The sequence below is a fragment of the Bos taurus genome, chromosome 10 (assembly GCF_002263795.3).
Source record: "Bos taurus isolate L1 Dominette 01449 registration number 42190680 breed Hereford chromosome 10, ARS-UCD2.0, whole genome shotgun sequence".
NCBI classification, from domain to species: Eukaryota; Metazoa; Chordata; class Mammalia; order Artiodactyla; family Bovidae; genus Bos; species Bos taurus.
In genome coordinates, this window is record NC_037337.1 from 27,367,661 (window position 1) to 27,439,749 (window position 72,089).

A 72,089-nucleotide genomic window follows, 5' to 3' on the forward strand; every position below is an offset into this window, starting at 1 on the left:
ATAAAGAAATGAAGGCAGCTATGTCAAAACTGAAGAGTCGCTATCTGAAGTCTGGCCAGGTTTCTGCAGTCATAAGAAATGTTCTTTTCCTAGAAACAAAGTAAATTTATAGAACTGTTATTACCACTGTAGCCTGTGGCGAGACATTTACAAATTGAATATCTGTGATATTAAAGCAAATCATTTTTACCAATAAGGAGGACTGATTAACTTGAATTAAAGAGTAATGATGATAAAAAAAAATTGAATGAATTTTACTTATTTTTATACTTTCTTCCTCCAAATATGTGCTTTTATTCCTTTTTTTTCTATTTCCTACTTTTTGTTTAACCTCTTTAAGATACAGCCTTTGAAAACATTGAGAATGGAATTTATGTTTAAGTGATAATTAAACTGTATCTATCTCTCTCAAGATAGTGCTGCTCAGATGCCAATTTTAGAGTAATAATAGGTACATAACACTTTATCATAGAGATAATAAATATATTTGCATATATAATGTATGATATACTTAAGTAAGACTGCATTTCTCACTGTACTATGTAACTGACAGCATGAAGGCAATTCTAATTATCTAGTAAGGTGTAAAATGGCCTGGTTATACAGCAGAAGGCATTTATCTTCAACACTTTCACAAATCCTTCTCCAATGTTGTTGCTTAATATGCATTATTTATGGAAAACAATTCAGAGGATAAATGTACCAGTGTGTTCTGTGTCTGGTTATCTTAATTTCTGTTTAATACTGATAAAATAATCTGGAGAATTTCAGAGATAAATTACAATTCTCTACCTCTTGTCTTCACAATGATGAGAGACTGAGTCTAAGATAGAACATACTCTCTCCCCCAGGTCTTCATGATTTCTGTATTTTCAGATAGGAGTGAAAGTCACTCAGTCATGTCCAACTCTTTGCAACTGCATGGACTATGCAGTCCGTGGAATTCTCTAGGCCAGAACACTGGAGTGGGTAGCCTTTCCCTTCTCCAGGGGATCTTTCCAATCCAGGGATCGAACCCAGGTTTCCCACATTACGGGAAGATTCTTTATCAGCCGAGCCACAATGGAAGCCCAAGAATACTGGAATGGGTAGCCTTTCCCTTCTCCAGTGGATCTTCATGACCCAGGAATTGAACCAGAGTATCCTGCATTGCAGGTGGATTCTTTACCAACTGAGCTATCAGGGAAGCCCTTCAGATAGGTAAGGTAGTTTTCAAATAGATACTTGGTAGAAACTATCATATTTTTATGTGGACTTTTTCTTTAGTTAACATCTTATTTTTTATATTGCCTAATGCATGTCCAGAAAATGACAGAAACCTATTTCAAGGCCTTAGGAATAGTCATGAATTTATCCTCCCCAGTCACAAAATCAATATTTATTAAGGATTTCTTACTATATGCTATTTTCAGTTTTTCCTCTTGTATTGAATTTGAGACTTCTATATTTCATACTGTGTTTGATTCTACCATATGTTATAATGTTAATGGACTATTTTCTAGTCTTACCCTTTAGAGTCTCTAATTGCAGCCATGAAATTAAAAGACACTCCTTGGAAGGAAAGTTATGATCAACCTAGACAGCATATTAAAAAGCAGAGATATTACTTTGCCAACAAAGGTCCGTCTAGTCAAGGCTATGGTTTTTCCAGTGGTCATGTATGGATGTGAGAGTTGGACTGTGAAGAAGCTGAGCACCGAAGAATTGATGCTTTTGAACTGTGGTGTTGGAGAAGACTCTTGAGAGTCTCTTGGACTGCAAGGAGATCCAACCAGTCCATTCTAAAGGAGATCAGCCCTGGGTGTTCATTGGAAGGACTGATGGTAAAGCTGAAACTCCAATACTTTGGCACCTCATGTGAAGAGTTGACCCATTGGAAAAACCCTGATGCTGGGAGGGATTGGGGGCAGGAGGAGAAGGGGACGACAGAGGATGAGATGGCTGGAGGGTATCACCGACTTGATGGACATGAGTTTGGCTGAACTCTGGGAGTTGGTGATGGACAAGGAGGCCTGGTGTGCTGTGATTCGTGGAGTCGCAGAGTTGGACATGACTGAGCAACTGAACTGAACTGAAATACTAAAGGATATTTTCACTAAGTCTCATTGAGAAACTGGGAATAAATATAATTATAATAAATCAATTTTTATTAGAAAGTGAATACAGCTTGTCATATTTTAATAGATACAATAACATTTAAATGTTGTTTTATAAATTTAGCATGTATAATTATTGACTCACTTGAAAAAATTTTGTAATAAATTTTAGTATAGGATAGATTGTATGTGTATGTGTGTGATATTGGTAGCAAAGTATTAACTAGCATTCAATCAGAATTCTAACAAGTTGACTAGTAGTTTATTTTTATGATTATTTTTATTTGCCTGAAAAATTTTACTATAACTGCAAATTTTTCTCTAATAAAAGAACAAATAAACACAGCTTTATTAACATTTTATTAATTGAATTAGTTCTTCCTCCTCCAGAAAGTTATTTTTCTACTTCAGTTAATACAGTTGAATATTAATACTTTATTTATCTTCCATACATTATTTCAGCTGTCAACACAAGTTCTTCAAAGATTTCTTCCAGGTCTTTGATTAAATCTTACAGTCCTAAGTAATTTTATTAGATCTGCCTTCATCTCTTTATTCTAGAGATATACTATAGATCAAGTGGTTGAATACTGAAGTTAACATGGAATAGAACAGACTCAAACTTTTCTGGTTCTCTTGGATTCCCTGCTCTTGGACTCACATATACAATCACAATAGAGCCATAGAATAGGGACATCACAGTCAGATGGGAGGCACACGTAGAGAAAGCCTTAAACCACCTGTCTGCTGAGAGGACCCTAAACCAAGCTCTGATCACCAGGGTATAGGAGCTGGTAATGAAGAGTAAGGTAGAAAAAATGATGACTGAGTTACAGGTAGCACAGATGATCTCAGTGACAGGAGTTGGCATAAGGACAACTTTATAAGGAGATCTGGTTCACATAGGAAGTGATCAGTCTTATTGAGACAACAGAACTGGAGCTGAGGGATTAGGTAAGTAGACAAGAGGAAGTATAAGAAGCAACACACGCAGCAGCAGGCTCCCATATTGATATAGCATTGTACCGTCATGACAGTGGGGTAGTGCAGGGGCCGGCAGATGGCAAGGTACCTGGCAAAGTCCATGGCAGACAAGCAGGTCTCGGTGGTGCCCATGGAGAAAAAGTAGAACTTCAGGAAGCAGCCAGAGAAAGAGATGGTGTTGGTCTCAGAGAGGTTAGCGAGCATATTGGACACAGAAGTGACATACCACATACCACAGAGTTTAGGTTTCTAATTGAATTTCACAAGTTTCTTTACACAACTAGAAGCATTTAAATTGTAAAATTCCAAAGAGCTGTATAACTTACATGATATTTTCTAGAAAACCATGCCTCCTATATAAGTACTAGATTCTTTTTAGTGTGGTGGCTCAGATGGTAAAGAATCTGCCTGCAATGCAGGAGACCCAGGTTCAATCCCTGGGTCATGAAGATTGTCTGGAGGAGGGTATGGCAACCCACTCCAGTATTCTTGCCTGGAGAATCCCATGGACAGAGGAGCCAGGTGGGCTACAGTCCATGGGGTCACAAAGAGTTGGACATGACTGAGCGACTATAGTTTTTTTTCACTTTCAATCCTTTATCAGCAGCATTCTGAAGGAAGATTTAAAGGATGGAGTCTTTTTTTTTTTTTTTTTTTGCCCCAGGAAAACACCTTTACTGGATTACTGGATTTACCTGGAGTCTAGTCGCTAAGGAATTTAGTGTGTTTCCCCTGTCTTCTTTTCTTTACCCCAAGGGATTTCCTCATGTGAAAGAAGTGAACGGATAGTTGAATAGCCACTGTAATTTCTTTTTATCCTGCATTAGTAAGCACATTTTTTGCTGCAATTTGATCACCATCAAAATTGCCCTTATTATAACTTCTTAACTATTTAGCCATAGTTAAGTCTTTTTTCTAAACAATTTGATATTTTATATGTATTTAAAGAAAAGAACTTTATTACCACACATTATTTATTTAATTATTATAGTCATTTCATTAATTCTCCATTTTCCACAATATGCCTATTTTCTTTTATATAGGTAATTTATTTTTCATTCTTTTTTCCTATCCTAAATAATGCTTGAAATGTCACTGAAAGGTACTATTTAATTATAAATTATATGAATAATTTATTTTTAAATGATTAGATAAAGATTTTATAATCTCAGGGACATAATCAAAAAGATTCCTTTTGAAAATGTGTGATAGAAAGCAATATTTTCAGGAATATCAAGACGGCAAAACAAAAAATAAGTAAGTATGCTTGTGACTCATATTGCCCCATAAACTTTGTGACAGATTTGGATATGCCATAAAATACTTGAGAAACTTTTATTTTAAAGTAGTGATTTGGAGTTTGTGTTTGATCTCTGGTCTTGACAAATACTTATTAAAATATAAAATGAATATAAAAGTTGGAAAAATCATCTATAATAAAGAATAAATATATAAATAAGCATAATAGTATGTTTTGTGACCTTCGATTAGGTAAAGATTTCTTAGATATGAAACCAGCATCACAAGTGATAAGGTAAAAAGATAAGTTGGATTTCATTAAAATTCAAAACTTCAAAGGACAATCATAAAAGTAAAAATGTAACTCACAGATTGATAAAAGATATTTGCAAATTATTTATCTAATAAGTGACTTATATCCAGAGTATATGTAAAGACCTTTACAGTTGAGAATTAGAAAGATGAATAGGCTAATGATTTTAAAAATTATCAAGGATTTGAATATATATTTCCCAGTGAAGACATGGAAGTGGCCAATAAGCACACTGAAAGATAATCAGCATCCTTATCATTAGGGAAATGCAAGTGAGCACCATAATAAGATACCTCTTCGTATATACAAGGATAGCTAAAGGACAAATAAAAAAGAAAGAGCAAACAAGTGTTGGTGAGGATAGAGAGAAACTGAACCCATACATTTCATACTATGCTGATATGATAGTAAAGATGGCACAGTCACTTCGGAAAATAGTCTGACAATTCCTCAAAATGTTAAATAGTTAACATATGACACAACGATTCCTTTCCCTGGAGTAAATCCCCGAAAGTGAAGATATATGTTCATACAAAAACTTGTTCATGTATAACTCATAATAGACCAATGATGGAAACAACTCAAACATCCATCAACTATTGAAAAGATAAAATGTGGGTATATCCATACTAAGAAATGCTATTCAGCCATAAAAAGGAATAAAGTACAGATAAACATGCCCAGCAAAAATGAATCTTGTACACATTATGTTAAGTGAAAGAAGTTGGTCACAAAAGGTCACATATATTGTATGATTCCATTTATATGAAATTTGGAGAATTAACAAATCTGTAGAACAGAAAGTAGATCAGTTGTTTCCAAGGACTGGAAAGAGGAAGGATGGGGGAGTAATAACTAATGGATTCAAGGTCTTTTTGTGGAATGAGGAAAATCTGGCTGGCAGTATGAGATGCTATTGTTCTTGACATAGTTAGCAAAGCAAATCTAGCAATTTCTGTAATCGCAACAAAACCTGAGGGTCACTGGTTGTTATCTCTAGCTTGTAGAATACACAAATGATGTATAAAGAAAAGGCAGTGTATGGTTTATTTTATAGAGAATTTATTTTAAAAATAATTATTAGATTAAACATATAATGGAGAAATAACGGCAACCATCTGGATCCAAATTCTGAGTATTTAAACTAAATCTTGGTGAGAAAGTGCGAAGTACAATTATGATAAATTAACTTTTATAAAGAGGTTAACTAATCTTGTCATGTCTTTAATATTGACATAGAAATTAAAATTTAAATGTTGTTTTGTAAATTTAGCATGCCTTTTGACTTACCAGAGAAATATCAGTAATAAATATTTGATTATTGTGTATACATGTGTAACTGATATGCTAACATCAAAATTTTAATATTAAGTCTGAATGCCAGGAAGAAGATTGATTATTTTTTCTTTGATTATTTTTATTTGAATATGAAAAAATTTTACTATTAATGTAAATTTTCTCAAACAAAAAAATGGACAGATGGCCACAGTTAATTTAATAAACATTTCATTACATTTGACTATGTTCTTCTCCCTCCCTCAAATATATTTGTCTAATGTGGTTAATACAATTGAATGCTAATCTTTCAATCATTTGTTTCACATATATTATTTCAGTTGCACACACAAGTTCTTCAAAGATTTCTGCCAGGCCTCTGCCTAAATCTCACAGTCTTAAATAATTTTCTCAGAGCCTCCTTCATCTCTTTATTCCGGAGACTATAGATCAAGGGGTTGAAGAGTTGAGTTAGCACAGAATAAAACAAAGTCACATATTTCTGAATCCCGGCTGGATTGCCTGCTGTTGGGCTCACATATACGACCATAATAGAGCCATAGAACAGAGACACTACAGACAGGTGGGAGCCACATGTAGAGAAAGCCTTATGCTGGCCTTCTGCTGAGGGGACCCTAAGCACAGCTCTGATCACCAGGGCATAGGAGCTGGTAATGAAGAATAAGGTGGAGAAAATGAGGACTGAATTGTAGATGGCACAGATAATCTCAGTGACAGGAGCTGGCACACAAGACAGCTTTATAAGGGGTCCTGGATCACATAGGAAGTGATCAATTTTATTGAGACAACAAAAGGGGAGTTGAGAGATTAGATATATAGGCAAGAGGAAGTACAAGAAGCCACACGCCCAGCATGGGGCTCCCATTCTGATGCAGCGTTGCACTGGCATGACAGTGGGGTAGTGAAGGGGCCTGCAGATGGCAAGGCACCTGTCAAAGGCCATGGCAGACAGGAAGAAGGTCTCAGTGGTGCCCATGGAGAAGAAGAAGTAGAACTGCAGAAAGCAGCCAGAGAAGGAGATGGTGTTGGTCTCAGAAAGAAAGTTGGCTAGCATATTAGGGACAGTGGAGGTGACAAACCAGATCTCCAAGAAGGGAAAATTGGCCAGCAGGATGTACATTGGAGTTTGCAGTTGATGGTCGCACCTCACAGCACAAATAATGCACAGATTTCCAATGAGTGTCAGAATATATGTCCCAGAAAAAACTGAGAAACAGAGGATCCGAATTTCCCAAGTATAAGGGAAGCCTAAAAGGATGAATTTACTCACAGAACTAGAGCAATTCTCTACATGGGTATACTTATTTGTTTTCAAAGCTACAAAAGAATGACAGATTTCCATATTAGAATTGGCCTTACAAAACATGACTCATTAGGGCAGATGACTTGCTTTGAGCCACATTACTTTGTGCTGTACTTAGTTGCATCCAGCTCTTTGGTACCCCATGGACTGTAGCCCACCAGGCTCATCTGTCCATGTGATTCTCCAGTCTAGAATACCGGGATGGGTTGCCATGCCCTCCTCCAGGAGAGCTTCCCAACCCAGGGATCAAACACACATCTCCCACATTGCAGGCGGATTCTTTACTGTCTGAGCCACCAGGGAAGCTCAAGAATACTGGAGTGGGAAGCCTATCCCTTCTCCAGTGGATCTTCCTGACCCAGGAATTGAATTGTGGTCTCCTGCATTGCAGGCAAATTGTTTACCAGCTGAGCTACCTACCATACACAGAAATGTTACCATGATTTTCAAGTATTCATATTCCTATTCTGGATATAATAAAAACAAAGTGAACAAAGAGCTTTCCTAATTTCCTACAGCTAACAAAGTGTTGACAATAAGTAAATATGTATAAGGACTTACCATTTTAAATAATACTGAAAAAAACACAGATTCCCTCCCCCCCCCAAAAAAAAACAAAAACACAGCCAAGTTAACTCAGTGTTTGTGATGTACAAAGACATTAAAGATAATGCTATTCAATATTCTTTGTTCTTCTGGTGAGAAATGCTTTGAGTTGAATTAAGGACAATATCAATAAATCTAAATCCTTTATACAACTTTAAATTTCTTTGAGTTACGTTATGAGAAATATTCCTATATCTTTTTAAGAATAGATTATAAGTTAATATTAAAATGAAAATTTACAAGAGTTCACATTTCAATTCCTCCCTTCAGTAAAAACACACTATGGAAAATACATGTTAAAATTAAGTAGTATCAATTATTAAAACATGTTTAATAATTAAACTTTACGTTTAATAATTAAAACATGACTTTAATAATAAAGTCATGTTTACTTACGCTCATAAAAAATGTCCTAAATTTTGAAATCTCAAGTACAAATAAAATTCCTTGCCTGCTACTCATTAAAAGTAACAGAAAGTACAGGGGATAGACTTTTCTGAAAGAAGGTGTATCCATTCATTTTCTGGAATTTTCCCTGATTTAGGATCAGAACACCTTTATATAGAGTGGGAATAAAAAGGAGCACCTGGCAAGATCATTTAAGAGTTTTAGCAAATGTTTGAAGTAACGCTTTTTATAAGCTCTCATATAAAATCTCAGCTATGATTCTGGAGAAATAGTACTTTTCTAATTCGTATATTAAGTTATAAAATGAGAAGGGGTAGAAGAAAGAAATAAGGAGAGCTCAGACACATGTGAGCTTTACCCTACCTGAAGATACAAGGTGAATATCATAGAATTCTGTATAGTTGAATGCCATTTTCCACATCTGAGTATACAGAAAAACAAAATACAACAGTTTTCTTATATCTCAGAAACACCAGATATAGTAGTGCTCCATGAATTATTATGGGAATTCATATGAATTGCTGAATAGGCTTTTAGGAACAATCTTATGGGATTAAGAAGTCAGTCTTAGGTACTCTTCAGGTTTCCCCTCTGTAGGTCTCCCTTTTTATATAAACTGTAAAGGCAAGGTGACAGCGGGAAAGAAAATCATGGTCTAGACAGAATCAAAAGGAGAATTTAAATATTGTTCCCTTTTATGTTCTGTAGAGGCCATCTTTGGAAATTGGCCCTCTAGAGAGGGAATTCATAACACAGTTCTGTTGAACCTGGTTTCTTATTTTGGTCTTTATTCAGCATGCTGGATTAAGTTTCAGATTCTTACATGTTTTTATTCTAATTGAAGATTTCTCTTTTGTAATAATGAGGAGGAATGGAAACAAAAAAGAATGGCAGGGAAAGTTTGCTGTTTTAGCTATGATGGAAAGTAAATTTATCTCTAGTGATTAGAAGAAAGTTGTGACTGGCAAGGAGACTTGATTTTACACTTGAAGAAAAGTCTCTGGAATAAAAGTTAGCATAGAGATTAGGAGTCTGTGTATTTAACTGTATTGAAGACCCTTTTGCATGTGTTAATTCCATCTTTGAGGCCCTACCCCAAGCTCACTACTACCACCACGTTGAGAGACACATTCTTTAGCTATGAATATGATATTTTAAAATAAAAAGTAATTTATAAAAATTTACCATGCAGTTCAGTTCAGTCACTCAGTTGTGTCTGACTTTTTGCAACCCCATGAATCGCAGCACGCCAGGCCTCCCTGTCCATCACTAACTCCCGGAGTTCATTCAGACTCATGTCCATCGAGTCAGTGATGCCATCCAGCCATCTCATCCTCTGTTGTCCCCTTCTCCTCCTGACCCCAATCCCTCCCAGCATCTGTGTCTTTTCCAATGAGTCAACTCTTCGCATGAGGTGGCCAAAGTACTGGAGTTTCAGCTTCAGCATCGTTCCCTCCAAAGAAATCCCAGGGCTGATCTCCTTCAGAATGGACTGGTTGGATCTCTTTGCAGTCCAAAGGACTCTCCAGAGTCTTTTCCAACACCACAGTTCAAAAGCATCAATTCTTTGGTGCTCAGCCTTCTTCACAGTCCAACTCTCACATCCATACATGACCACTGGAAAAACCATAGCCTTGACTAGACTGACCTTTGTTGGCAAAGTAATGTCTCTGCTTTTGAATATGCTATCTAGGTTGGTCATAACTTTCCTTCTAAAGAGGAAGAGTCTTTTAATTTCATGGCTGCAGTCACCATCTGCAGTGATTTTGGAGCCCCCCAAAATAAAGTGAGTCACTGTTTCCACTGTTTCCCCATCTATTTCCCACGAAGTGATGGGACCAGATGCCATGATCTTCGTTTTCTGAATGTTGAGCTCTAAGCCAACTTTTTCACTCTCCACTTTCACTTTCATCAAGAGGCTTTTTAGTTTCTCTTCACTTTCTGCCATAAGGGTGGTGTCCAAGCCAGGCTTCAGCAATACGTGAATCGCGAACTTCCTGATGTTCCACCTGGTTTTAGAAAAGGCAGAGGAACCAGAGATCAAATTGCCAACATCTGCTGGATCATGGAAAAAGCAAGAGAGTTCCAGAGAAACATCTATTTCTGCTTTATTGACTATGCCAAAGCCTTTGACTGTGTGGATCACAACAAACTGTGGAAAATTCTGAAAGAGATGGGAATACCAGACCACCTGACCTGCCTCTTGAGAAATCTGTATGCAGGTCAGGAAGCAACAGTTAGAACTGGACATGGAACAACAGACTGGTTCCAAATAGGAAAAGGAGTACATCAAGGCTGTGTATTGTCACCCTGCTTATTTAACTTATATGCAGAGAACATCATGAGAAATGCTGGACTGGAAGAAACACAAGCTGCAATCAAGATTGCTGAGAGAAATATCAAGAACCTCAGATATGCAGATGACACCACCATGCAGTTAGCCACTTTAATAACATGTTTGAATGATTCTGTACTAAAATATTAGTATTATTATATGGATATATACGGTTTTACACAATGACTACCTAATTGTTGAGCCCTTGGAGTTGGTGATGGACAGAGAGACCTGGTGTGCTGCGATTCATGGGGTCACAAAGAGTCGGACACAGCTGAGCGACTGAAATGAACTGAACTGAACTGAACTAGGTGTGATAACCAGAGTTACAAAGATTATATTATATTAAGCCACATTCTAGAGTAAAATATTTCCAAATAATATAATATTATCAAGTAAGATGTATACCTTAAGGGTTATCCCTAATTGTATCATATGTTAATATAATATATAAATATAACATAATTTTTAATTAATAGAAGTAACATAAGAATGTCTTGATAGATGTAGAAGCAAAAATAGATAAAATTGAAACCCATTTTTGACAAAGCAAACCGGAAAAAGACATAGATAATTTAACTAGGTAGAAAAAAACCTCTTCATCAGAAATAATTTGCAAAATCATACTTTAGTAGTAAAACACAAAAACATTACAATTAAAATCAAGGACAAAACAAAATATTCATATGACAGAGTTATTGTTCTAACTGATTCATTTTCCTTCTTTACTAGAGGATAATATTTCTATTATAGCAAACACCCTTTTCCAACAACACAAGCGAAGACTCTACACATGGACATCACCAGATGGTCAACACTGAAATCAGATTGATTATACTCTTTGCAGCTAAAGATGGAGAAGCTCTATACAGTCAGCAAAAACAAGACCAGGAGCTGACTGTGGCTCAGATCATGAACTCCTTATTGCCAAATTCAGACTGAAATTGAAGAAAGTAGGGAAAACCACTAGACCATTCAGGTATGACCTAAATCAAATCCCTTATGATTATACAGTGGAAGTGAGAAATAGATTTAAGGGCCTAGATCTGATAGATAGAGTGCCTGATGAACTATGGAATGAGGTTTGTGATGTTGTACAGGAGACAGGGATCAAGACCATCCCCATGGAAAAGAAACACAAAAAAGGAAATGGCTGTCTGAGGAGGCCTTACAATTAGCTGTGAAAAGAAGAGAAGTGAAAAGCAAAGGAGAAAAGGAAACATATAAGCATCTGAATGCAGAGTTTCAAATAATAGCAAGAAGAGATAAGAAAGCCTTCCTCAGCAACCAATGCAAAGAAATAGAGGAAAACAACAGAATGGGAAAGACTAGAGATCTCTTCAAGAAAATTAGAGATACCAAGGGAATATTTCATGCAAAGATGGGCTCAATAAAGGACAGAAATGGTATGGACCTAACAGAGGCAGTAGATATTAAGGAGATGGCAGGAATACACAGAAGAACTGTACAAGAAAGATCTTCACGACCAAGATAATAACGATGGTGTGATCACTGACCTAGAGTCAGACATCCTGGAATGTGAAGTCAAGTGGGCCTTAGAAATCAAATCTACAAACAAAGCTAGTGGAGGTGATGGAATTCCAGTTGAGCTATTCCAAATCCTGAAAGATGATGCTGTGAAAGTGCTGCACTCAATATGCCAGCAAATTTGGAAAACTCAGCAGTGGCCACAAGACTGGAAAAGGTCAGTTTTCATTCCAATTCCAAAGAAAGGAAATGTCAAAGAATGCTCAAACTACCGCACAATTGCACTCATCTTACACGCTAGTAAAGTAATGCTCCAAATTCTCCAAGTCAGGCTTTAGCAATACATGAACTGTGAACTTCCTGATGTTCAAGCTGGTTCTAGAAATGGCAGAGAATCCAGAGATCAAATTGCCAACATCTGCTGGATCATGGAAAAAGCAAGAGAGTTCCAGAGAAACATCTATTTCTGCTTTATTGACTATGCCAAAGCCTTTGACTGTGTGGATCACAATAAACTGTGGAAAATTCTGAAAGAGATGGGAATACCAGACCACCTGATCTGCCTCTTAAGAAACATGTATGCAGGTCAGGAAGCAACAGTTAGAACTGGACATGGAACAACAAACTGGTTCCAAATAGGAAAAGGAGTACATCAAGGCTGTATATTGTCACCCTGTTTATTTAACTTCTATGCAGAGTACATCACAAGAAACACTGGGCTAGAAGAAGCACAAGCTGGAATCAAGATTGCAGGGAGAAATATCAATAACCTCAGATATGCAGATGACACCACCCTTATGGCACAAAGTGAAGAGGAACTAAAAAGTCTCTTGATCAAAGTGAAAGTGGAGAGTGAAAAAGTTGGCTTAAAGCTCCACATTCAGAAAATGGAGATCATGGCATCTGGTCCCATCACTTCAGGGCAAATAGATGGGGAAACAGTGGAAACAGTGTCAGACTTTATTTTTTGGGGCTCCAAAATCACTGCAGATGGTGATTGCTGCCATGAAATTAAAAGCTGCTTACCCCTTGGAAGGAAAGTTATGACCAACCTAGATAGCATATTCAAAAGCGGACACATTGCTTTGCCAACAAAGGTCCATCTAGTCAAGGCTATGGTTTTTCCTGTGGTCATGTATGGATGTGAGAGTTGGACTGTGAAGAAAGCTGAGCGCCGAAGAATTGATGCTTTTGAACTGTGGTGTTGGAGAAGACTCTTGAGAGTCCCTTGGACTGCAAGGAGATCCAACCACTCCATTCTGAAGGACATCAGCCCTGATATTTCTTTGGAAGGAATGATGCTAAAGCTGAAAGTCTAGTACTTTGGCCACCTCATGCGAAGAGTTGACTCATTGGAAAAGACTCTGATGCTGGGAGGGATTGGGGTCAGGAGGAGAAGGGGACGACAGAGGATGAGATGGCTGGATGGCATCACTGACTCGATGGACCTAAGTCTGAGTGAACTCCGGGAGTTGGTGATGGACAGGGAGACCTGGCATGCTGCTATTCATGGGCACACAAAGTGTTGGACACGACTGAGTGACTGAACTGAACTGAACTGAATATTTCTGTGTTTCACAAATGTTAGACTAGGCAATGTGACCTGTTTTGCACAATAAGACAAATTTACATATGGCACTTTTAAAGAAAACCTTTAAGAACCATTATGCAATGCACCATAGCTTTTTCCCATGCAATAAAGTAAACCCATGGCTGATTCATGTCAATGTATGGCAAAAACCACTATAATATTGTAAAGTTATTCAGTTCAATTCAGTTCAGTTGCTCAGTTGTGTCCGACTCTTTGCAATGCCATGAACCACAGCATGCCAGGCCTCCCTGTCCATCACCAACTCCTGGAGTCAATTCAAACCCATGTCCATCGAGCCGGTGATACCATCCAACCATCTCATCCTCTGTTGTCCCTCAATCTTCTTCTCCTGCCCTCAATCTTTCCGAGCATCAGGGTCTTTTCAAATGAGTCAGCTCTTAGCATCAGGTGACCAAAACATTGGAGTTTCAGCTTCAACATCAGTTCTTCCAATGAACATCCAGAACTAATCTCCTTTAGAATGGACTGGTTGGATCTCCTTGCAGTCCAAGGGACTCACAGGAGTGTTCTCCAACACCACAGTTAAAAAGCATCAAATCTTTGGCACTCAGCTTTCTTTATAGTCCAACTCTCACATCCATACATGACCACTGGAAAAACCATAGCCTTGACTAGATGGACCTTTGCTGGCAAAGTAATGTCTCTGCTTTTTAATTTGTGGTCTAGGTTGCTTATAACTTTTCTTCCAAGGAGTAAGCAGCTTTTAATTTCATGGCTGCAATCACCATCTGCAGTGATTTTGGAGCCCAGAAAAATGAAGTGTGCCACTGTTTCCACTGTTTCCCCATCTATTTGCCATGAGGTGATGGGACCAGATGCCATGATCTTCGTTTTCTGAATTATGAGCTTTAAGCCAACTTTTTCACTCTCCTCCTTCACGTTCATCAAGAGGCTCTTTAGTAATTAGCCTCCAATTAAAAAAATAAATTAATTAGGAAAAAAATCCTATTTGCAGGGCAGGAATAGAGACACAGATATAGAGAATGATGTGTGGACATAGTAGGGGAAGGGAAGGGTGGGATGAACTGAGAGAGTTGCATTGACATGTATTCTTTACCATGTATAAAATAGCTAACTAGCACGAAGCTGCTGTATATTACAGGGAGCCCAGCTCAGTGTTCTGTGATGACTTAGACGGGTAGGATGGGAGGGGAGGTACAAGAGGGAGAGAAAATATATATACCAACCAGAAGCAGCAAGTCAATGTGAGTTTAAAAAAAAAAAAAAAAAAGAACTTGGTGTAAGTCACTGATACTTACAGGTTCTTAAAAGATAACATAATTGGGGGAAAGTCACTTGATACATCATCATCACTGCTCCTATATACACCAACGAAATGAGACAAAGGTAATAATATACAGGCATGAATATTATGAAGAGAAATTTTGATTGTTGGCTTAGAATTGAATGACCACCAAGAAGAAGAGAATCAACTAAAACACAAAATGATTCAATAAGTTGACTAACTACAAAACATGTAGGTAATAAAACTTTCCTTTTATGGATGAGAAGATTTGTAAATTCTTATGGGTAAACTACTTCATTTTTAATAGCAACACAAATCAGCTGGAAATAAACTTTGAAAGATAGTACATGCACCATTAAGAAAATGTGAATCTTTACAGAGGTATATATATAAAAAAAAAAAAAAACAGATTATCTGGAAAGTTATACCGTGTTCTTTCATGGATTGACTTCTTAGTGTTAAGCATAAACATTTAACAAGGCAGTACACAAATCCAAGGCAGTCTAGACAATTGCAGTCAGACTGTGGGAAAGAAACTGTAATAGAAGTTTTCAACTTGAGAAAGAGATTTAAAAAATGTCCTTTGAAATAAATCTCAGGATAATAAATGTATTTTGAAAAAGTAAAGTAATGATGTAAGATTTGATCTATCAGATACACAAAATGAAAAGACAACTTATAGAATGGGAGAAAATGTTTGCAAATGTTGCCAGCATCACCCTGATATCGACATCAGACAAAAACATCACAAAAAAAGAAAACTACAGGTCAATATCACTGATGAACGTGGAGGCACAAATCCTCCAAAAAACTTGCCAAACAAATTAAACAATGCTTAAAATGATTATACACCATGATCCAGTGGTGCTTATCTCAGAAGAATAAAGACCAAATATCATTTTAATAGATCCAGAGAAAGCTTTTGACAATATTCAACATGCATTTATGATAAAAACTCTATGCAAAGTGGATATAGAGGGAAGGTACTTCAACATAAAAAAGCCATATACAATAAGCCCACAGCTAACATCATACTCACTGTTGAAAATCTGAAAACATTTTCTTTAAGATCAGGAACAAGACAAGAATGCCCACTCTTACCACTTTTATTTTTCATAGACTCTTCAGTAGATGTCGTTGGAAAACCTGGATGGCTACATGCAAAAGGACTAAACTAGATTACTTTCTCATGCCCTTTATAAAAATTAATTTAAAATAGATTAAAGACTCAATGGGGTCACAAACAGTTGGACACAACTGAGCAACTAACATTTTCACTTCACTTTTTTTTCTAAATGTAAAGCCTCAAACCATAAAACTCCTAGCAGAAAATGCAGGAAGTATGCTCTCTGACAATGGTCATAGCATTATTTTTCTAGATCCATCTCTTTAAGCAAAGGAAATAATAAAATAAATAAATATGAATACAGAAAACTTTGCCTTTTGCATGGCAAAGTAAACCATCAACAAAGTGAAAAGGCAGCTTACTAAACTGGAGAAGTCATTTTCTTTTTTTTTTTTTTTATTTTTAACTTTACAATATTGTATTGGTTTTGCCATATATCAAAATGAATCCGCCACAGGTATACATGTGTTCCCCATCCTGAACCCTCCTACCTCCTCCCTCCCCATACCATCCCTCTGGGTCATCCCAGTGTACCAGCCCCAAGCATCCAGTATTGTGCATTGAACCTGGACTGGCGACTCATTTCATATTATAATATTATACATTTTTCAATGCCATTTCCAAAATCATCCCACCCTCTCCCTCTCCCACAGAGTCCAAAAGACTGTTCTATACATCAGTGTCTCTTTTGCTGTCTCATATACACTGTTATCATTTTCAAATAATACACATGATATAGGGTTAATATCCAAAATATATAAATTACTCATATACCTCAACAACAAAAACCAACCAGTTGAAAAATGGGCCTGCATTGACATTTTTCTAAAGAAGACATACATCTGGCCAACAGGCACATGATAGGATATTCAACATCAGAAATCATCAGAGAATTGCAACTGAAAGCCATAATGACAGAATGGCTATCATCAAAAAGACAACAAATAAGGAGTATTGATGAGGATGTGGATAAAAGGAAACACTTGTATACTGCCGGTGGAATTGTAAATTGGTGCAGTCACTATGGAAAAAGTATGAAGTTTCTTCAAAAAATTAAAATATAACTGTCATATGATTCGGCAATTTCATGTCTGAGTATTTATCAAAGAAAACAGAACCTTTAATTGAAAAAGATATATGTACCCCAATGTTTATTGTAGCATTATTTATAATAGCCAAAATATGGAAACAACCTAAATTTCATTACCCTGACATCAAAGCCAGACAAAGCCATAGGAAATGAAAACTACAGACCAGTGTCTCTAATGAATGCTGAAATAAAAATCATCAAAGAATACTATCATAGAGAATTTAACAGCATATTAAAAGGATTATACACTGTGACAAAGTGGGTTTTTTTTCCTGGAATGCAAGGATGGTTTAAACGATGAAGAGTAGTCACAGTAACATGTTAACTACATGAAGGACTAAACCCATATGAGTATCTCAACTAATGCAGAAAAAACATCTGACAAAACTCCTCACCCTTACATGGTAAGAAACATTAAAAACAAAAAACACTAGGGGTAGAAGTGAATTATCTCAACATAATAAAGACCATTTAGGAAAAGATTCACAGCTAACATTAGAGCCAATGGTGAAAGACTGAAAACATTTCCTCTAGATTAGAAATAAGGCAAGAATTCCCACTCTTGCCTCTACTATTCAACATAAGAGGAAGTCCAGAGCCATTACACAAGAAAAAGAGGTAAATATTATCCTGAAATAGAAAAGGGAGAAGTAAAATAATTTCTGATTGCAGACAACATGATCTTATAAGTAAAAAACCCTACAGATTCCAACAAACTGTTAGATCTTATGAACAAATTCAGCAAAGTTGTAGGATAAAAACTCAAAACACAAAAAAATAGGGAGCGGGTCCCGGGCGGAGCCGGAGCCTGAGAGCGCGCGCGTCCGGTTCGGCAAGGACCGCGAGGGTGGGGGCTCCCCTCATCTGAGAGGGTCTCCTCTGCCCTCCTGTTAAAAAAAAAAAAAATTATCTGCACTTCTAGATACTTTCAGTTCAGTTCAGTTCAGTCACTCAGTCATGTCCAACTCTTTGCAACCCCATGAATCGCAGCATGCCAGGCCTCCCTGTCCATCACCAACTCCCAGAGTTCACTCAGACTCACGTCCAATCAAGTCAGTGAGGCCATCCAGCCATCTCATCCTCTGTTGTCCCCTTCTCCTCTTGCCCCCAATCCCTTCCAGCATCAGAGTCTTTTCCAATGAGTCAACTCTTCGCATGAGGTGGCCAAAGTCTCAAATAAAATTAAATATCATTCATTTACAATAGTATCAAAATTAAAATAGGAATGAAGCTAACATAAGGAGGTTGAAGATACATACACTGAAAACTATAACATACTGTTGAACTAAATTATAGAGCCAAATAAATGTAAATACATTCTGTGTTCATGGATTGGAAGACATAATATTGTTAAGATGTGCATACTAGCCAAAGTAATCTGTAGATTCAATACAGTAATATTTAGGCTAAGTGAATATAGCAAAGTCACTACAACTGTTTAAAAAAAATTAAAGAAAAAGAAATTTGCAGTTCAAAAATAACATAAAGAGTAAAAAAATCTAACTAAACTTTACTCTGAAAACTAAAACACATAACTGAGAGAAATTAACTGAAGCCATATGTTCATGTTTATGTACACATGCCTCATTGCTGTTATATGGCAATGATCCCAACAGTTACATTGTTTGACTGATATATTAAAATTCCAATTAGTATCCTTATATATGCTAAAGGAAGTTGATAAGCTAATTCTATCAGATCAGATAAGATCAGTAGCTCAGTCGTGTCTGACTCTTTGCGACCCCATGAATCGCAGCACGCCAGGCCTCCCTGTCCATCACCAACTCCTGGAGTTCACTCAGACTCACATCCATCGAGTCAGTGACGCCATCCAGCCATCTCATCCTCTGTCGTCCCCTTCTCCTCCTGTCCCCAATCCCTCCCAGCATCAGAGCCTTTTCCAATGAGTCAACTCTTCGCATGAGGTGGCCAAAGTACTGGAGTTTCAGCTTTAGCATCATTCCTTCCAAAGAAATCCCAGGGCTGATCTCCTTTAGAATGGACTGGTTGGATCTCCTTGCAGTCCAAGGGACTCTCAAGAGTCTTCTCCAACACCACAGTTCAAAAGCATCAGTTCTCTAGCGCCTCAGCTTTCTTTACAGTCCAACGCTCACATCCATACATGACTACTGGAAAAACCATATTCTTGACTAGACGGACTCCTTGACGAGACTTCTCTGGTGGCTCAGATGGTAAAAGCAACTGCCTACAAAGTGGGAGACCTACAATGAGATCTTCCTAGAGGGTTGGGCAGATCCCCTGGAGAAGGAAATGGCAACCCATGCTAGTATTCCTGCCTGGAAAATCCCATGGACAAGGGAGCCTGGCAGGCTACAGTCCATGGGGTCACAAAGAGTCAGACAAGACTGAGCAATGCCACTTCACTTGACTAGACAGAACTTTGTTGGCAAATAGTCTCTGCTTTTTAATATGCTGTCTAGTTTGGTCATAACTTTCCTTCCAAGGAGTAAGCTCTTTTAATTTCATGGCTGCAGTCACCATCTGCAGTGATTTTTGAGCCCCCCAAAATAAAGTCAGCCACTGTTTCCACTGTTTCCCCATCTATTTGCCATGAAGTGATGGGGCTGGATGCCATGACCTTAATTTTCCTAATGTTGAGCTCTAAGCCAACTTTTTCACTCTCTTCTTTCACTTTTATCAAGTAGCTCTTTAGTTCCTCTTGACGTTCTGCCATAAGGGTGGTGTCATCTGCATATCTGAGTTTATAGATATTTCTCCCAGCAATCTTGATTCCAGCTTGCGCTTAAAGAGTATACAAATCTGGTCAACCACTTGTAAAAGAATGAAACTAGAACACTTTCTAACACCATATACAAAAATAAACTCAAAATGGATTAAAGATCTCAATGTAAGACCAGAAACTATAAAACTCCTAGAGGAGAACATAGGCAAAACACTCTCTGACATACATCACAGCAGGATCCTCTATGACCCACCTCCAAGAATATTGGAAATAAAAGCAAAAATAAACAAATGGGACCTAATTAAAATTAAAAGCTTCTGCACATCAAAGGAAACTATTAGCAAGGTGAAAAGACAGCCTTCAGAATGGGAGAAAATAATAGCAAATGAAGCAACCGACAAACAACTAATCTCAAAAATATACAAGCAACTCCTACAGCTCAACTCCAGAAAAATAAATGACCCAATCAAAAAATGGGCCAAAGATCTAAATAGACATTTCTCCAAAGAAGACATACAGATGGCTAACAAACACATGAAAAGATGCTCAACATCACTCATTATCAGAGAAATGCAAATCAAAACCACTATGAGATACCATTTCACACCAGTCAGAATGGCTGCAATCCAAAAGTCTACAAAATAATAAATGCTGGAGAGGGTGTGGAGAAAAGGGAACCCTCTTACACTGTTGGTGGGAATGCAAACTAGTACAGCCACTATGGAGAACAGTGTGGAGATTCCTTAAAAAACTGGAAATAGAACTGCCTTATGATCCAGCAATCCCACTGCTGGGCATACACACTGAGGAAACCAGAAGGGAAAGAGACACGTGTACCCCAATGTTCATCGCAGCGTTTATGCCAGACATTAAGATACTCCAAAGCTGTGGATGTCTCAGCCCATTGAATCATTCTAAAGGGATGAAACTGGCTATTATGAGCCAAAGCAGTATACTAACACTAACGAAACCATTAAGAATATGATGACAGCTATATTGAATTTACCCTGATCGAGGCATAGGTTTGCACGAAATGCTTGTTACCATGTATAGGAAGAGTATACAAATAATTAAAAACCCAAAGATGTTCATGAATACTGCTGATGAGGCAAACACAAATTAAAATAATGAACTATTATTTTACCTGTCATATTTGCAAAATTACAATAAAGATTGATATTATCCAGTGTTGGAAAGCTTGCAAAATAGCACCATGTATATTGTTCACAGGAGGGAAAAACAGTCTGTCAACATTCTTCTCAGAAATTTCACTCTCAGGCCTATATCCCTTCCAAATACCCAATAAATACCTAAATAACTATGAGCAAAATTCAAAATTTAAAATTATTCATTGTAGTGCTGTTTGCAGAAGTTATAAAATAATAAATGATATGCATGTCCATTAATGAATATTTATTTCATTATAGCAGAACTATTTTAAAATATTATGTATTATTTTAAAAAAATTAGCATTGCATACAGTATACAAAAGTATATCCATAAATCAATCTTTCTCTCTCTTTCTGTTCCTTCTCCTTTTCTCTCTATTCACCCCTCTCTCTTCTTCTTTCCCCTCATGGTATGGATGTGGCAGTGGAAGAAAGGGTGAGAATTTTATTCTTATTTACATAGTTCTATAATTTAGAAAAATAAAACAATATAGAATCTAAAGTGGAATCCTGACTAGAGAAGGCACTTCAAATAAAGAAAGTGGTGAAAAGGTTTACTGTTTTTGGCAAGGCACTTGGAACCAAACTTTTCCTAATGTTTCATTATCTTTCTTATTAACCTCAGTCCTGGGAACATTTACCTCTCGGCTATGTAACATTTTCACTTTTCACTTTCATGCATTGGAGAAGGAAATGGCAACCCACTCTAGTGTTTTTGCCTGGAGAATCCCAGGGACGGGGAAGCCTGGTGGGCTGCAGTCCATGGGGTCGCACAGAGTTGGACACGACTGAAGCGACTTAGCAGCAGCAGCATATAACATTTTAAAAATAGGTCTGCTATAATGAAATAAATATTCAATTAATGGACATGCATATCACTTATTATTTCATAACTTATGCAAACAGCACTACAATGAATAATTTTAAATTTAGAAATTTTAAATAACCCAGTTGACATACTGTAACTATCACCCAGCTGATATGTTGCAAAAAGGAATTTTTTCCTCTTTTTTTCCCCTATCCATTGCCATTTACCCCTGCATCCCACTATTACCCTAAAACACACATATTTTTTGTGTTTGGTAATTTCTGGCAATAGATTATGATTTAAAATTTTTAATATTCCCATTGCAATTTGATTATGAGTGCCTGAATCCCTAAATCCCTGAATGCCCAAATTTCCTAACAATGGCCAGTGTAACCTAGGGGTTCTTCTTTTATTTATTTCCTACCTCTATAGTATTTAGGATGGCTCCGTAATGTTAATGTGCCAGGCTTCTGTGACCACAAGACCCGAGAATCTACACTTTATATGCAGAAGGTATATAATTAGACTTAAACTCTATTATGTTGAAAGCTTTACTTCATGTTCCTGTTATCTATACCCATTTGCAAGATCAGTATTTAATGGAAATTGCAGAATTTTTCAGTAGTATATCATATTGTATATGTAATATCAACTATATAAATAAAAAATACACTTTAGAAAGCTTTCAAGAATGTATGACGCACTAAAGTTAATCATGTTTGCTTCTTGGTATTAGGAAAATTATTTTCCTCATGTTTATCATGTTTCTAAATTTCAGCAATAAATGTTCATTATTTTTGTAATTACAAAAATGTTTAAACATGAAAAATTAAATTGTGAAATACTTTTTGAAAAACATATTTGTCATCAAAACCTTGCTTTTAATAAATCTGAGGTTTTTTATGTTATAGCTAGACAACAATAATAGCTCTGTAAAAAAAGTTACATGGATTATAATTAAGGGGATTTTTAATCTGAAATTTAGTAACTAAAATAAGCAACAATTAAGTTGCAAATAAAGGACAAATCCAAATATTCAGTTTTTTAATATAAAATAAGAGTTTTACTATCAAAAAAGCTGTGTGGATATTTATAACTGCACAAATTCACAGAGTTATATATTAATCAAAAGTATAATTGAGTTTATTATAGAAAATTTTAAACTATCAATAAGTAAAAAGAAAGTTTCAATTGTCCAAGTAAATATTTATATTTTATTGTCTTTTCCTTTAGTATAGCTGTTTTATATAGCTTAACTTTTTTGTGTATATAAATTACTTTCATGTTTTAAGTATATTTTTGTGTGTTGTTTTATTTCCCTTTACTATTTTACCATTTTCTCTGGTTAATGAATCTTTTTGCAAGCATCACTGTAACAAAATGACACTTAAATTTGGGAAATTTTCTTCATATTTTTCCTTGATAATTTTAATTGTTAACATATAAATAACAATATTTCTATTCATATAATTGTTTTTCTTTTTTTCATATAATTTCTTTAATTGAGAAGTATATACATTTTACTGTTTTCTTTAATTTTTATTTGGTTTAAAGTATCTTTTTCAAAACTTGCATTCTTGTTAAATGCCTAAATGAAGATATTTAGTTCATAGACTCAAACAGGGCATGAACTATGATGATAAAGTATAAAGAATATTCACTGATATCTAAACTTGAAATTATTGTGTCTTAATTCCTCAAAACATTGCTGTGTGTGTGACAGCACTGTAGACTTTGAGTCAATAGCAGCTATTGCGTGTACTCACAGTCCTCAGTAGACTATTACCCACTTCATTTCATGCAGTAGCACCTTCTAGCTATTGCTCCTATGAATGGATGAAATATGCAAACACACTTCCTGGACTGCTAATTCTTTCATATAAGAGAAATCAATTCTTTGTGCCCAATTTGATAGGAGTCAAACAAGGGAGTAACTTGAATGTATGAATAACCATCATATGATTCTATTTAGATCAATAAAAGCATACTCTGTACCCATATGTCCACAGCTATGACTTAAGATGAGAAATGTTATTAGAGATAATAATAAGCTGGATGGAAGTGTATTATAACAATAATATGCAGGACAGACAGTCAGCAAACTTAAGTAAGTGTTATTACTTAGGTAATGAGCTAGCAATAAGACCAAAGTGGCAAATAAACTTCCCTCTGGCCATTTTTACAGGGTGGAGCCTCAAGAGTTATCTTCGTAGAAAAGGCCACAGGGTTATTATAATAGCCTAACCATCTATAGTGCGATGATTTCTTATCTCAGATAAAACCTTTGTAGACTCTAATGCCTGTACACTGGAATTTTAAATTCTATCTTCTAGTTTTATTTTTTCTAAAGATTATAATTTTTAAAAAATATTAATATCTTAGTGAAATGTAATATTGCCTTGAGACAATGTAAAATAGGGGAAGGAAAATGCTGACTGATGGAAGATAGAGATACATCAAGTTGAAGTTAAAAGTCCAGTACTGGTGACTTTAAAAAATGTTGGCTACTTCATCAGTATCTCAAAGCTAGAGTTGTTGGGAAATATGTATTCATATCATCTAAGGAAAAAATAATTTCTTCCAGCTAACCAATCAAGATGCATCCTAGAGAAAAAATTCACTTTTGAAATAAGGTTCTTACATTTTGTGTGAAATATCTTATCCAGTTTTAACATTACTAATGCCCCATTGTTTAATTTTTTGATCCAGGTGAAACCAGATCAAATGGATGAAAACCAAACAAAGGTAGTGAGAGAATTTATCCTGGCAGGTTTCTCACAGACACAATCTATTGAAACAGGGCTATTTGTACTATTTCTTCTCTTCTATGTGTCCACTTGGGTAGGAAATGTCCTTATCATGGTCACAGTAGTCTATGATAACCATCTGAATTCATCACCCATGTATTTCCTTCTTGGCAACCTCTCTTTCCTGGATCTATGTTATTCAACAGTAACTACCCCTAAGCTTCTGGCCGACTTTCTTGATAATGAAAAGCTCATTCCCTATGACCAATGCATTGTGCAGCTGTTCTTCCTGCATGTCGTAGGGGCAGCAGAGATGTTCCTGCTCACAGTGATGGCCTATGATCGCTATGTTGCAATCTGTCGCCCCCTGCACTATACCACTATCATGAGTCGAGGATTATGCTGTGTGTTGGTAGCTGCCTCCTGGATGGGAGGATTTGTGCACTCTACTGTCCAGACAATTCTCACTGTCCGTCTGCCCTTTTGTGGGCCAAATCAGGTGGACAACTTCTTTTGTGATGTTCCCCCTGTCATCAAACTTGCCTGTGCAGACACTTTTGTCATTGAATTGCTAATGGTATCTAATAGTGGGTTGATTTCCACCAGCTCCTTTGTAGTGTTGGTTTCTTCCTATGCCACTATCCTAGTCAAGATTCGCTCCAAGGAAGGAAGGCGAAAGGCACTCTCAACCTGTGGCTCTCACCTCATGGTGGTAACACTCTTTTTTGGACCCTGTATTTTCATCTATGCTCGTCCATTCTCCACTTTTTCTGTGGACAAGATGGTGTCTGTACTCTACAATGTTATTACTCCCATGCTGAACCCCCTCATCTACACACTTCGGAACAAAGAGGTCAAGTCAGCCATGCGAAAGCTGTGGGATAGGAGTGGACTTACTTGGAAAAAGCAGGAGACATAAGAAGATGAAGTGAGTTTTTGCAAGCAAAGAATCTTGGGTTAGAATAATTACTTTGGGAAGAATGTGTTAGGAGATGGTAGCTTAGTTGTTTGGTTTTCTTCCATTAAATCGTAATACTCCTATTTATGGTTTTGTAACAAAATTAAGCCCAGAAAAACTCCTTTCATACTGAATTGTTCTGTTTTCTGCTTCCTTTTCTTCCCTAAAGAAAATCTGGTTTCTGTTTCCGATCAATTTAGGCTCTTCCATTCTATCCACTTATCTAATAAAATTTTATTCTATACATTTTATATATTCAGTTTGCTATTATATACAGGTATAATCTACCCTTTCTAAATTCTCATCAATTTCTTCTCCAGCTTGCCACAGGTTTTGTCTTGGTCTCAGTTTTAACTTACTCCAACTAAAAGTCTGCAATGAATTAAGTAATGAATTTATACAGGTTTCTTACTCTTGCAAAAAAAAATCAATTAGATGAGTCAGAGTGAATCAAATTTATATGACTGTATAACAACAAACTAGTGGGATATATTAGTCTGCTTCATCACTTCACCACACTATTAATTACATCTAGAGTCAGACACGACTGAGCGACTTCACTTTCACTTTTCACTTTCATGCATTGGAGAAGGAAATGGCAACCCACTCCACTTTTCTTTCCTGGAGAATCCCAGGGACAGAGAAGCCTGGTGGGCTGCCATCTATGGGGTTGCACAGAGTGGGACCCGACTGAAGTGACTCAGCAGCAGCAGCAGCAGCAGTGTAATTGAGACAGCAATTGCCCAATACTGTGGGTTCAAATACCTCTCTTTGAATTACAAGTCAAGTAAGGTCCCTATCTGTAGCATGTATAAATTGATGCTATTTTCTAGTTCTTTGTGAGAGCTAAAAATGATGATAGATATGGATGCAGATTGGTGCCTGGTTCATAACAGGGTTTCACTATTATTTACTCATTGAAGTTGATACTTTTTCAAAAGATACAGATGGTGAAATTCTAAATTTCTTGATTTGCCTTAATGAAACAACAGTGTAACCTACTGTAACTGGTTTGTGGAGAATGCTAGAAAGTGTACAGAAATAAGTTACAACATTTCAACTTCATCAATTATTGGGCACAGTTTATATTACTGTCAATATTTTCATCAATACATTGGTTATCCTTAAAGTTATATTAAAACTAACTCATAGGTTTGTTTTTTGTTTATAAGCAAAGATAGGAAAATTAAAATGACATTCAAGTTTAGAACAAGCTAGACACAAATTTAATATAAGTGTGAAATACAAATGAAGCCTCCACGTTTTAGGGTTTTTATGTCAGTGAATTATAGAAGCCATTGCAGCAACTAATTTGTGTGACAGAGACAGAAGCCAAGAATATTTGGTTAATTCATTGGATACTGAGGTTTTTTCTTTATTATCTATACATTTCCGAGTCAGAGTCAGATTTAGTTCTCTCCTATGACAGATGAAGACTCACATGGTCCTGTAGCCAGAGCTGGTGAATGTGCAGAATAGATGCAGCGAAACTCCAAGTGAGTGTTTGAACCTCCACAAAAGTGTTTTCTTAGCACTTAGTATTGTTTAGTATCCAAGTCATGTCTGACTCCTTTTTGACCCCAGTGACTGTAGCCCTCCAGGCTCCTCTGGCATCGAATTCTCCAGGCAAGAATATTGGAGTAGGTTGCCATTTCCTTCTCCAAAGAATCTTCTCGACCCAGGGATCGAAACCGCATCACCTGCATTGCAGGTGGAATCTACTGCTGAGCCACCAGGCAGGCCCTACATATTCCTAACACTTACTTTTTAAAATGTCCAAAATAAAATGAATTAAAGATTCAATAAAAATATGCTGAATAAATGAAGGAGGCATCTGATTGATGTGGCAATGATTGGGGAGGATATTTCAAAGCTGAGGATTTTTTCCCCCTTACTTGGAAAGAGAATTTGCAAAGTTTTAACTGAGACATAGGAAACATTTTGAGATATATGACAGAGCAAGAACAGATCCAAGTTGCTTTAGTTCTTAAAACAGATATAAAAACATTTATAGATACACCACCTGTTGTCAGTGAAGACCAGATAGACACCTCAATACTCAGAAGATAATTAGGAAACCTGATTCATAACAGAAATAACTAGAAAGCATGTGACTTCATCTATAGAAAAAATGACTATTTATAATGACTATAGTTGAATTATTTGTCAGTCTTTTAGTTTTTATTGCTTAATAACAGTATTACTAACAGAGGAGATAGCGAAGGTTAAAATTCAGCAGGATTGAGGCAATTTATCATAAAGACATAATGCAGTTTATTTTTTTCTAGAGATTAAGAGAGAGGATCTCTCTTGCTCCTAGACATTTTCCACTAATCAATAATATATGGGAAAAAGTGATACTTAGGAATTTAAAAAATGGTTCAACATTTTGTAATAGGAGGAGAAGATAAAAGTACATAAAATAAAATCAGTATTCTTAGAAAATATAAAGAAACAGTTCAGTTCAGTCGCTCAGTCGTGTCCAACTCTTTGCGACCCCATGAACCACAGCACGCCAGGCCTCCCTTCCATCACCAACTCCCGGAGTCCACCCAAACCCAGATATAACTATAAATTCTACAGGATAAATGAGAATGCATGTTTAAACAGAAATACAAATAGAGCTCTCTAGAATTCTCAAGAAAGCAACTGCCCCAATAAAATATCCCTAATACTACTCTTTGATGACTTTTACTGCTTCTCCTGTCATGACATTACCACCATTTTTGCAACACCTGTATATCTGTATTTTAAAATAAGAAGCTTAAGAAGTCCATTGTATTTCTATACACTGACAATACAAAAATTGAAAATGTAATTAAAAGTACTAAAATTATACTACATGTAAAGCATCAAAAGCAAAAAGATTAAATAGAAAATAAAATAGTTATATATTTAATTCATAATTATGGAAAGTATACTTGATGAAATTCATCACATTCAAAAATAGCAGGAAACTCTTTATTCTTAGAGAGGATATCAATAAATATCTACTGAACACATCATCATGTGAATTTTTAAAAAGCTTTCCCATGAGATATGAAGTGTGCAAAGAGTCCCAATTTTACCATTTAAATAATATGCTGCTAGACGTCCTATCTAGGCAATATCACAAGGAAAAGAAACTAAAAAGCCATAAATGTTGGAAACAAAGAGACAAAATTGCCTTTTACAATGACATAATTTTAGCACAAGTGCATACTCTATGATTTCATTCTATAAGCTCAAGAAAAGAAAAAATAATGTATCCATTAAAAATCAAGACTGTAGTTATCCTTAGTGGGTGGAGAATGGAAGGGGGAGTGAGGGAACTTCTGATACTATGTTCCTCAATCTGTGTGTTCATTTTGTGATGAAACAATTTTGTTGAGCTATATAATCATTACTTGTATACTCCTCTAAATATATGCAATTCTTCAGTAAAAATGTTTATCTATAAAAGGTAAAAATAATAAATAAAATGTTACTTATTTGAATAGTATTAAAATAAACATCTGGCAAGATCAAAATAAAAATAAGGCAAAAAATAATTGAATTTTGGTAGCATAACTGTCCCTCACTTAATCCCTCTCTCAATACACCAGGCTGTTAAAACTTCATGGATGATTTTGCTAAATTTTCTGGAAAATACATTTCTCCCCCTGTGCAAAAGTATTCCAGAAAAATAAAACTTCTCATTCAATACCAAATGAAAAAGAAAAAGTAAATAAAATTATAAACAAATCTTACTGATTATTATGAAAGTGAAAGTCGCTTTGTCATGTCTGACTCTTTGCGACCCCATGGACTGTAGCCTGCCAGGCTCCTCTGTCCATGGAATTCTCCAGGCCAGAATACTGGAGTGGGTAGCTGTTTGTTTCTCCAAGTGATCTTGCCAACTCAGGGATTGAACCCAAACAGATTCAAAAAGATAACACTTTTACAAACTCAAGTTAAGGCTGTATTTGTGTTCCTTTATCAAGTAGAACTTATCTGAGTATTATTTATCCAAAGATGGTTCAACTTTACAGAATTTCTCAGCATAGTATTATATTGAGCAGATTGAAGAAGAAAAATATATTATTATCCTAACGTATGCAAAATATGACGACAGAATGTAAAGAAATTATCATTCTGTTGATATATTTCAGAATTTGGCAAGAGAACCACTCTCTACTATTTAGAGTCAATACTTTCAGTTATAACTGAACAAAACTGTGAATTTACTTTTGAGTTTTCTTGTTCCCCTTTCAACATATTCATGATGAAACTCTTGACACCCAACACCTCTGCTAGCATCTCTACAATCTTACACTCATTTTATTTTCAGGAAAAGAATATTTATACCAATCACACAGACCATGCTCTCTGCTTCTGCCTAAGATGCAATAATAAGGATTGGATTTACTTTTCCTTCTAACGTAACTTAACATAAAATACACAAAACAATAGTTCTCAGAACCCTGGACATCAGGCATTGAAGGACAACAATGGTCCCTAAGAGGGAAAACATTGAGTCCTACAATTGCCCAGCTTTTTGCTGTCAGGGATTTTTCTGGGATGCAGAGATATACTTCTGAGAACACATTCTGGTCCATTAGTAGAGATTTCTCTCACAAGAAAATCCTTCCAACAGTACCTTAATAGCAGTTACTCCTGCAGATTGATAATGTCAACAATTGTTCTGTGGTTCTCAATCATGGTTGTGAATTATAATTACCTGAGCCAGCTTACAGTTAAAAAAAGAAGCACATATTATTTGCATTTAAAAATCATTCCAGGTGATTTTTTAGTATAAGCAGCTTTCAGATTACACTTTGAGAAACACTGTATTATGTATTTAATTTACTTTATCTCAGAATAGGAAAATAAGTTTTATAAATGGTTCATCAAAACTCAAAGAAGTTCCTCTATTTGGAATGTATGACTTCCTATGAATTGACAGTGGTGAATTTCATGCAAAAGTTTAGTCTGTGGAAAACAGACACTGATGACTACTTTCACACTAGTTTTACTAACACATCAAGTATCCATGTTTATGTCCAGACAGTTAAATGCAGAGATTTCTCCACCTAGACTGATAATACAATGGTCCACATTCATCTTCATGGATCTGGCATAAGCAACACGAAGAGTCGAGCAGATATTAGAGACGGGACATAGCCATTGGATAGTTTATTAATAAAAAGAAACATAGGATTTAGCATATATTTGGGAACTTACTATATGACTGAGTCATGCTAAACTAAATGAAATATGTGTGTGCACATACATGTGTGTGCAGTAATATAACAGAATCCAGAATCCTAGGAGATAAAAAGCTGAAATAATAAGGGAAATCTTTTCTGAATATCAAAACTGAACTAGGTTTCCCTCTCATTTTCTCTCAGAGCATATCATGTTTATTCTTACCACAACTTTAATAATATGTTTTGATTGTGTGTATAACCAACTTCATTCCACTAAACTGGAAATGTGTGTTCTTAACCACTCTATCTTCACTCCTAGTGCAGTGCATTGAATCTTAAATATGGAAAGTGCTTGACAAACATTTGTCAACTGAGTAAATAAATCCATGAATAGTATTAGCTATATCTTTGATGATGAAAAGAGCTATGTCCAAAATCTGTAAATCAAAAAATCAGTATTACATCAATAAAAACTAAGGAAATTAATCCCCAAACAGATATTGATTTCCTCTTAAGCTTTTTCATTGTTCACCAATGCAATGAACATGAACTTGGGCAAACTCCAGGAGATGGTGAGAGACAAGAAGGCCCGGCGTGCTGCAGTCCACGGGGTCGCAAAGAGTTGGATGCAAGTGGGTGAATGAACAACAATGTTCACATACACGGGCATAGTCATAAAAATTGACTATGTCCAAATTTATAAAGTAGAAACACAGTATTATCATAATAGCAAGCAAGATGACTATAGAGAAAATATCCCAAGGAAGAAGTTGTTTCTTTTCTATGTTCTTTTATTGTTTAGGCACATGTGTAGGATTATAGTCAGAAGGGAAAACAGAAGTACTCAGGAGCATGCTTCTCCTGATTGACAACAATGTCCAAAATTATTGGAAGTTTCATCCAGTTACTCAAATAATTTATGCATTACCCAATTCTGTCCTTTGGCTTGATGTTTCTGAATCAACTTATGAGAAAATTGCTTGAATCCTCTAAACATTAACTTAGTTAATATCAAACTTAATTCTTGCTTATGATTGTCTTTCAGGATCCAAAGACATTCAAAATTCAGCATAAGATCTGAATCTGTGTTATTCTGACAAATGCTTCCTAATAGATGACTCCTTAAGGGACAGCATCAATTCAGTAAGATGCAATGTTTATTAAAAACCTACTATAGATGAAAATGTATTAATTAAATAGTCCAGTGTATATCATATAGTAAGTTTATGTTTATACCATGAAATATGTGGCCATAAAATATTGATTTTCTCATGTTAAAATTGACTTCTATAATTCAATACCATCAACATGCATTCAGTTTTTAAATAAAAAGTTTAAATATAATACCAGGGGCTGGCGTGAGGAACTCCACCCATAGCAAAGGTCATGAGGAAGGAGGCTCGACATACGCAAAGGCGGGATCGAGCCTCAGGAGTCCCCCTGGAAATTCTCGAGCATCTACCCCCATAACCAGAGCCTACCTACTTTACTACTTTGTGTTCTCACCTACACCTCTGACTTTACGGGGGCTGTCCCCCACCACCTCTTTCGGAGAAGGAGTTAACTTAGAGCTCCAGTTAATAATAATTCCTGGGCATGATAGGAGTGTTTTAACCTACAAACTCCTCTGAAGTTTCTCTAGCCTGCCTGACAGGCTTGTCCGGCCACGTGTGATTGCTCACAGCCTCCCAACCGTGAGAGGCACGAGATGCTTTAAACCTTCTAAAAACAGGTTCTTTAGAAAAGTTAGAAAACTATTAGTATAGTACAGTGGGCTGATTAAAAATTGTATTGGTGAAGGGTTTTTCATTTGTTGAGCCAATGTTCGCTGCTAAGTCTCCACATCCCCTGCCCTTATACACATTAATGAATATATAGAAGAAATAAGTATTAACCTTTGATGTTAATCACGTTGGACCTTAGGCTAAGTAAATTCTTTCCTTAATTAAAACCCACTACATCCTCACCCTATAGGAATGTAACTTTATCTGGTACCTTCGGAAGGTGGCGTCTGTTTTAAGAATAATCACTCTTGGAGAAATAAGTGTTCTGGTTGACTGACCACTGTCACAAGGAGAGGGCCATAAATTGTCAGCAGGCCTCCTGGCCAGAAGATGATGTAACACCCTTATGACCTCTGTATACATCTGTATGAAGCACCTGACTTTAATAAAAGTCAGGACTGCTGTCCCCACGTGACTTTTGTATAACATCTCAGTGTACAAAAACAGACCCTGCAAAATAAAGAATGGGATCAGTTCCTTGAAAGACTGGTCTCCCCATGTTGCTCATTCTCTCACCTTCTGGCTGAATTATCTGGAACGTGGAGGCTCATCAAGCCTACTAATTATGCCTGGGCTTCTAAGATCTGACCGGGGAGGCCTTAGTGTCTCCTCTCCTTAGGGAGAACGGGAGGACGCCTGCGGCCTACGTAGGTGATGTAAATTCCTTGCCTTGGAATTTTATTAGCTTTCCACGTAAACCAAGTTATTCAGTCTCATTTCTCCACTGAATTTTCCTACTGAGCTATCCTCATTCTATTACTCTTTATATCTCTAATTAATATTTAATTAAAGCTATCGTATCCTGATCGCCGAAGCCATCTCCCCTTCGAACTCCCTGGATCAGCCGGGGCTGGACCTCGGCAATACACATTCAAAAGAAAAAAATGATATGCTTTTCAAAGCAATACGATCCTGAAATTGTAAAGTATTTTTTCCTCTCAAGGTTTCAAAACTAGGACAAAGATTCTCATGGTATTATTTACTCTCAAGCTACTTTCCCTGTGCCAAGTATCTCATGTCTTGAATATCTATGAACTGAGAGCCCTTGCTGTGTTGGACTATAATTGTGTATGTGTGTATGTGTGTATGTGAGTGTGTGTGTGTGCTCAGTCATGTTTGACTCTTTGCAACCCCATGGACTGTAGCCCACTAGGCTCCTCTGTCCATGGGATTTTCCCAGGCAAGACTACCTGAGCAGGTTGCCATTTCCTTCTCCAGGGGATCTTTCCCACCCAGGGATCAAACCCATGTCTCTGGCGTCTCCTGCACTGGTAGGCAGATTCTTTCCAACTGTGCCACCTGGGAAGCCCCACTGGACTATGATTAGGAAATAAAAATTCATTTTTAATCAATTTTGTTAGACAAACTATTAAGAGAAATCTGGCTTAAAAAAATTTGTGGCGTCCATTCCACGGAGGATGCGTGGAACTGAGTAGACATAAGCATGCGTGCCTGCTTAGCAGCTCAGTTCTGTCCAGTTCTCTGCGAACCCATGGACTGTAGCCTGCCAGGCTCCTCTGTCCACGGTATTTTCCAGGCAAGAATACTGGAGTGAGTAGCCATTCCCTTCTCCATGGGCTCTTCCCAGGCCAGCGATCAAACATGTGTCTCTTGCATTGTAGGCAGATTCTTTACCATCTAAGCCATTAGGGAAGCCCTGAGTAAACATATATTGTATGAGTAATTACATATGCATATATATATAATATCACATGCAAAATTATGTATATATTTTGTTGAAATCAGTAACTACTTCTCTATAATGTAACACAATACAAATTATACCAATGTAATGTCAGAATGAAATATTTGATCAGAATTTTAAAAAAAGAAATATTTGACCAGAATTATATTAAAGAAAGATATCTTCTGAATGAATAAGAACATATAACTTTTTGGAAAGCTGGACTTCAGTGAAAAGTCACATGTCGGTTTCTCCGTTTCTTCATAGATATTTTCATCTCCTTGTTTCTCAGTGTGTAGATAAGAGGGTTCAAGAATGGAGTAAAAATGGTGTAAAACACAGAGAGGAGCTTGTCCACAGAGAACCTACTAAAAGGCCACACATAAATGAAAATGCAGGGCCCAAAGAAGAGTGTGACTACCATGATATGTGCAGAGCAAGTCGAGAGTGCTTTGGAGACCCCACCAGCTGCACGCTGTCGGACAGTGATAAGAATAACAGTGTAGGAGATCAGGAGGAGAAGAAAACAGCTCATGGAAAGCAACCCACTGTCTGAGATCATAAGTATACCCAAGACATAGGTGTCCAGGCAGGCAAGCTTGATCACAAGAGGAAGGTCACAGAAAAAGCTGTCCACCTCGTTGGGGCCACAGTAAGGTAAATTTACAGTAAAGGCTACCTGACTGATGGAGTGCACAAATCCAATGACCCATGAAACCAACACCAGCCCCACGCAAGTCTGCCGGCTCATCACTGTCATGTAATGCAAAGGCTTGCATATGGCCACATACCTGTCATAGGCCATGGTAACAAGAAGTACCATCTCAGCCCCACCAACAAAATGCAAGAAGAAGATTTGAGCCATACATCCTCTAAAGGAGATGAGCTTTTGATCACTAAGGAAGTCCCTGATCATCTTGGGAGTGGCAAATGAGGCCAGCCATATGTCCAGGAAAGAGAGATTCCCCAGCAAGAAGTACATAGGGGAGGAGCGTAGGTGGGGGTCAGATATTACAGTGACCACAATGATAAGGTTGCCCAGAACAGTGACCACATAGATCTCAGAGAAGAAGACAAAGAAAAATTTTTGAAGATGTTGTGAAGTGCAGAGTCCATGCAACACAAATTCTGACACCAAGGAATAATTCTGTAGGTCTATTATCACTGGTCTCAGATTTTGTTATGAATCTACACAAAGAAAAGAGATATAAGTGAAAGTGTCTATCATTTCCCAGGCACATGAAAGTGCTCAACTAAGTGTGATCTAAATATAATTTTTAAGTTATAAGAGACAACAGAAAATATGATATATAGAAGACTAAAACCAATTCCCTACCAATGTATTTATTCACCTTTTTCAGACCAGTGTTTCCTTAGGTGCAGTTAGACATTCTGGGAGACTCCAGCATAGATGAGAGCTGTGGGAATATTTTTTTCTCCATTATCTAGCCTTTGCCCATGAGCAAATGTAGAATCAATTATGTATAGAATGTGAACCAAAAATCCTTGTAGGACTGAGAATATAAAGATTTTAATAGTATTATAGTCTGTCCACCTGTCAATATTATCAGCCAATGTGTAACTGTTTTTAAGTAACAAACCTAAGAATTGGAATTAAAACTTAATTTAAAATAATGCCATCAATGACAATTGAATGTACATTGCCAAATCTCCCCTTCTCTTTTTTCCATTTACCTGTGCTGTGCTTAGTCACTCAGACATGTCGGACTGTTTGCGACCCTATGGGCGGTAGCCCTCCAAGCTCCTCTGTCCATGGGGATTCTCCAGGCAAGAATACTGAAGCAGGTTGCAATGCCCTCCTCCAGGGGATCTTCCCAACCCCAGAATCGAACCCAGGTCTCCCTCATTGCAGATGGATTCTTTATCCACTGAGCTTCCAGGGAAGCCCCTCGCATTTACCTGCATAAACTCAAAACAATATCTGGCAAAGACTTTTGATGGATGGCCATATCTATATATCTAAATACCAATCAACATGTCACCAGAAGCCAAGAGATAAAGTAAATTTCATTCCTTCACAGCAAATTAAAAGGAAAAATATTCCTCCAAACTAAAAAGTATGATTTGGGTTAAAAACATATTTGAGATGATATATAAATATAGGATAACTGCCAGATTGTGTTGTATATGCTGTTTGGTAAATTGGGGGGTAGTGACATTATTGTGCTATATATGAGTTATAGAATGGCATTTATCATATTTTCTGTTACTGTCTTTGAGAAAAATTTGATCTAAATAGTAGCCCAACTATATACAATTTTAATCTAAAGCATGAATCTGTACCATCAAGGAGAATAGCCTCAGTTGAGGCCACCGGACTCTTTCCTAAACTTTGCTCTTTGTCAACATCTTGGAGAAAACATAATTATCAAATCTACAAATGACAGAAATCTGATGGAGTTCACTTATAAAATATTTCAAAAGGCTAGAAAAATGGGCTGTAGTCAGCAAATTCCATATATGGAAAAAAGAGAGAAAAAAGTGTAGACTGATAGTTACCATGTTAATAGGGATATAGACTATTATTCATGCACTTCTTTATAATTGTGTTTTTTATGCTTTTAATTATAGTGTGGCTATATTTTTTCTTTTATCATTTAGAAGTAAGAGAAAACTGTTTTTGTCAAAAAATGAAAAAAACCCTTACAGTATAGTTTGTTACAATGCTTGTGATTAACTGAATGATAAAGAAGATCTGGTTTAGAAAAATTATATCTTATTTTCCAATTAATATTCAACTCAAGATATGGCTTCCCAAAGAGTAATAGAGTTAGTATCGCTTTCAGGTTAAGCCTATTTGGAATTTTTTTTCTGGTCTTATTTATTAAATCCAATTTATCAACTATAAAATTCACCTATTTTAATTGCAAAAACTCTATGATATTTAGTAAACATATCTTCTGTACTAATTTACTCCTTCACACACTCACTATTTCAGACCATATCTATATAACACCAACAGAGTTTCCCATTCTCACTTAATAAAGTATATAGAAACCAATCAATATGAAAGAAAATAAATAAATTTATGTAAGATTTATACAGTTCCCCTGATTCCACGCATTTTAAAAAATTACTGCTTTTGTCATCTTTTTCAATTTGGTTTGGGAATAAAAAGCTAATGGTCTAATTCATTTGTATATGTAATTTTTTAAAATAAAATGACTATTTTGAAAGGATTTTAGGATGGCTTTCAATGAATGAGAATTTTTTTAGTACCTCTCAACAAGAACTAGAACATAAAACCTATGAAATAATTTGGTGAGGTTGGGGGAGAGGCTGCTTTCACAATTATATATAAAAGATTGCTAAATTCAGCATTTGATTTAAAAATGTAGCTTTGAACTCCCCAGAAATACAATGAGATGTTTGGATCCCACTTTTGATTTATCATGAGAAATAAGCTGGTGTTTCGCTTTCCTCACAAGAGGAAGTTACCGTATAAATCTATTTGTAAAGGCATTGAAAAGAGTTCTTTATGAAAAATTTTACATGTAGAACCGTCCTTTTAAGAGTTTTATTATGCTTATCCTTTATAAAATTGAAAACATAAGGTGTTTACAGGAAACTAAAGTAACATAGGGGCTTCCCAAGTGGTGCCAGGGACAAGGAATCTGCCTGCCAATGCAGCAGACTCGAGAGATGTGGGTGTGATTCCTATGTTGGGAAGACCCCCTGGAGTAGGAAATGGCAACCCACTCCGGTATTCTTGCCTGGACAATTCCATGGACAGAGGAGCCTGGTTGGCTACAGCCTACCTGGGGCCCCAAAGTGTCAGACACAACTAAGCAACCAAGCACATAAAGTAACACATTCCACGCTTGAAACATTCTAATGATATTAATAGGATACAATAATAAAATTTTAAAATATATAGGAATTAATGATTTTATCTGTTTTAAACCACTCAAATAGCACTCAACAGACTTTTGTCAAGATAATAAGGACTCAGAACTTTTTTATTCCTCTTGAACTTTTATAAATGCATTATATTTAATTGCAACACCTTTGGTAATAGACGGGTTATAAATTTGAAGTTAAGTGCTTCATGGACGGAATGGTCACAAATCACAATTCAGGAACCCTTCATAAATATAGGTGGATTACCCTGACACCCATGGTAGCATACACAGTACAGACCATAATGGCAGTATCTTTATTCATATTTCTTTCTCTTTATGACCACAAAAAATTTGACATGTAAACCTAAAACATAACTATGTTTAATTTAGTGTTTTATAAAAATTAAGAGAATGAAATGTTGAAATAATCAAATGGAAAACTCAGGAAACAAAAGTTAGAAAAACCTTTTACTTGCTGTTGAATCAAAATGTTCCAAAATTAGACATTAGTGATGGATGCACAACTCTGAAAAGTAAAAATACTAAAAACCATTGAACTGAACACTTAAAATGAGTGAACTCTACAGTATATAAACTATATCTTAATAAAGTTTTTTAAAAATAGATACTAAAAGAAGTAGAACAAGAAAAACTTAGTGAAGTCGCTCAGTCATGTCCGACTCTTTGCGACCCCAAAGACTGTAGCCTACCCGGCTCCTCTGTCCATGAGATTTTTCCAGGCAATAGTACTGGAGTGGAACACCATTTCCTTCTCTAGGGGATCTTCCCCACCCAGGGATCGAACCCGGATCTCCTGCATTGTAGACAGACACTTTACCGTCTGAGCCGCCAGGGAAGTCCTTAAGAAAAACTTTCTAAGAAAAACTTAAGTAGGGTTCTAGTTTCAGAGACTCATGATTTGCAAGGGCTTTTTAAAGCTCATTAAACAAATGTTGAATTTGTAATCAGGAAAAAAAAAATGAGGTTGATTATGTATATCTACAAAAGATACTTAAATACAGCAATGACATTTTAATGTTAATAAATTTTACTCTAATCATTTAATACACAAAATAATAGAATAAATCAGTCTCTATCTGACTTTTATGCATAGACACACATTCACTTAAATATACATCAAACGATTTTTACTAACCTGGAGTTAAAGTATTCAGTACTGACACTGTAGATCCCTCAGTTTGAATTTTACATCTACTATACTTAAATAAAAATTTTATATTTTTATTCCGAGAAGACTTAATTATCTCTTCTTCCTCCTAAAAAAAAATTCAGACAAACATCATTTTAAAAAGATAGAGAACTTCAGATCTGAGTCTCTCCCAGATTTCAGATATAAATGTCTATATCCTTTTGCCCATTGAATTAAGAATCCTTTAAAGACTGGCTATTTTTGGCCAATTATTATACTGGTGTCTGGGGAATAAACCATTTTCTAGTGGAAATTTTTGGTAGTGAATCATGTTCACTTCCCCAGTTGATAATGGAAGAAACATTTTAAATGTCTGTCAGATTATAGTATCATAGTTGCAATTATTTTAATAAGTCAACTAGTATAATAAGGCATCATTATCTAGTTTTAAAAGTATAAAATATTCTTTCCTCTTGGTCGGTGGTTGAGTTGCTTAGTCGTGTTCGACTTTTGCGATCCTATTCACTGTAGCCTGCCAGGCTCCTCTGTCCATGGGATTCTCCAGGCAAGTATACTGGAGTGGGCTGCCATTTCCTCTCCAGAGGATCTTCCCAATCCAGAAATCAAACCGTGGTTTCCTGCATTGCAGACAGATTCTTTATGAACTGAGCTATGAGGAAAGACCTCAAAAATATGCATGCTTAAATAGTTAAATTAATAAGTTGCATTCTAAAAATACACTGAAAATCTGCCAACCTCATACATTACTTTTATGCCATCTTGATCGAGCATAACACTTCGAAGAAGGCTCATTCCTACCAGCAATATCAGATTTATATACAACAAAATACCTGCTTTCTCAAAGTCAGATTCATGTGATCATGTATAATGACCTGTTGTCTGGGTTACTTGCAGATCATTTATAATTAGTGTCCCACTTACTTCCCCCAAAACATTTTAAGTTAAATCAAGTTTCTTATTCTAATGGTTGTATGATGATTGCAAAAATCCTAGAATGTTCTAACAAATGGTAATCACATTGCAACTATCTACATAACATTGAATTCCATATTAGACATATACATGCAGTCAAATTTATAACAAATTTTTCTTCCAAGATAGCACCTACTTGTAATGAAAAAGACAAGTTCCAAATTGGTATTACATAATTCAATAAAGAGAATAATAAAACCTAAGTTTCTGTTTCTCTATTTAAACACAGAAATAATAGTTGCTAAATAATGATTGTAGAAGTAAATTACATACATCAGTGTCACTTGTTTCTGAAATGGAGCTTTTATGTGGGTACAGCTATATTATGTAAAACAAAGAATTACAGAGAAATTTGTGAAAACCCACAGAAGTGGGTACTTGATACAGAGGTATCACTAAACGTGATAATTAATTTTATGTGTCAATATGGAAAGTGTCTTTGGATGAGAGAGATGTTAAATTGGTGAACTCTGAGTAAAGGAGATCACAATCCACAATGTGGGTAGGCCTTATCCAATCAGTTGAAGGCTAAATGAATAATCTAGATTATCCTCTAAATCTTTGAGATTGAATAGAAGAAGAAGAAGAAGAACAACAACAACAACAAAAAACCAGTCTTGCCAAGCAAGAAGAAATTCTCCTGTGGACTGCCTTGGACTTCATCTGGGCCACCAGCTTGCCTGGGATTCCAGCTTGCCAGTCCACACTTCAGATACAAGACTTGCTAGGCTCCAAATCACATGAACCATTCCTTAGAATAAATCTCTTCTCTTCTTGTCCTTTTCCTTCCCTTCCCTTCCCTTCTTTCCCCTCTCCCGCCTCTCCTTTCCACAGTGGAAGAATTCAGAAAGTAGAAGGATAAAATATCAAAATATTAAAAAAAAAAAAACTTTGTATTTGAGACATCATCACAATAATATTAAAATCCACCTACAAACCGGTTAACTGTATGTCTAAACTTGTGATATGTGTACGCTTTAACTACTCAAGTCCTACTGGCCAAAGGGTCTTTGGGGGCTGACATCTAGCCTTTGCCCCACCCATCCAACGAAACCATATATGCTCACCAGGCCTGAGTCTGCCAAAATAGAATCACATTGTTTTCCAATCCACACAAAGTTCCAGAGTGGCCGTTATAGCCCTGATCACAAAGACCTAATATCTTTGACACAGAAAAAAAAAAAATTTACAAATCAGTAAGAATACTTGAAGAGAATAATGAACAAAGAGTATAAAAAAACTATTTTTTAAATGAAGAGAATAATAGCCCAGTGAACATTAAACATCTTACCTCAATAAACATCAAACATAAAAATTAACAAGATATGACTTTTCAGAACAGATCAGTCGCTCAGTTGTGTCCAACTCTTTGCGACCCCATGAATTGCAGCACACCAGGCCTCCCTGTTCATCACCAACTCCCAGAGTTCACCCAGACTCATGTCCATCGAGTCAGTGATGCCATCCACCCATCTCATCTTCTGTCGTCCCCTTCTCCTCTTGTCCCCAGTCACTCCCAGCATCAGAATCTTTTCCAATGAGTCAACTCTTCACATGAGGTGGCCAAAGTACTGGAGTTTCAGCTTTAGCATCATTCCTTCCAAAGAAATCTCAGGGCTGATCTCTTTTAGAATGGACTGGTTGGATCTCCTTGCAGTCTAAGGGACTCTCAAGAGTCTTCTCCAACACCACAGTTAAAAGGCATCAATTCTTCGGTGCTCAGCTTTCTTCACAGTCCAACTCTCACATCCATACATGACCACTGGAAAAACCATAGCCTTGACTAGACGGACCTTTGTTGGCAAAGTAATGTCTCTGCTTTTGAATATGCTATCTAGGTTGGTCATAACTTTCCTTCCAAGGAGTAAGCGTCTTTTAATTTCATGGCTGCAGTCACCATCTGTGGTGATTTTGGAGCCCAGAAAAATAAAGTCTGACACTGTTTCCACTGTTTCCCCATCTATTTCCCATGAAGTGATGGGACCAGATGCCATGATCTTCGTTTTCTGAATGTTGAGCTTTAAGCCAGCTTTTTCACTCTCCACTTTCACCTTCATCAAGAGGCTTTTGAGTTCCTCTTCACTTTCTGCCATAAGGGTGGTGTCATCTGCATATCTGAGGTTATTGGTATTTCTCCCAGCAATCTTGATTCCACCTTGTGTTTCTTCCAGTCCACCGTTTCTCATGATATACTCTGCATATAAGTTAAATAAACAGGGTGACAATATACAGCCTTGACGTACTCCTTTTCCTATTTGGAACCAGTCTGTTGTTCTATGTCCAGTTCTAACTGTTGCTTCCTCACCTGCATACAAATTTCTCAAGAGGCAGATCAGGTGGTCTGGTATTCCCATCTCTTTCAGAATTTTCCACAGTTTATTGTAATCCACACAGTCAAAAGCTTTGGCATAGTCAATAAAGCAGAAATAGATGTTTTTCTGGAACTCTCTTGCTTTTTCTATGATCCAGCAGATGTTGGCAATTTGGTCTCTGGTTCCTCTGCCTTTTCTAAAACCAGCTTGAACATCAGGAAGTTCACAGTTCACATATTGCTGAAGCCTGGCTTGGAGAATTTTAAGCAACACTTTACTAGCGTGTGAGATGAGTGCAATTGAGCGGTAGTTTGAGCATTCTTTGGCATTGCCTTTCTTTGGGATTGGAATGAAAACTGACCTTTTCCAGTCCGGTGGCCACTGCTGAGTTTTCCACATTTGCTGGCATATTGAGTGCAGCACTTTCACAGCATCATCTTTCAGGATTTAGAATAGCTCAACTGGAACTCTATCACCTCCACTAGCTTTGTTTGTAGTGATGCTTTCTAAGGCCCACTTGACTTCACATTCCAGGATGTCTGGCTCTAGGTCAGTGATCACACCATCATGATTATCTGGGTCGTGAAGATCTTTTTTTGTACAGTTCTGTGTATTGTTGCCATCTCTTCTTAATATCTTCTGCTTCTGTTAGGTCCATACCATTTCTGTCCTTTATCAAGCCCATCTTTGCATGAAATACTCCTTTGGTATCTTTGATTTTCTTGAAGAGATCTCTAGTCTTTCCCATTCTCTTGTTTTCCTCTATTTCTTTGCATTGATCACTGAAGAAGGCTTTCTTATCTCTTCTTGCTATTCTTTGGAACTCTGCATTCAGATGTTTATATCTTTATAAACATCTCCTTTGTTTTTTTCTCCTTTGCTTTTCGCTTCTCTTCTGTTCACAGCTATTTGTAAGGCCTCCTCAGAAAGCCATTTTGCTTTTTTGCATTTCTTTTCCATTGGGATGGTCTTCATCCCTGTCTCCTGTACAATGTTACGAACCTCATTCCATAGTTCATCAGGCACTCTATCTATCAGATCTAGTCCCTTAAATCTATTTCTCACTTCCACTGTATAATCATAAGGGATTGGATTTAGGTCATACCTGAATGGTCTAGTGGTTTTCCCTACTTTCTTCAATTTCAGTCTGAATTTGGCAATAAGGAGTTCACGGTCTGAGCCACAGTCAGTTCCTGGTCTTGTTTTTGCTGACTGTATAGAGCTTCTCCATCTTTGGCTGCAAAGAATATAATCAATCTGATTTTGGTATTGACCATCTGGTGATGTCCATGTATAGAGTCTTCTCTTGTGTTGTTGGAAGAGGGTGTTTGTTATGTTCAGTGCATTTTCTTGGCAAAACTCTATTAGTCTTTGCTCTGCTTCATTCCGTATTCCAAGGCCAAATTTGCCTGTTAAAAGTAATAAAAGATATTACTTTTATTCACATACAAAATTTGGAATGAATACACTACATCTTTGGTTAAGTACGAGGTATGTTTTAGTTAGTTTATTTTTCCAGGGAAAGAGATGAGTTCAGGTTCTTCCTACCCTGCCATCTTGGACTCCTCTGTCTTCAGCTATTTTTTTTGTCTTTTTTTTTTTTTTTTTTTTTTGAGTGTATATCTCACTCTGGTCATGCCTGTAACTTTCTAATTCCTCAATGTATGTACATAGTCACTTCTGAAAGAAACAATTTCCCAAAGAAACTCTCCCCCAATTTTTTCCATAAGTTTTGGTGTTCTATTGTATACCTCAATAGTAAACTTTTTGTCCGAGATTGCTCTGGATTTTTTATTTGCATTGCAATGTTTTTGAGGAATGTTGTCTGCTTTTCTATCTTGAGTGAATTACTGCTGCTGCTGCTACTAAGTCGCTTCAGTCGTGTCCGACTCTGCGACCTCACAGACGGCAGCCCACCAGGCTCTCCTGTCCCTGGGATTCTCCAGGCAAGAACACTAGAGTGGGTTGGTATTTCCTTCTCCAATGCATGAAAGTGAAAAGTGAGAGTGAGGTCGCTCAGTCATGTCCGACTCTCAGCGACCCCATGGACTGCAGCCCACCAGGCTCCTCCATCCATGGGATTTTCCAGGCAAGAATACTGGAGTGGGGTGCCATTGCCTTCTCCGGGAGTGAATTACTAGGTATGTGAAATAAAAACAAGTGCTACTCCTTCAGATAGCCTAAAGACAAGTAAAGTAGAGAAATAATATTTTAAGAATAACATCTGCTTTGTTCCCTCTAGACCTTAAAGTATGTCATTCCATTGCTGGCATCTATACTTTTTGATGAGGTACGAGCTGTAAACATATTGAGAGTAACTTGTGTGTGATGTATGAGTATTTTTCTTTTCTGGTCTCAAGATCCATTACTTAGTATTTAAGAGTGTGACTAACATGTATGTAGCTGTGAACTTGAATTTATTAAGGTAACTGAGGGCTTCCCACGTGGTGCAGAGGTAAAGAATCCACCTGCCAATGCAGGAGACAGAGGCCATACCTGTTTGATCCCTGGGTCAGGAAGATCCCCCAGAGAAGGAAATGGCAACCCACTCCAGTATTCTTGCCTGGAAAATTCCATGGACGGATGAACTTGGCAAGCTACAGTCCATGGGATCGCAAAGAATTGGACATGACTCAAGTACTGAGCACTCACACATGAGATTTTTCAGCATATATATTAGTGTTTCTCATCAAGTATAGGAAGGTTTTGGGTCTCTTGTTGCTATTTCTTTAACTATTCTATTTCTTTCTTTCTGTCTTGTTTCCCTTCAGAATTACCATTATATATTTTAGTACTTTTAATGATGCACCTTAGGTCTCTAAAGCTCTTTTAATTTTTCTTTATTCTTCTTTGTTTCTGCTCCTTGACTGAATAATCTCAATTGACTTATCCTCAAGTTCACTGATATTTTCTTCTGAAAGCCAAGAGTGCAGTTGAATGTTTCATTTCTACTAGTAAATGTTTCATTTCTGTTATTGTATTTTTTCATCCCAAAATTTCTTTTTTTCATTATTTCTGTCTCTTTATTAATATTCTCAGTTATTCTTCTGGCTTAATAGCTCTTGCACCTATGATATAATGTTAGCAAGATACTAGGTCACAATCCTGACTATCTTCTTGTAGCAGATCATATTTTCCAAAGATGGTTACACCAGCACTGAAATCAGATAGATTATATTCTTTGCAGCCAAAGATGGAGAAGCTCTATGCAGTCAACAACAACAACAACAACAACAACAAAACCAGGAGCTGACTGTGGCTCAGACCATGAACTCCTTATTGCTAAATTCAGACTGAAATTGAAGAAAATAGGGAAAACCACTAGACCATTCAGGTATGACCTAAATCCAATCCCTTATGATTATACAGTGGAAGTGAGAAATAGATTTAAGGGCCTAGATCTGATAGATAGAGTGCCTGATGAACTATGGAATGAGGTTCATGACATTGTACAGGAGACATGAATCAACTCTTCACATGAAGTAGCCAAAGTACTGGAGTTTCAGCTTCAGCATCATTCCTTCCAAAGAAATCCCAGGGCTGATCTCTTTCAAAATGGACTGGTTGGATCTCCTTGCAGTCCAAAGGACTCTCAAGAGTCTTCTCCAACACCACAGTTCAAAGGCATCAATTCTTCGGTGCTCAGCTTTCTTCACAGTCCAACTCTCACATCCATACATGACCACTGGAAAAACCACAGCCTTGACTAGACAGACCTTTGTTGGCAAAGTAATGTCTCTGCTTTTGAATATGCTATCTAGGATGGTCATAACTTTTCTTCCAAGGAGTAAGCGTCTTTTAATTTCATGGCTGCAGTCACCATCTGCAGTGATTTTGGAGCCCAGAAAAATATAGTCTAACACTGTTTCCACTGTTTCCCCATTTATTTCCCATGAAGTGATGAGACCAGATGCCATGATCTTCATTTTCTGGATGTTGATTAGTGGCTCTTGACGAAAAATGCAATAAAAAGTCAAACTTTTAATGATAGTATCATGTAGCATGGACAGTGTGTACACAAAAAAGACAGTGGCCAGGTTAAGGTAAAAACATCATTGAGGGCATAGAACTACCTGCTCAACTTTTTTTTAGACTACTATTTATTGATTATTTAACATTAACTACTGACTATGTTAGTTTGTGACTGATAAGAGTCACTGGAGTCTGTGAAAGACTTTAATGTAGAGGATCTTTCTCTAGTTCGACTGCTAACAAATTTACTCAAATATTAGTATTTAATTAATGTTCTCTCATTGAGACTGTATGGTTTCAATACCCTTTTTATGGGTTTTACTAAAAGCAAGCATAACATTGACAAACATCACATAATAAGAAATTTTATTTATTAATTTGTTTATTTAACACACATTTCATTTCTATTCTATGACAGAATTTTCTAAGCATTATCATTGAGAGATGTTTTAGTCTGGGGTAATTTCAAACAGTTTCAGTCTTTCAGGATGGAGCAATTCTGGTAAGATTTTTTTTTTTCTCTACTACTTTGTGTCTTTGTGCCACATTTTCTCAGAAGACAGATATTAAGGAAAAAATATTTTTTTAAATAATTAAAAGGGATCCCAAAGCTCCACACTGAAATGAGAAATGGGCTGCCTTATTAGATACAGAGCTCCCATTCCAGGGGAGGGTTTCTTTTCCCTGGGACCTCAGAGCTGTAATGCTGCAGCCAGAGGTTACCTCCATCCACAGCACAGCCTTCCCTCGAATCCCTGCTTGCTGCTGCTACGTTGCTTCAGTCGTGTCTGACTCTGTGCGACCCCATAGAGGGCAGCCCACCAGGCTCCCCCATCCCTGGGATTCTCCAGGCAAGAACACTGGAGTGGGTTGCCATTTCCTTCTCCAATGCATGAAAGTGAAGTCGCTCAGTCGTGTCCGACTCTTAGTGACCCCATGGACTGCAGCCCACCAGGCTCCTCCATCCATGGGATTTTCCAGGCAAGAGTACTGGAGTAGGGTGCCATTGCTTTCTCCGAAATAATGCCATAATTCTCTCCAAACTGGTTTCTCCCACTAATGTTGCATGAGTCCTATATTTCCACATTCTTGTTGTCAATTTGCATCATTCAAAATCTGATTTTCATGTTAATTTGTTGGTGCAAGTTTGTATTTAGCCTTAATTTTTTTCTAGTAAATGAAGTAAGTTTCCTTGGTTATATTAGTTTCTAGGGCTCATGGAGAAGGCAATGGCAACCCACTTCAGTACTCTTGCCTGGAAAATCCCATGGATGGAGGAGCCTGGTGGGCTGCAGTCCATGGGGTTGCTAGGAGTCGGACACGACTGAGTGACTTCATTTTCACTTTGCATTTTCATGCATTGGAGAAGGAAATAGCAACCCACTCCAGTGTTCTTGCCTGGGGAATCCCAGGGACGGTGGAGCCTGGTGGGCTGCCGTCTATGGGGTCCCACAGAGTCGGACATGACTGAGGCGACTTAGCAGCAGGGCTACCATAACAAATTGCCACAAGCACTGTGGCTTAAAACAAGAGAAATTTATTGCTCCACATCCTGTAGGTAGAAGTCTGAAATAAAGGTGTCATCAGGGCCATGCTCCCTCTGACAGTTCCAGGAAAGGATCCCTTCTTGCCTCCTCCAGCTCTGGCAGCTCCAAGTGTTCCTTGGCTTGTGGCAGCATAACTCCAAACTCTGCCTATTGTATCTTCACATGGAATGTCGTTTGTGTAAGTGTGTGTCCTTTTCTGTCTCCACAGGGCACACTCATTGGATTCAGGGACCACCCTAATCCAGTATGACCTCATTTATACCATTATCTTTATTGTATCTGCAAATACACTATTTCCAAGCATGGTCACATTCTGAGATTTCAGGTGGATATGAATTTTGGAAAATGCTATTCTGTCAACTACACCTCTATGGCAAAATTATAAATTATTTACTACTTACTGTTTAGCTTTTTACAATCAACACTACTTGAGAATTTCATCATATTTATCATATATGGTTATTTCAAAACCTCAATACTTTTGAGCAGGTAAGTCTTACAGTTAAAGTGTTCAATATCACTTTTTCAAAAAATCTTGAGTATATAGGAAAATAAATTAGCTTTCACATTATTTGTCCATGGACTCAGCTTCCCTCTGTTATGTTTTAATCTCTTTCAGGATTTTGGGAATGGGTTGTTTATAAATGTGGTGTCCAGAATTTGAGTTAAAGGTAAAGGTAGCATAAGAATTATGAAGAGGTGCATGGAGTCTAAAAACAGACTGAGTTTGAATCTCAGTTCTTTACTTACTAGGTATGGAAACTTAGATAAATTATAAAGCCCCTCTGTGACAGTTCCCTCATACATAAAAATGGGGATAAAAACATCAAGTAGCTAATAACACTGAGATAGCCAAGTTATTTTGGAGAAGGCAATGGCACCCCACTCCAGTACTCTTGCCTGGAAAATCCCACGGACGGAGGAGCCTGGTAGGCTGAAATCCATAGGGTCACGAAGAGTCAGACACGACTGACCGACTTCACTTTGACTTTTCACTTTCATGCATTGAAGAAGGAAATGGCAACCCACTCCAGTGTTCTTGCCTGGAGAACCCTAGGGATGGTGGAGCCTGGTGGGCTGCCGTCTATGGGGTCGCACAGAGTCGGACACAACTGACGTGACTTAGCAGCAGCAGCAGCAGCCAAGTTATTTACTTAGTTTCTTATTTTTAATTAAAAATTAATATAATTCTATTAATTTTTCAAAATCTGTCTTTTGAATACTGACTAAAGAATTGCCTTTGACCACTCTTTCTGTAGTAGCCTTAAACAATTCCTATTTTTCTTGGGACATATTAACCAATCTGACCAATTATGCTCAAAATAAAATCTTGCAAATTAAGACTATAATGGGTATTATATATATTTGTTCCTCCTGAAATTTAGAAGGCTCATCCACACTTTTAGAGAACTTAAAGAATTAGTTTTGTAAATCTATGGTAGGTTATAAAATTTTTCAATCATAAGTAATAGATAATTTCTTGCTACTACTAATAGTTTGACTTGCCTTTTTCACCCTAATGGTGACTTAGTAGGTTGTGATGTCTACTGGGATTTTAGACTTGGCTGATGGGTAGTAGAGGAAAGAAAGCTCTCAAAATAATGTTAAAACTTGTCTGTGAAAATGGCTATTTTTTGGTAATGATGAGAATAATCAGCCTCACTTCCTCTTTGGAAGGTACAGGATTTAGAGCTGAATCTATTGAGGGGATTGGGCAGAATTCAGTCCATTCTTATAAATTCTCCTTCCTAATTCTTGATTTCTTGTTTAAAGCCAGGAAGAGAAACAGGAGGTTGCTCTCTCTAGATGGCGCCCAAGCTCCTTATAAATTTGTGTTAATTTTTGCTAGGTGGTCTTTCAGCTTTAGATACATTTTCTTAGATTTCTTACACCACCTAAAAGATTTACCTCTACCAACAGTTGGAACTGGACATGGAACAACAGACTGGTTCCAAATAGGGAAAAGGAGTATGCCAAGGCTGTATATTGTCACCCTGTTTATTTAACTTATACGCAGAGTACATCATGAGAAACGCTGGACTGGAAGAAACACAAGCTGGAATCAAGGTTGCCGGGAGAAATATCAATAACCTCAGATATGCAGATGACACCACCCTTATGGCAGAAAGTGAAGAGGAACTGAAAAGCCTCTTGATGAAAGTGAAAGTGGAGAGTGAAAAAGTTGGCTTAAAGCTCAACATTCAGAAAATGAAGATCATGGCATCTGGTCCCATCACTTCATGGGAAATAGATGGGGAAACAGTGGAAACAGTGTCAGACTTTATTTTTCTGGGCTCCAAAATCACTACAGATGGTGACTGCAGCCATGAAATTAAAAGACGCTTACTCCTTGGAAGGAAAGTTATGACCATCCTAGATAGCATATTGAAAAGCAGAGACATTACTTTGCCCACAAATGTCCATCTAGTCAAGGCTATGGTTTTTCCTGTGGTCATGTATGGATGTGAGAGTTGGACTGTGAAGAAGGCTGAGCGCCGAAGAATTGAGCTTTTGAACTGTGGTGTTGGAGAAGACTCTTGTGAGTCCCTTGGACTGCAAGGAGATCCAACCAGTCCATTCTGAAGGAGATCAGCCCTGGGATTTCATTGGAAGGAATGATGCTAAAGCTGAAACTCCAGTACTTTGGCCACCTCATGCAAAGAGTTGACTCATTGGAAAATAACTCTGATGCTGGGAGGGATTGAGGGCAAGAGGAGAAGGGGACGACAGAGGATGAGATGGCTGGATGGCATCACTGACTCGATGGACGTGAGTCTGAGTGAACTCCGGGAGTTGGTGATGGACAGGGAGGCCTGGCGTGCTGCGATTCATGGGGTCGCAGAGTCGGACACGACTGAGCAACTAATCTGATCTGATCTGATTGTAAATGTTGACAGGAGCTCCAATGAAATTAGCAATTTTATCCATGTCAAATTAGCCAAGTACAAACTGTAGTTTTTATTGTCTCAAATATTAAATTATTTTTGTAAAATGTGCAAAATATTCAACATATTGTATAAATAGATTAAAATCAGCAAATCTCACTGGAGTTGAACTGTCTCACAAATTTTATGGCATATATCTATTCTATTCTCCAGCTTTTAGGAAAAAATTCAGAAAAAATTCCTCAACATGTCATGATCTAAGATATAAAATAAAATACTGAAAAATAATAGAAAAATATATTTATCATAGATGAAATATTATATACTAAGCCCCCCAAAACTGACTAAAATTTTGAATTATTTAGAGTTTATTTTAGTGGTTAATTTCAAGTAAATATATATATGTATCACACACACACACACACATACATATGTAAAACTAGACTTTCTTCACTCCAGAAATAAAAAATACAGTTGAAAATGACATTAAAATTAAATAAAATAAGTCATAATTTTAATAGTTTTAGTATGTAATGGAAAACTTTATTAAACATTGTTGGAGGACATAAAAGAAGACCTGAATAAATGCAGAAATAAACATGTTCTGTATTAAAAAGCCCAAAATTGTCAATATCTTACTTCTCCCTAAATTGATGTGTAAGATGAATGCAAATATAATTACTTAGTATTCATGTTATTTCATAGAAGTATTCTACTTAGTATCAGTGAATAACTGAATTGGTTTCAGAATAATTTTAAAAGAACAGTAATGGGGATACTTAATAGATAGATATTAAAATGAACATGGGTTTATGGTAATTAAAACAACTTGCTATTGAATGAATCTCACAGGCATTATGCTAAGTGAAGGAAGTGAAGTGAAGTGAAGTTGCTCAGTCGTGTTCAACTCTTTGAGACCCCATGGACACCAGGCTTCTTCGTCCATGGGATTTTCTAGGCAAGAGTACTGGAGTGGGTTGCCATTTTCTTCTCCAGGGAATATTCCTGACCCAGGGATCGAACCCAGGTCTCCCGCATTGTAGACAGACGCTTTACCGTCTGAGCCACCAGGGAAGTCCAAGTGTAAGTGAAGGAAGTCGTGTTCCAGGAGCTATTTCTATATGATTCCATGTCATTCTAGATCCAAGTCTAGAAAAGATAAACACTAGGGACAGAGAACAGATCACTTGTACCAAGACCAGAGGAAGGGAGAGAATGTTGACTACAAATGGGACCGGGGGGTTTGAGGGTTTGATGAAACTCTCCTGTGTTACTGTTAACTATATGCTTTTGTCCAAACTTACAGAATGATACACTAAAGAGAGTGATTATTTTTTTTCCATTTAAAAACTACTTTTGGAAAAAAAAAAAAAAAGCCTGATACTGGTACTAGGGTACTAGTAATTGATTGCAGAATTCTCAGAAGTGTTAATCATTGCTTCTGCCTCGTGAGTTCTGAACCAGCCCATAAATAGAATCAGGAAAAAAGAAGAGACAGAATATCAGTATTATTACTGGTAAAGCTGTATTGAACGTGTAACTCCAAAAGTCTCTGTACCATTTCCCCTTAATTTTAACCCTGAAAACCAAAGGGAGGGTTTGCAGAACAAATACTTAAATAGACAGGGGCAAGCATAACTTTAAACTGCACATACCTCTAGAGCAGATAATTCTTAGAGGAAGACACTTTGAGATGTTTCCAAATCTGCTCCTAGAAGGCAGGTTATAATCCCTGACTCAGGTTTAACACCAAGAGCAGAAAGAGAGCTCATGTGTGTGTGAGCAACTCTGAAAGGGCAAAACTATGAGGACCTCATGCTCAGTTTCCTTTCTAAACCTTAATGATCTATAAATCATGCTTCATACCAAGAGGAATGGTGAGTGAGTGGTATAGGGAAGGAAGTGCAAAAGCAAAGAAGTCTTGCTAACATCAAGATGGATGCTTCCGTACTATATGTTGATGGAAAGCAAAATTGTGAGAGAGGGAAAAGATTGTTCCTCCTAACAACAGCAGTTTACAAATTTCACATAACAAAGTAAGGAGGATAAATTATATTAAAAATAGTGATGTGGAAAAATATGTAACTGTTTGGGGGAAAATCTTGAGTAGTTAGTGGTTTTACTCTGCATTGGCATAAAAGAAATAAATTACAAGTAATTTAAATTACAAATTTTTGGCCACAACCATCCATCAGTAATGTGCTTATAGAAACAAGAGTGTAGACTATTCTAAATCTATGATGCATTTCTATAAGATGTGTTCAGAGAAAAGATATCTCTAGCCAGATAGAATTCAATATGCATGTACATTGTTTTGTCCAGAAACTGGTTTTTCAGTATAAAACAACTAAGGTTGATGTGATGAGGCTTTTATGTAGAAATGACCTATTGATGTGTTGCTGCCATAGTATTTAGTGTTTTATTTTCTGGGTCATAGCTATGATAAATTCCATAAATGCGCTAAGATTCTGTTTTATTGTGTGCTGCAGTTAAAAGACAATGGGCATCTCTTCCCATAACCAGTTGCCATAAATTTTCTTTCGCCTTTTATTCAGGTCCAGGCTTAGTTGCTAAGGTGGCAAAGAGGAATATCATAGATAGAGCTGAAATGAAGAAGGTAAACTTGGAATAAGAACAGTACAATGTATTATTTGGGGCAGGAGAGTCTATGCTTTCTTTTTCCTTCTGTTGTAATTTCCATATCATATAGTTTTGAAGGCCAAGTAGTGCCCTTAGGTCTTCTTTAAGACTGCATTTGACCTAACTCTCACCTCAGCTCTTGCTATCAAACTCCATGTCCCAGGTGAATAAAATTATGTGTGCTTCCTCCAAGGTGTCATATTTCTTGCTTCCATGTGTGCTCCTATACAGCTCCCTTTGTCAGGATGTCTTTCTTCTCTATCCAACCAATGGTTACTCGAATTATTTCCTTCTCCTGGAAGCCTTTCTTGCACCTGCTCTGATTTAGATGTCACTCCTCTGCATTTCTACAGCACCCTGTTCATCCTTTAATATGGTGCTTTCATGCCACAACACAACTGCAAATTTAGTTCACTCTCTCCATCCTTAGGCCATGCTCCTCACAGTCCTAGGTATATCTTCCAGGACTTTGCAGACTCACTAAATATATGTAGAATGGCTGGAGGCACTGTGGTAAGTACCTAATTAAAAATTAATACACACTGACTAGGGATTATCTACAAAATGCAGCTCTCTAGCAAGGTAGTTAGCCAGGCCCTTAGCTAAACAATTATGTGAAGTGTCATCTGTGGGCATATTCCAAATGTACACTACCATGTAATGACAGCAGCTATAACAGCAGCAATGATAATATACTTTACAAGGTTTAAAGACATGCTAAAATAGTAAAAGAAAGATACGAGGAAGTTTTTCTAGATAAAGAAACTAAGTTGGAGAGATTTATTCATTTTGTTCAAATTTCCATGAGAGAAACTGGTGAAGATGGGATCTAAATGCACACCTGCCAGACTGTAGATATTATGCATTTAAACATTAAGGATGACAATAGGGAGGCTTCCTTTTTAACAATCACACATACTGTTTTATAGAACTTGAAATACATTTAAAGTACATTCCTAAATAATGTCCAAACACCTCTTCAGCAGTGTCATCTACAAAGCGTGCTTTGAATTTGTATGTTGAGTCCTTATCTTCCTAATGGCTGCTTTTACCTCTTGATTCCTTAATGTATAAATAATAGGATTTAATAGAGGTGTGAAAATCGTATAAAACACAGAAAGAATTTTATCTATGGAGTATCTGTTGAAGGGCCATACATAGATAAAGACACAAGGGGCAAAGAACAGAGTCACTACTGTGATGTGTGCTGAGAGAGTGGAGAAAGCCTTAGAGGAACCACTGGCAGTGTGGTGCCTAACAGAGTAAATAATTACCGTGTAGGAGACAAGCAAGAGGAGGAAGCAGACCAGGGACAGGAGGCCACTGTCAGCAACGACCAGGAGTTGGAGCACATAGGTGTCCCCACAGGCGAGTTTGATCACAAGGGGCAGGTCACAGAAAAAGCTATCCACAACATTGGGACCACAGAAGGGCAAATTCAACATAAAAGCCATTTGACTAGATGAGTGCACAAATCCAACTGCATAGGAGGATAACAGTAGCCCAATGAGCACTCGTGGGCTCATGATGGTCATGTAATAGAGGGGTTTGCATATGGCAACATATCTGTCTATTGCCATGGCTACAAGCAACATCATCTCACTCCCACCTAGGAGGTGCATGAAGAACATCTGAGAATAACATCCCCACCAGGAGATGGTCTTCCTGTCTCGGAGGAAATCTGCGATCATCTTAGGGGTAGCAAAAGAAGCCAGGATCATATCAATACAGGAGAGATTGATAAGCAGAAAATACATTGGTGTGTGAAGGCATGAGTCAAAAATCACAGTGACTAAGATCAGGAGGTTTCCCAACACAATCCCTCCATAAACCACAGAGAATCCCAGAAAGAATAAAATCTGAAGATTCTGAGATTTGGAAAGTCCCAGCAAAATGAACTCAGATACCACTGAATGGTTTGTCTTTTCCATGTCATCCACTTGTCTGGTTGTCTACTTAATCCAGTAATAATAAAAATGAGTAAGAATAAGGAGTATGAAAATTGTGTTTACTTAAAGGTGGTTCATGCTGATGTCCAGCTTTGCTATTTAGACAAGGTAATGAATTTATAAGCACTTCTCACTTTTGGGAATTTTTGTTGGTCAGTGATTTACTAAATGGTCCAGAGAAGTATCCAAATAATAGTAGAATTCAGAATACACATTTCTGAAAAACAAAAATAAAAACAGTTTATGCATGCGAGACAGCAAAAGAGACCCAGATGTATAGAACAGTCTTTTGGACTCTGTGGGAGAGGGAGAGAGGGGGATGATTTGGGAGAATGGCATTGAAACATGTATAATATCATATATGAAACAAATCACCAGTCCAGGTTTGATGCATGATACAGGATGCTTGGGGCTGGTGCACTGGGATGACCCAGAGGGATGGTATGGGGAGGGAGGGGGGAGGGAGTTTCAGGATGGGGAACACATGTATACCCGTGGCAGATTCATGTTGATGTATGGCAACACCAATACAATATCATAAAGTAATTAACCTTAAATTAAAATAAATAAATTTATAAAAAAAACAAGTTTATGAAACCACAGTTTTATAGGCCGTGAACTTGGAATTGGAGGGCTTCAATACAACAACTACCTGAGCTATTCATTGAGCAACATAGGATACACCATTTCCCTTTTGATACACAAGTTCCCTTCTCTATAAAATAAAAAAATTGGACTACAAGACATCAAAAGCCTCTTCGTGCTATAAAGATCTCCATACATTAGATAATTATGGTGGGCTCTATATTGACAGAGTAATATTGAAATTTTTAATCTGGAAATTAGAAATGTAGAAAATATATCCATGATTCTCAAGAACTATATTTTGAAATAGGTTTTGGTAAAGTACTATGAATTAAAACATAAATTAAGGTTTAAATATGTGCCTTTAGTTCCTGAGAAATCTACCTTTATTTTTCCATGCTCCATTGCCTGCTTCAGTGCAGCAATGTCTCACAGCTTAACTAGTGATGGCCACTACACACTTTTTAAAAGTATATAAAAATACAACTTATTCACTCAAAATGTAACTGTATTCACATCAAATGGCTATTCTAGAATTCTGGACAAAAAGTACAAAAGGTGAAAAAAATCCACAGCCAAATGTAACTGATTTTATTTCATTTTTAGTTTGTATTCATTCATTTGTTTTTTGTTTGCTTGTTGCTGTATAGAGGACCACTGGTTGGTTCGTGTAGGTGTATCTGTAACAGGCTTCAAAATGAGAAAGTTTGAGGCAACTAGCTTATACAAATTTTGCAGTAGAATCACCTAATTAAGCCCATGTTTATTGCAAAACTGATTTGACTAGCTTTACTTTTAAAAAATTGCTTTCATCATTCAGTTCAGTTCAGTCACTCAGCCATGTCCAACTCTGCAATATCATGGACTGCAGCACACCAGGATCCACGTCCATCACCAATTCCCGGAGCTTACTCAAACTCATGTCCATTGAGTTGGTGATGACATCCAACCATCTCATCCTCTGTCATCCCCTTCTCCTCCTGCCTTCAATCTTGCCCTGCATCAGGGTCTTTTCCAGTGAGTCAGTTCTTCACATCAGGTGGCCAAATTAGTGGAGTTTCAGCTTCAGCATCAGTCCTTCCAATAAATATTCGTGACTGATTTCCTTTAGGATGGACTGGTTGGATGTCCTTGCAGCCCAAAGGACTCTTAAGAGTCTTCTCCAACACCACAGTTCAAAAGCATCAATTATTCAGTGCTCAGCCTTCTTTATGGTCCAACTCTCACATCCATACATGACTACTGGAAAAACCATAGCTTTGACTAGACAGACCTTTATTGGCAAAGTAATGTCTCTGCTTTTTAATAATGCTGTCTAGGTAGGCCATAGCTTTCCTTCCAAGGAGCAAGCATCTTTTAATTTCATGCCTGCAGTCACCATCTACAGTGATTTTGGAGCCCAAGAAAATAAAATCTCTCACTGTTTCCATTGTTTCCCCATCTATTTGCCATGAAGTTATGGGACTGGATGCCATGATCTTAGGTTTTTGAATGTTGAGTTTTAAGCCAGCTTTTCATCCTCCTCTTTCATCATCATAAAGAGACTCTTTAGTTCCTCTTCACTTTCTGCCATAAGGGTGATGTTATCTGCATATCTCAGGTTATTGATATTTCTCCTGGCAATCTTGATTCCAGCTTGTGCTTCATCCAGCCCAGTGTTTCTCATAATATACTTTGCATAAAAGGTACTCCTTTCCCAATTTGGAACCAGTCCATTGTTCCATGTCCAGTTCTAACTGTTGCTTCTTGATCTGCATACTGATTTCTCAGAAAGTGGGTAAGGTGGCCTGGTATTCCCATCTCCTTAATAATTTTCAAGTTTTTTGTGATCCACTACGCTTTAGCATAGTCATGAGTGATTTCCTAATTACCTGTTTTTATAAATCTCCTTCAGTAAATAAAATATAGTCTTCTTTTTGCCCCAATGATACCCAGCAGACAGGGAGAAAATATCTTCATGTAAAGGTGCCTTCTGTGAATCCCAGTGGTATCCGTGCATATTCTAGCCTCAATCCCATCAATTTCCTACAATTTACTTTCCCAATCATCAAAAACAGAAAGAATAAGCATCATAATGATGTATATTCTGTTTCTTCAAGACAATTTCATAGTATTAATACATTTTCGAAATGAGGCTGTATTTTTCCCTATATAAACATATCTTTTGGCCAATTTCCTACTCTGAGAAACATGAATTGACTTAAAGTACTAAATTACATCAAGTACGTAAAGTTATTCATTTCCATGTCTAGAAAGTTTATAGCTCCTTTCAGCTACAGTCTAGTATTTTAAGGATCTCTTATAGTGATCCTTTTTAAAATCTAATTTTTGAAACTTTATTTAAAGAGAATAGGACAGTTCTCAAGAAACATATAAAGTAATTTATACACATTTTAGCATCTGTGCATGACACTCAAATATCTGTTGAATGAATGGTTGAATAAATGAGTTATACAGTATATATTCAGGATCTAGGTTAAAATTAGTTTTAGAGCAAAGTCAATAGAATTGGAAAATTGGAGACTTTAATCATATGTCAAATTGAATGTTGAAGCATTTAAAACATAAACAATCACCATTTTAAAATATTTGTTAAAAATATAGTCTTTCTTTAGATTACTTTTTAAAAAGTAAAAGTAGCTTTTCAGTTCAGTTCAGTTCAGTTGCTCAGTCGTGTCCGACTCTTTGCGACCCCATGAATCGCAGCACGCCAGGCCTCCCTGTCCATCACCAATTCCTGGAGTTCACCCAGACTCATGTCCATCAAGTCAGTGATGCCATCCAGCCATCTCATCCTCTGTCGTCCCCTCATGGGGAAAAAAAGAACATGTCACACATAACAGGATCACTAACTGCAAGCCATTTGTATCCCAGATAGCTTTCAAGAAAAATAATAACATACTAGTATGGTGTTTGTTTGTGTGTTGTGTATATTAGTGTAGGTTTATAGTTATAAGACAACAGTCTTCATGCTATATGCATAGTTATTCCCCTTGGGTTTTTCACTTATAAATTAAAGACATGTTCATATGAGTACATAAAAATTCTGAACTTTTTGCAGCTATACAGAATTTGATTTTACATCAATAGATGATGCATATGTAATCACCCCACAAACACAGTTTGTTTTTAGGATTTTAACATTTCCCATAAAAATTCTGTTTTCATCATATCATTGTTTTCTTAAAAATATATAAATTTTTAACTATATTATGAATCCCCAAATGTTCTTAGGTCTTTGCAGTCACCCCTTCACCAACCAATCCAATACTATTTTCTAGTATTGAAAAAATTCAACTTCTCTTTCAGCAGAAACAACTTCATGGCTTTCTACATTCTTCATGCATTTTTCCCCATCCTTGCTTGTTTTCTCCTTCTTAGCTACACAAATTCCTTTGTCGTATAACCAAATCCTTCAGAACACATCAAGGCCTCTCTTGTACATAATAAAACCCTCCATAGATTTGAAACTCATGATAATTTCCACTGTATTTATTGTCCATTTCATACATCCTATAACTTAACTATTTTCCATATATATCACATGTATTACATGCATTAATTCTCAGTCTTCTGAAGGAACACGGGAAAAAGAGTTGTTTAAGTTGCTAAGTCATGTCCAATGCCTTTGTGACCCTATGGACTAGAGCCCACCAGGCTTCTCTGTCTGTGGGATTTCCCAGGCAAGAACACTGCAGTGGGCTGCCATTTACTTCTCTAGGGGATCATGCAGACACAGGGGTTCAACCTGCATTGCCCACATTGGCAGACAAATTCTTAACCACTGAGCCACCTGGGAAGCCCAGAATAAGAATTCAGTTTAGTTCAGTTTGGAGAAGGCAATGGCACCCCACTCCAGTACTCTTGCCTGGAAAATCCCATGGACGGAGGAGCCTGGAAGGATGTGGTCCATGGGGTCGCTGAGGGTCGGACACGACTGAGCAATTTCACTTTCACTTTTCACTTTCATGCATTGGAAAAGGAAATGGCAACCCACTCCAGTGTTCTTGCCTAGAGAATCCCAGAGACAGGGGAGCCTGGTGGGCTGCCATCTATGGGGTCGCACAGAGTCGGACATGACTGAAGCGACTTAGCAGTAGCAGTAGCAGTTAGTTCAGTTCAGTTGCTCAGTCGTGTCTGACTCTTTGTGACCCCATGAACCGCAGCATGCCAGGCCTCCCTGTCTATCACCAACTCCCAGAGTTTACCCAAACTAATGTCCAATGAGTTGGTGATGCCATCCAACCGTCTCATCCTCTGTCGTCCCCTTCTCCTCCTGCCCTCAATCTTTCCCAGCATCAGGGTCTTTTCCAATGAGTCAGCTCTTTGCATCAGGTGGCCAAAGTATTGGAGTTTCAGTTTCAACATCAGTCCTTCCAATGAACACCCAGGACTGATCTCCTTTAGGGTGGACTGGTTGGATCTCCTTGCAGTCCAAGGGACTCTCAAGAGTCTTCTCCAACACCACAGTTCAAAAGCATCAATTCTTTGGTGCTCAGCTTTCTTTATAGTCCAACTCTCACATCCATACATGACTACTGGAAAAACCACAGCCTTGACTAGACAGACCTTTGTTGGCAAAGTAATGTCTCTGCTTTTTAATATGCTGTCTAGGTTAGTCATAATTTTCCTTCCAAGGAGTAAGTGTCTTAATTTCATGGCTGCAATCACCATCTGCAGTGATTTTGGAGCCCCCCCAAAATAAAGTCAGCCACTGTTTCCACTGTTTGCCCATCTATTTCCCATGAAGTGATGGGACCAGATTCCATGATCTTCATTTTCTGAATGTTGAGCTTTAAGCCAACTCTTTCACTCTCCTCTTTCACTTTCATCAAGAGGCTCTTTAGTTCTTTAATTCTTCTAATAAGAATTAAGCACATTTATTCTAACACTGGGTATCTCTGACTTCTAGGGTTAAATTTCTAGTGTGGTTTACTTCCCGAATAAGGAATTTTTAAGGTCCTTGAAAATATACAAATTAGTTCTCATAATACTAATACAGTTTATGAAAGCCATCAATAAAGCTGTTGAGTGAGTGAAACCAGATATTTAAAAAGAAAAAAAATTCTAAAAATTTGTTAATATTTTTAGAGTAATATTTCTAAAAATATATAACATAATTTTTACATGCCAATGGATTTTTCTACTTTTATTCCTTTCTGTTTTTATAGTGTTGCACTAATCTATGATTTTCCTTTAAAGAACATTTTTATATATAGGTTTTTAATCCAAAACCTAACACATATACATATAGAGAAAGCACACACACACACACACACACACACACACACACATTCATACACTCACCAACACAGACTCCCTAAGGGTATAGAGAAGGCAGAGACAGAGAAAAGAATCTCTTTTGTTTTCAAAAGGATCATTTTGATTGTCTGCCTGGCATCTTCCCTTTCTGCAAAAGCAAAGTCCTTAACTTCCCTTTGTTAGACAAAAAACTTTCAGATTATTCTAAAACAGTTGAGGATAAAGATGGATATATGAAACCCTGAAATTAACATTTTAATTCTAATGCTTAAATGGTAAAGAATCTTCCTATAATGTGAGAGAATTGGCTTCATTCCCTGGGTTGGGAAGATCCCCAGGAGGAGGGCATGGCAACTCACTCCAGTGTTCTTGACTGGAGAATCCCTGTGGACAGAGGCGCCTGGCAGGCTACATACAGTTCATGGAGTCACAAAGAATTGGACGTGACTGAGTGACTAAGTACAATGCACAGACTCATGTGCAGGAGGTATAACTGAATTAAGGTTTAGAATTTGAAATTTACTCATAGAGGATTATAGTCATCAAAATATGATAAGAAAAGGACAAACTGTGGTTGATTACCTAGTGCTTTAGGGTTTCCCAGGTGGTGCTAGTGGTAAAGCATCCACTTGCCAATGCAGAAAAGATAAGGTCCAGTTTTGATCCCTGAGTCCGGAAGATCCCGTAGTGAAGGCAATGGCTACTTACTCCAGTATTCTTGCCTGGAGACTGCCAAGGACAGAGGAACCTGGAAGGCTACAGTTCATGGAGTCACAAAGAGTTGGACATGACTGAGGCAACTTAGCATGCCCCTAGAGCTTTATCTACAAAGAATAAAATGTTCAAATATTAGAGAACAGATAAAAGATTTATTCTATTTAAAGTTTATATTTTAATATTTGTAATCTTAATACATAAAAACGTTAAATAAAACTGAATATTCTTAGGTCAGATTTGCCAAAAGTCATATTCTTATCCATATGATACTAGTCAATTTAGCTGACTTATTTTTCTTTAAAAACAGAATAGGTTAAATTGATGTGTTAGATGTGGTAGGTTTATAAGCACAAGAGAATAACACATTTCTTGGAAAACAAGAGGGAAGTTTCCATTCACCCAGTTACTATTTTAAATAAACACTGTTTGGCATAGTTCACCATAAAATTTTGTAGGCAAGAACATTGACGTGATAAAGTTTGACATGGACACTGTTTAGCAGATTGAAAATAAAATCACTTGAGTTGTATCAAAGTATACTCAATCATATAATTTTCTTCATGTCACACACATTATGAGACTATGCTATATTTGTAGGACAACTAGAGTAATAATGCCTTCTCAAATTCTATAATTTTATCACATTGTTCAGCTTCTAAATGACTTTTCACATCTGATTCTTCCTATGGACAATGTGATTATAAGCCAGTATCCCGGAATGTTTCTGTATTATTTAAATCTACATTAAAACTGACTCCATGACTTACCAACTCTACAGAGTGTTTCAGAACATCACTTGACTCTGGGCACACTGAAACCTAGAGAGTGTCTCCCTCCAAAATAATTGCATTGTCTCTAAAATAATGACACATATGAATATTCATTTTCCTAGGGAAAAAGGGATCATAAATATTGAGGTAGTGGTAATAAAAAAGGATATATTTTGAGACCTAACAATACCCAACTGATGATCAAATACCAAGGGAATTATTAAAGATGCTGCATTGTTTTCCCTTAATTACAATAGAATTAAACATTCTTTTCTAGTATCACATAATTATAGAAATTGATATGCTTTACTTATGGACAACAGATAAAAGGGCAATATAAAACCACTCTCAGGTCTGGTATATTCAAATTATGAAAATTTACTTGAAGAGTATTAAAAAGCATCAAATACAAAATATATCTAACTTTTATTGTAAACTAACTTTAGTTTTTTTAATGTATTTAATGTACTTTAAATACAACTGGGCCTATTAAAATACAAGACTTGAAAAGATAATGTTAGGTAATTATATTTCCCTCTATTTCCTCATTTCCACCTCCAGTTTTAAGAAAATTTTTCTATGGAATATTTCCTTTTACTCTCATATGCAATTGAAAAGTACATTTTCCCATTAATATTAGCAGACTTTCAAGCCTGTATCCACTCCTATTCAAAGTAACATATGCTTTGAATTGTCTGTTTCAGTTTTCAGTAAGACCAATGCTCTAAGAATGATGAGAAATGTGAATACCACATAATTAAATGTTTCTTGGATAATTTTTGTATATTAATAACAAAAAATGCCTTTCTTGACCAGAGGAACTGGATTCATATGAAGTATACTGATAAACTCTACAATGTTATAAATCTTTACTAGTATTCATGGTGGTTGCTTCTATAAGAGGCTAACCAGATTTCAGAGCTGAATAGGTGTCAATTCTATTGAATATCTGTTTTTATACCACTGGAGTTTCAGGAATGAATCCAATACGATCCATTTTCTGATTTTGTGCAGGTTTCCCATCAGAAAAATTTGCCTAAACTCTTTAGATTATTTTTCCCCATGGGCTTCGAGTTCAGTTCAGAGAAGTGGCTTCAGCAGCTGTGTATGAGAGATATATGGACATCTATTTTTTGTTTGATGTTCCCATATCAATTTATTTAATGACCCCAAGTAGCTGCTTCTAAGAATTCTAAGTCATCTGAAAGATCTTGCAGATGCATTCCAGTTTCCTGGCTCCAGGTTTTTTTTTTTTTAAAGAGGTTTCTACATGACCTTTTAAATCGTCCTCAAAGTTCCCATTAAAGTTTCCATGATCAAGTTCTTAAGATAAGAGTGGTTTATTTTCCAATTATCTAGAGCCAATGTACTTGACCACATAGGAAGAACACTGGTTTAAGAGACTAATAATGTCTGAAGATATCATTGTGACTATGAGCAGAATTCCTATTGCAATACTAGCATGGAATACTTGGCACATTTGTCATGCAGATTTCCCTTTTACCTTTTCAACATTTTTATTGCTTATTGGGACTGATTGTGGCTGATTAATAATGCAAAGAACATTATTAATCATGGCCTTCATTCTAGTAAGCCCATCACTAATCCAACAAGCTTATCTGGTTTGACCAGGAAAGAATCAAATGGCTTAGACGGGGCTGTCCAAGTTAGTAACTACTAGACAAACATGATTATTTTAGATAACCTCTGTTTCATTTTTCTTTCTTTTCTTCTTTTTTCCTTCTTTCTTTCCTTCTTCCTTCTGTCATTCTCTCTTTCTCTGTTTCATTTTTGTGGTTTCTTTAGAGTATGTAATATGTAACTTTAAATTACGTAATAAAACTTTCCCAGTTCTGGCCACATGACTGGAAAAGGTCAGTTTTCATTTCAATCCCAAAGAAAGGCAATGCCAAAGAATGTAAACTACCACACAGTTGCACTCATCTCACACGCTAGCAAAGTAATGCTCAAAATTCTCCAAGCCAGGCTTCAACAGTACATGAACCAAGAACTTCCATTCAAGTTGGATTTAGAAAAGGCACAGGAACCAGAGATCAAATTGCCAACATCTGTTGGATCATAGAAAAAGCAAGAGAGTTCCAGAAAAACATTTATTTCTGCTTTATTGAACTGTGTGGGTCACAAGAAACTGTGGAAAATTCTTCAAGAGATGGAAATACTAGACCACCTCACCTGCCTCCTGAGAAATCAGTATGCTGGTCAAGAAACAACAGTTAGAACCTGACATGGAACAACAGACTGGTTCCAAATTGGAAAAAGCCTTAGTCTTTCAGCTGTGTCTGACTCTTTGTGATCCCATGGACTGTAGCCTGCCAGGCTCCTCTGTCCATGGGGTTTTCCAGGCAAGAATACTGGAGTGGGTTGCCATTTCCTTTCCTAGGGAATCTTCCCAATGCAGGAAACAAATCTGGGTCTCCTGCATTGCAGGCAGAGTTTTTAATGTCTGAGCCACCAAGGAAGCCCTCCAAATTTGGAAAGGAGTATGTCAAAGCTGTATATTTAACTTATATGCAGAGTACATCACGTGAAATGTCAGGCTGAATGAAGCACACGCTGGAATCAAGATTGCCAGGAGAAATATCAATAACCTCTGATACACAGATGACACCACCCTTACGGCAGAAAGTGAAAATGAACTAAAGAGCCTCTTTATGAGGGTGAAAGAAGAGAGTGAAAAAGCTAGCTTAAAACTCAACATTCTCAAAAAACTAAGATCATGGCACCTGGTCCCATCATTTCATGGCAATAGTTAGGGAAACAATGGAAACAGTGAGAGACTTAATTTTCTTGGGCTCCAAAATCACTGCAGATGGTGACTGCAGCCATGAAATTGAAAGACACTTGCTCCTTGGAAGAAAAGCTATGACCTATCTAGACCACATATTAAAAAGCAGAGACATTACTTGGCCAACCAAATTCTGTCTAGTCAAAGCTGTGGTTTTTCCAGTAGTCATGTATGGATGTGACAGTTGACCATAAAGAAGGCTGAGTGCTGAAAATTGGATGCTTTTGAACTGTGGTGTTGGAGAAGACTCTTGAGAGTCCCTTGCACTGCCAGGAGATCAAGCCAGTGAATCCTAAGGGTAATCAATCCTGAATATTCATTGGAAGGACTGATGCTGAAGCTGAAACTCCAATACTTTGGCCACTGGATGTGAAGAACTGACTCGTTGGAAAAGGCCCTGGTGGGAAAGACTGAAGGCAGGAGGAGAATGGGATGACAGAGGATGAGAGGATGACAGAGGATGAGATAGTTGGATGTCATCACCAACTCAATGGACAAGAGTTTGAGCAAGCTCTGGGGGTTGGTGATGAACAGGGAAGCCTGGTGTGCTTCAGTCCATGGGGTTGTAAAGAGTCAGACATGACTGAGTGAGTGAACTGAACTGAACTTTAAATTGTCACTTTCTGGTTCTTGTCAACTTAAATACTCACAACCTAAAAGTTGAGAGCTATTTTTTTTCCCCTAGTGGGAATTTTTAGAACTTCAAATCTAGAAGACAGAATCTCAAGTGACCTGAGAGAACTGCACCAAGGAGGTGAAGGGAAGAACCAGGTTACATAGTTTTGCAACAAAAGGCACATAGTCTGAACAACAAAATATTGTTGTTACTTAAAGAAAAGTGTTGTTGTTCCTTAACTCAAGTTAAGGAATTTCATTCTTTTCCATGTATGGGAAGATGCAAGAGTTTGGGCTCACTGAAATCATCCCATTTATTTGCACTGAGCTATGTAGGATCAGTGTCCTGTGTTGTTCACATCCTGAGTTTCCTTGTGGCTCACTGTAGGGAGTGGCTATAATCTGATGGCTGCAACATGGCAGGTATTCTTCTCCTTCCGAGTTCCCTCAGAGTTACCAGCTCACCATGGTGGTGGCTGCAATTGCTAATGACTGTAACATCTTCATATACTGACATGGCAGGAAACATTCTATTTCTCATACCTCCAAATAATAATTATACCATTTCATTAAAAAAATGTAAGAAACTTTTTTATGTACCTTCTCTTCTATGGACTATTGTCATATTCAAATTTTATTTGTACATAAATAAATGTAAAAATTTTCATTTCAACTTCATTTAACATATTTATATAAGCATCAGGTTGCTAAGAATTCTTTAATTTTTTGTATGCTTTAAAAGTCTTGATTTCAACTTTAAGTTTTAAAGGTACTTTTATTGTAGGTTGAAAGGTCTTCTTGATCATTGAAAGATGTTTAGCAGCATTCCTTCACTATCCATTAAATTCCAATAGCAGACCCTACATATGACGTCCAACCAGGTCCCCAGATAATGCCAAACGTCCTTTATGGAGAATCCCACTGATATATGACATTCAATCATTAGCTAATAAAAATTCAAAGAAGTAAGATATGATCTATATAATCAAGATATATATATTCAGAAATTGTCACTTTAAATTGTCACTTTCTGGTTCCTGTTAACTTAAATACTCACAACCTAAAAGTTGAGAGCTATTTCCCCCTCCCCCCCCACCAGTGGGAATTTTTAGAACTTCAAACCTAGAAGACGGGATCTCAAGTGACCCTGAGAGAACTGCTCCAAGGAGGTGAAGGGAAGAACCAGGCTATATAGAAGTTTTCCAACAAAAGGCAGATAGTCTGAACAACAAAATATATTTATTTAGATGAATAAGCTTTTAAAATAAAAAATTTTGAAATAGACATTATATAAATAAATATAAATAAATTTAAAGAAAAATATGAAAATGAGAGAAAAAAATTAAGATATGAAATAACCAAATGGAATTGGGGGGTGGTAAAATATAACACAGAAACTGAAAAATTCCATTTTGCAAACAGGAAAAATAAAACACCTGGATAGAAAATAGAAATCATCTAAGCTAAACCAGAAACAGAAGAAAATTGGAGAAAAACTTAAAAGAGCCTCTATAACCTATGAAAAATATCACATGGCATACCACATGTTGTACTGGAGTCAGGGATGGCAGAAAAGAAATATCTAAAGAAATAATGTTTAAAAAATTTTAAATTTAATGAAAAGTATGCTGGGCTGGATGTGTTACAAGATGGAAACAAGATTGCCAGGAGAAATATCAACAGCATCAGATATGTGGATGACACCACTCTAATGGCAGAAAGTGAAGAGCAACTAAAGAGATTCTTGATGAGGGGGAAGGAGGAATGTTAAAAATCCAGCTTAAAACTCAATATTAAAAATCTAAGATCATGGCATCCAGTCCCATCATTTCATGGCAAATAGAAAGGGGAAAAAATGGAAGTAGTGACAGATTTCCTCTTTCTGGGCTCTGAGATCACTGTGGTTGGTAATTGCAGCCATGAAATTAGAAGACAATTGCTTCTTGGCACGAAAGCTATGACAAACCTAGACAGTGTGTTACAAAGCAAAGACATCACTTTGCTGACGAAGGTCCATATAGTTAAGGTTATGGTCTTTCCAGTAGCCATGTCCAGATGTGAGAGTTGGACAGTAAAGAAGGCAGACCGCCAAAGAATTGATGCTTTCAAACTGGTGCTGGAGAAGACTCTGTAGAGTCCCTTGGAAAGCAAGGAGATCAAACCAGTTGATCTTTAAGGAAATCAACACTGAATACTCTTAGGAAGGTTTGATGCTGGAGAAGAAGAAACTTTGGCCACCTGATGCTAACAGTTGACTCATTGGAAAAGACCCTTATGCTGGGAAAGATTGAAGGCAGAAGGAGAATAGGGTGACAGAGGATGAGATGGTTGGATGACATCACTGATTCAGTGGACATGGTGAGTGAAAGGGAAGCCTGGTGTGCTGCAGTCCATTGGGTTGTGAAGAATCAGACATGACTTTATGACTGAACAACAACAATGAACCCACAGATCAAAGAACAAAATGAGGTGGATGAACTCTTTTAGTTTTCGTCTGTCTGTCCTTCAATTCTCCATGATAACCTTGCTTGGTAGAGTATTCTAGGTTTATTCTTTTCTCTTTCAGTAATTTATATCATATCATTCCTTTCCAGCATGCAAAGTTTCTGCAGAAAATTCAGCTGATAGTCTGATAGGGGTTCTTTTGTATATGACTCTTTGGTTTTTCTCTTGCTGCCTTTAGAATTCTCTATCTTTAATTTTTGTCATTTTAGTTATGATATGACTTGGAGTGAGTCTCTTTGGGTTCATCTTGATTAGGGTTCTCTGTAATGAATATCTGAACATTTGTCTTCTACCTGAATATTTGTCTACTTTTTTAGTCTCAGGAATTTTTTAGGCATAAATTCATCAACACTGAACACTCTCCTTAACAAAGGTAGCGTTCACTCTAGTGGGGAGTTGTGCTGGAGGTAGAGGGGCCAGAGTGGGTGACTGGCATGGCAAAGGTACACGTTGGGGCATTTTTGGAAACCATCCAGAGCCTGAGGCAGCTTCAATCTGCTTCCTCATCCTTGTTCCTAGGAGTAAGGAAGATGTATGTGCACTTCACCAGTGGGTCTGGGTTTCTCACAGCCCTCTATAAGTTCAACTGGTTTTCATATCAGCTAATGGGACTCATACTGTCCATGGGGTTCTCAAGGCAGGAATACCGAAGTGGTTTTCCATTTCCCGAAAACACCTGGGGTAACAGGCAAATTTGGCCTTGGAATACAGAATGAAGCAGGGCAAAGGCTAATAGAGTTTTGCCAAGAGAACGCACTGGTCATAGCAAACACCCTCTTCCAACAACACAGGATAAGACTCTACACATGGACATCACCAGATGGACAACACCGAAATCAAACTGATTATATTCTTTGCAGCCAAAGATGGAGAAGTTCTATACAGTCAGCAAAAACAAGACCAGGAGCTGACTGTGGTTCAGATCATGAACTCCTTATTGCCAAATTCAGACTTAAATTGAAGAAAGTAGGGAAAACCACTAGACCATTCAGGTATGACAAATCCCTTATGATTATACAGTAGAATTGAGAAATAGATTTAAGGGACTAGATCTAATAGATAGAGTACCTGATGAACTATGGACCGAGGTTCGTGACATTGTACAGGCGACAGGGATCAAGACCATCCCCATGGAAAATAAATGCAAAAAAGCAAAAATGGCTGTCTGGGGAGGCATTAAAAATAGCTGTGAAAAGAAGAGAAGTGAAAAGCAAAGGAGAAAAGAAAAGATATAAACATCTGAATGCAGAGTTCCAAAGAATAGCAAGGAGCGATAAGAAAGCAGTCCTCAGCGATCAATGCAAAGAAATAGAGGAAAACAACAGAATGGGAAAGACTAGAGATCTCTTCAAGAAAATCAGAGATACCAAGGGAATATTTCATGCAAAGTTGAGCTCGATAAAGGACAGAAATGGTATGGACCTAACAGAAGCAGAAGACATTAAGAAGAGGTGGCAAGAATACACAGAAAAACTGTACAAAAAAGATCTTCATGACCCAAATAATCATGATGGTGTGATCACTCACCTAGATCCAGACATCCTGGAATGTGAAGTCAAGTGGGCCTTAGAAAGCATCACTACGAACAAAGCTAGTGGAGGTGATGGAATTCCAACTGAGCTCTTTCAAATCCTGAAAAATGATGCTGTGAAAGTGTTGCATTCAATATGCCAGCAAATTTGGAAAACTCAGCAGTGGCCACAGGACTGGAAAAGGTCAGTTTTCATTCCAATCCCAAAGAAAGGCAATGTCAAAGAATGCTCAAACTACCACACAATTGCAGTCATCTCACACGCTAGTAAAGTGTCAAAATTCTCAAAATTCTCCAAGTCAGGCTTCAGCAATATGTGAACCATGAACTTCCAGATGTTCAAGCAGGTTTTAGAAAAGCCAGAGGAACCAGAGATCAAATTGCCAACATCTGCTGGATCATCAAGAAAGCAAGAGAGTTCAGAAAAACATTTATTTCTGCTTTATTGATTATGTCAAAGACTTTGACTGTGTAGATCACAATAAACTATGGAAAATTCTGAAAGAGATGGGAATACCAGACCACCTGATTTGCCTCTTGAGAAACCTGTATGCAGGTCAGGAAGCAACAGTTAGAACTGGACATGGAACAACAGACTGGTTCCAAATAGGAAAAGCAGTATGTCAAGGCTGTATATTGTCACCCTGCTCATTTAACTTATATGCAGAGTACATCATGAGAAACACTGGGCTGGAAGAAGCACAGCTAGAATCAAGATTGCTGGGAGACGTATCAATAACCTCAGATATGCAGATGACACCACCCTTATGGTAGAAAGTGAGGAAGAACTAAAGAGCCTCTTGATGAAAGTGAAAGAGGAGAGTGAAAAAGTTGGCTTAAAGCTCAACATTCAGAAAACTAAGGTAATGGCATCTGGTCCCATCACTTCATGGGAAATAGATGGGGAAACAGACTTTATGTTTTTGGGCTCCAAAATCACTGCAGATGGTGATTGAAGCCATGAAGTTAAAAGACACTTACTCCTTGGAAGCAAAGTTATGACCAACCTAGATAGCATATTGAAAAGCAGAGACATTACTTTGCCAGTAAAGGTCCAGATTAGTCAAGGCTATGGTTTTTCCAGTGGTCCTGTATGGATGTGAGAGTTGGACTGTGAAGAAAGCTGAGCACCAAAGAATTGATGGTTTTGAACTGTGGTGTTGGAGAAGACTCTTCAGAGTCCCTTGGACTGCATGGAGATCCAACTAGTCCATTCTGAAGGAGATCAGTCCTGGGTGTTCTTTGGAAGGAATGATACTAAAGCTGAAATTCCAGTACTTTGGCCACCTCATGCGAAGAGTTGACTCACTGGAAAAGGCTCTGATGCTGGGAGGGATTGGGGGCAGGAGGAGAAGGGGATGACAGAGGATGAGATTGCTGGATGGCATCACCGACTCGATGGACGTAAGTCTGAGTGAACTCCGGGAGTTGGTGATGGACAGGGAGGCCAGTGCTGCGATTTATGGGGTCGCAAAGAGTTGGACACGACTGAGGGACTGAACTAACTGACTGAATGGGACTCATCTTCCCAGTGTCAGACTCCAGGGCTGGGGTGTCAAATATGTGATTTGAACTGCTCACTCCCTAGGGAGAATCTCCAAACCCAGATTCTTCTGTGTTCCCTCTGATGGGTTGTGAGTCCTGAACTGATCTCTTCTCTTCCCTTCCTACCCAGTTCTGTGTGTGTCTTTCTTGCAGTCTTCGTTGTACAAGAGTCTTTCTGCCAGTCTCAAAGTTGTTTTCAGTGAGATTTGCTCCACGTGTAGATATGTTTTTGATGTGTTTCTGGGGGGAGGTGCAATCAGCATTCTCCTCTTCCGCCA

General features: G+C 37.3%; 3 protein-coding genes and 3 pseudogenes across 3 annotated transcripts; 2 read left to right on the plus strand and 4 right to left on the minus strand.

Annotated features, from left to right (window-relative positions):
• The window catches only part of OR4K15DP (olfactory receptor family 4 subfamily K member 15D, pseudogene), a 927-nt pseudogene extending 871 nt beyond the window's left edge, over positions 1-56 (plus strand).
• On the minus strand, positions 2,649-3,311 carry OR11C1P (olfactory receptor family 11 subfamily C member 1, pseudogene; annotated as a pseudogene).
• Positions 6,266-7,284, minus strand: OR11G12 (olfactory receptor family 11 subfamily G member 12). The gene has a single exon (XM_015473099.2). It carries the CDS (start codon positions 7,268-7,270, stop codon positions 6,266-6,268), a length of 1,005 nt encoding a protein of 334 aa, XP_015328585.2. The 5' UTR covers positions 7,271-7,284.
• Positions 7,285-24,547: 17,263 nt separating this feature from the next.
• OR4Q2 (olfactory receptor family 4 subfamily Q member 2) lies at positions 24,548-25,489 on the plus strand. The gene has a single exon (NM_001390049.1). The coding sequence runs from the start codon at positions 24,548-24,550 to the stop codon at positions 25,487-25,489; it is 942 nt and encodes a 313-aa protein (NP_001376978.1).
• On the minus strand, positions 34,391-35,323 carry OR4K14P (olfactory receptor family 4 subfamily K member 14, pseudogene; annotated as a pseudogene).
• Positions 54,519-55,457, minus strand: OR4K13 (olfactory receptor family 4 subfamily K member 13). The gene has a single exon (NM_001389924.1). It carries the CDS (start codon positions 55,455-55,457, stop codon positions 54,519-54,521), a length of 939 nt encoding a protein of 312 aa, NP_001376853.1.
• Positions 55,458-72,089: the final 16,632 nt, after the last annotated feature.

Excerpts from the sequence above, each read along its gene's own strand:
- OR11G12 (XM_015473099.2), bottom strand. The coding sequence starts at position 7,270 with ATGGAAATCTGTCATTCTTTTGTAGCTTTGAAAACAAATAAGTATACC.
- OR4Q2 (NM_001390049.1), top strand. The coding sequence starts at position 24,548 with ATGGATGAAAACCAAACAAAGGTAGTGAGAGAATTTATCCTGGCAGGT.
- OR4K13 (NM_001389924.1), bottom strand. The coding sequence starts at position 55,457 with ATGGAAAAGACAAACCATTCAGTGGTATCTGAGTTCATTTTGCTGGGA.